The sequence below is a fragment of the Mixophyes fleayi genome, chromosome 2, assembly GCF_038048845.1.
Source record: "Mixophyes fleayi isolate aMixFle1 chromosome 2, aMixFle1.hap1, whole genome shotgun sequence".
Taxonomy (NCBI): domain Eukaryota; kingdom Metazoa; phylum Chordata; class Amphibia; order Anura; family Limnodynastidae; genus Mixophyes; species Mixophyes fleayi.
Genome location: NC_134403.1, coordinates 7,512,641 through 7,584,729, shown reverse-complemented (window position 1 = coordinate 7,584,729; position 72,089 = coordinate 7,512,641). Strand labels below are relative to the sequence as shown.

Below are 72,089 nucleotides of genomic sequence, written 5' to 3'. Positions count from 1 at the left end.
AGAGATCAGGGCTGGCAGTGTAACCAGCGATGTGACTCCAGCGATATAGGGATCAGTGCCGGCAGAGTAACCAGCGTCGTGACTCCAGCGATATAGAGATCAGGGCTGGCAGTGTAACCAGCGATGTGACTCCACCGATCATGAGATCAGGGCTGGCAGAGTAACCAGCGATGTGACTCCACTGATATAGGGATCAGTGCTGGCAGAGTAACCAGCGATGTGACTCCACCGATATAGAGATCAGTGCTGGCAGTGTAACCAGCGATGTGACTCCAGCGATATAGAGATCAGTGCTGGCAGAGTAACCAGCGATGTGACTCCAGCGATATAGAGATCAGTGCTGGCAGTGTAACCAGCGATGTGACTCCAGCGATATAGAGATCAGTGCTGGCAGTGTAACCAGTGATGTGACTCCAGCGATATAGAGATCAGTGCTGGCAGTGTAACCAGCGATGTGACTCCAGCGATATAGAGATCAGTGCTGGCAGTGTAACCAGCGATGTGACTCCACCGATATAGAGATCAGTGCTGGCAGTGTAACCAGCGATGTGACTCCAGCGATATAGAGATCAGTGCTGGCAGAGTAACCAGCGATGTGACTCCAGCGATATAGAGATCAGTGCTGGCAGTGTAACCAGCGATGTGACTCCAGCGATATAGAGATCAGTGCTGGCAGTGTAACCAGTGATGTGACTCCAGCGATATAGAGATCAGTGCTGGCAGTGTAACCAGCGATGTGACTCCAGCGATATAGAGATCAGTGCTGGCAGTGTAACCAGCGATGTGACTCCAGCGATATAGGGATCAGTGCTGGCAGAGTAACCAGCGATGTGACTCCACTGATATAGTGATCAGTGCTGGCAGAGTAACCAGCGATGTGACTCCACCGATATAGAGATCAGTGCTGGCAGAGTAACCAGCGATGTGACTCCACCGATATAGAGATCAGTGCTGGCAGAGTAACCAGCGATGTGACTCCACCGATATAGTGATCAGTGCTGGCAGAGTAACCAGCGATGTGACTCCACCGATATAGAGATCAGTGCTGGCAGAGTAACCAGCGATGTGACTCCAGCGATATAGTGATCAGTGCTGGCAGAGTAACCAGCGATGTGACTCCACCGATATAGAGATCAGTGCTGGCCGTGTAACCAGCGATGTGACTCCACCGATATAGAGATCAGTGCTGGCAGTGTAACCAGCGATGTGACTCCACCGATATAGAGATCAGTGCTGGCAGTGTAACCAGCGATGTGACTCCACCGATATAGTGATCAGTGCTGGCAGAGTAACCAGCGATGTGACTCCACCGATATAGAGATCAGTGCTGGCAGAGTAACCAGTGATGTGACTCCAGCGATATAGTGATCAGTGCTGGCAGAGTAACCAGTGATGTGACTCCACCGATATAGTGATCAGTGCTGGCAGAGTAACCAGCGATGTGACTCCACCGATATAGAGATCAGTGCTGGCAGAGTAACCAGCGATGTGACTCCACCGATATAGAGATCAGTGCTGGCAGAGTAACCAGCGATGTGACTCCACCGATATAGAGATCAGTGCTGGCAGAGTAACCAGCGATGTGACTCCACCGATATAGAGATCAGTGCTGGCAGTGTAACCAGCGATGTGACTCCAGCGATATAGAGATCAGTGCTGGCAGTGTAACCAGCGATGTGACTCCAGCGATATAGAGATCAGTGCTGGCAGAGTAACCAGCGATGTGACTCCACCGATATAGAGATCAGTGCTGGCAGAGTAACCAGCGATGTGACTCCAGCGATATAGAGATCAGTAATGGCAGTGTAACCAGCGATGTGACTCCAGCGATATAGAGATCAGTGCTGGCAGTGTAACCAGCGATGTGACTCCACCGATCATGAGATCAGGGCTGGCAGAGTAACCAGCGATGTGACTCCACCGATATAGAGATCAGGGCTGGCAGTGTAACCAGCGATGTGACTCCAGCGATATAGGGATCAGTGCCGGCAGAGTAACCAGCGTCGTGACTCCAGCGATATAGAGATCAGGGCTGGCAGTGTAACCAGCGATGTGACTCCACCGATCATGAGATCAGGGCTGGCAGAGTAACCAGCGATGTGACTCCACTGATATAGGGATCAGTGCTGGCAGAGTAACCAGCGATGTGACTCCACCGATATAGAGATCAGTGCTGGCAGTGTAACCAGCGATGTGACTCCAGCGATATAGAGATCAGTGCTGGCAGAGTAACCAGCGATGTGACTCCAGCGATATAGAGATCAGTGCTGGCAGTGTAACCAGCGATGTGACTCCAGCGATATAGAGATCAGTGCTGGCAGTGTAACCAGTGATGTGACTCCAGCGATATAGAGATCAGTGCTGGCAGTGTAACCAGCGATGTGACTCCAGCGATATAGAGATCAGTGCTGGCAGTGTAACCAGCGATGTGACTCCAGCGATATAGGGATCAGTGCTGGCAGAGTAACCAGCGATGTGACTCCACTGATATAGTGATCAGTGCTGGCAGAGTAACCAGCGATGTGACTCCACCGATATAGAGATCAGTGCTGGCAGAGTAACCAGCGATGTGACTCCACCGATATAGTGATCAGTGCTGGCAGTGTAACCAGCGATGTGACTCCACCGATATAGAGATCAGTGCTGGCAGTGTAACCAGCGATGTGACTCCACCGATATAGTGATCAGTGCTGGCAGAGTAACCAGCGATGTGACTCCACCGATATAGAGATCAGTGCTGGCAGAGTAACCAGTGATGTGACTCCAGCGATATAGTGATCAGTGCTGGCAGAGTAACCAGTGATGTGACTCCACCGATATAGTGATCAGTGCTGGCAGAGTAACCAGCGATGTGACTCCACCGATATAGAGATCAGTGCTGGCAGAGTAACCAGCGATGTGACTCCACCGATATAGAGATCAGTGCTGGCAGAGTAACCAGCGATGTGACTCCACCGATATAGAGATCAGTGCTGGCAGAGTAACCAGCGATGTGACTCCACCGATATAGAGATCAGTGCTGGCAGAGTAACCAGCGATGTGACTCCACCGATATAGAGATCAGTGCTGGCAGTGTAACCAGCGATGTGACTCCAGCGATATAGAGATCAGTGCTGGCAGTGTAACCAGCGATGTGACTCCAGTGATATAGAGATCAGTGCTGGCAGAGTAACCAGCGATGTGACTCCAGCGATATAGAGATCAGTGCTGGCAGAGTAACCAGCGATGTGACTCCAGCGATATAGGGATCAGTGCTGGCAGAGTAACCAGCGATGTGACTCCAGCGATATAGAGATCAGTAATGGCAGTGTAACCAGCGATGTGACTCCAGCGATATAGAGATCAGTGCTGGCAGAGTAACCAGCGATGTGACTCCACTGTTATAGGGATCAGTGCTGGCAGAGTAACCAGCGATGTGACTCCAGCGATATAGGGATCAGTGCTGGCAGAGTAACCAGCGATGTGACTCCAGCGATATAGAGATCAGTAATGGCAGTGTAACCAGCGATGTGACTCCAGCGATATAGAGATCAGTGCTGGCAGTGTAACCAGTGATGTGACTCCAGCGATATAGAGATCAGTGCTGGCAGAGTAACCAGCGATGTGACTCCAGCGATATAGAGATCAGTGCTGGCAGTGTAACCAGCGATGTGACTCCAGCGATATAGAGAACAGTGCTGGCAGTGTAACCAGCGATGTGACTCCAGCGATATAGAGATCAGTGCTGGCAGAGTAACCAGCGATGTGACTCCACCGATATAGAGATCAGTGCTGGCAGTGTAACCAGCGATGTGACTCCAGCGATATAGAGATCAGTGCTGGCAGAATAACCAGCGATGTGACTCCAGCGATATAGGGATCAGTGCTGGCAGAGTAACCAGCGATGTGACTCCAGCGATATAGGGATCAGTGCTGGCAGTGTAACCAGCGATGTGACTCCAGCGATATAGAGATCAGTGCTGGCAGAGTAACCAGCGATGTGACTCCACCGATATAGAGATCAGTGCTGGCAGAGTAACCAGCGATGTGACTCCAGCGATATAGAGATCAGTGCTGGCAGAGTAACCAGCGATGTGACTCCACCGATATAGAGATCAGTGCTGGCAGTGTAACCAGCGATGTGACTCCAGCGATATAGAGATCAGTGCTGGCAGTGTAACCAGCGATGTGACTCCACCGATATAGAGATCAGTAATGGCAGTGTAACCAGCGATGTGACTCCAGCGATATAGAGATCAGTGCTGGCAGTGTAACCAGCGATGTGACTCCAGCGATATAGAGATCAGTGCTGGCAGTGTAACCAGCGATGTGACTCCAGCGATATAGAGATCAGTGCTGGCAGAGTAACCAGCGATGTGACTCCAGCGATATAGAGATCAGTGCTGGCAGAGTAACCAGCGATGTGACTCCACTGTTATAGGGATCAGTGCTGGCAGTGTAACCAGCGATGTGACTCCAGCGATATAGAGATCAGTGCTGGCAGAGTAACCAGCGATGTGACTCCACTGTTATAGGGATCAGTGCTGGCAGTGTAACCAGCGATGTGACTCCAGCGATATAGAGATCAGTGCTGGCAGAGTAACCAGCGATGTGACTCCACTGTTATAGGGATCAGTGCTGGCAGAGTAACCAGCGATGTGACTCCAGCTATATAGGGATCAGTGCTGGCAGAGTAACCAGCGATGTGACTCCACCGATATAGAGATCAGTGCTGGCAGTGTAACCAGCGATGTGACTCCAGCGATATAGAGATCAGTAATGGCAGAGTAACCAGTGATGTGACTCCACCGATATAGAGATCAGTGCTGGCAGTGTAACCAGCGATGTGACTCCAGCGATATAGAGATCAGTAATGGCAGAGTAACCAGCGATGTGACTCCAGCGATATAGAGATCAGTAATGGCAGAGTAACCAGCGATGTGACTCCAGCGATATAGAGATCAGTAATGGCAGAGTAACCAGCGATGTGACTCCACCGATATAGAGATCAGTGCTGGCAGAGTAACCAGCGATGTGACTCCAGCGATATAGAGATCAGTGCTGGCAGAGTAACCAGCGATGTGACTCCACCGATATAGAGATCAGTGCTGGCAGTGTAACCAGCGATGTGACTCCAGCGATATAGAGATCAGTAATGGCAGTGTAACCAGCGATGTGACTCCAGCGATATAGAGATCAGTGCTGGCAGAGTAACCAGCGATGTGACTCCAGCGATATAGAGATCAGTGCTGGCAGAGTAACCAGCGATGTGACTCCACCGATATAGAGATCAGTGCTGGCAGTGTAACCAGCGATGTGACTCCAGCGATATAGAGATCAGTGCTGGCAGTGTAACCAGCGATGTGACTCCACCGATATAGAGATCAGTGCTGGCAGAGTAACCAGCGATGTGACTCCAGCGATATAGAGATCAGTGCTGGCAGTGTAACCAGCGATGTGACTCCAGCGATATAGAGATCAGTAATGGCAGAGTAACCAGCGATGTGACTCCACTGATATAGAGATCAGCGCTGGCAGTGTAACCAGCGATGTGACTCCACCGATATAGAGATCAGGGCTGGCAGAGTAACCAGCGATGTGACTCCACTGATATAGAGATCAGCGCTGGCAGTGTAACCAGCGATGTGACTCCACCGATATAGAGATCAGTGCTGGCAGTGTAACCTGCGATGTGACTCCACCGATATAGTGATCAGTGCTGGCAGAGTAACCAGCGATGTGACTCCAGCGATATAGTGATCAGTGCTGGCAGTGTAACCAGCGATGTGACTCCACCGATCATGAGATCAGTGCTGGCAGAGTAACCAGCGATGTGACTCCACCGATATAGAGATCAGTGCTGGCAGAGTAACCAGCGATGTGACTCCACCGATATAGAGATCAGTGCTGGCAGTGTAACCAGCGATGTGACTCCACCGATCATGAGATCAGGGCTGGCAGAGTAACCAGCGATGTGACTCCACCGATATAGAGATCAGGGCTGGCAGAGTAACCAGCGATGTGACTCCACTGATATAGAGATCAGTGCTGGCAGAGTAACCAGCGATGTGACTCCACCGATATAGAGATCAGTGCTGGCAGTGTAACCAGCGATGTGACTCCAGCGATCATGAGATCAGGGCTGGCAGAGTAACCAGCGATGTGACTCCACCGATATAGAGATCAGTGCTGGCAGAGTAACCAGCGATGTGACTCCACTGTTATAGGGATCAGTGCTGGCAGAGTAACCAGCGATGTGACTCCAGCGATATAGAGATCAGTGCTGGCAGAGTAACCAGCGATGTGACTCCACTGTTATAGGGATCAGTGCTGGCAGTGTAACCAGCGATGTGACTCCACTGATATAGAGATCAGTGCTGGCAGAGTAACCAGCGATGTGACTCCACTGATATAGAGATCAGTGCTGGCAGAGTAACCAGCGATGTGACTCCACCGATATAGAGATCAGTGCTGGCAGTGTAACCAGCGATGTGACTCCACCGATCATGAGATCAGGGCTGGCAGAGTAACCAGCGATGTGACTCCACCGATATAGAGATCAGTGCTGGCAGAGTAACCAGCGATGTGACTCCACTGTTATAGGGATCAGTGCTGGCAGAGTAACCAGCGATGTGACTCCAGCGATATAGAGATCAGTGCTGGCAGAGTAACCAGCGATGTGACTCCACTGTTATAGGGATCAGTGCTGGCAGTGTAACCAGCGATGTGACTCCAGCGATATAGAGATCAGTGCTGGCAGAGTAACCAGCGATGTGACTCCACCGATATAGAGACCAGTGCTGGCAGAGTAACCAGCGATGTGACTCCACCGATATAGAGATCAGTGCTGGCAGAGTAACCAGCGATGTGACTCCACCGATATAGGGATCAGTGCTGGCAGAGTAACCAGCGATGTGACTCCACCGATATAGAGATCAGTGCTGGCAGAGTAACCAGCGATGTGACTCCACTGTTATAGGGATCAGTGCTGGCAGTGTAACCAGCGATGTGACTCCAGCGATATAGAGATCAGTGCTGGCAGAGTAACCAGCGATGTGACTCCACCGATATAGAGACCAGTGCTGGCAGAGTAACCAGCGATGTGACTCCACCGATATAGAGATCAGTGCTGGCAGAGTAACCAGCGATGTGACTCCACCGATATAGGGATCAGTGCTGGCAGAGTAACCAGCGATGTGACTCCACCGATATAGGGATCAGTAATGGCAGTGTAACCAGCGATGTGACTCCAGCGATATAGAGATCAGTGCTGGCAGTGTAACCAGCGATGTGACTCCACTGTTATAGAGATCAGTGCTGGCAGTGTAACCAGCGATGTGACTCCACCGATATAGAGATCAGTGCTGGCAGTGTAACCAGCGATGTGACTCCACTGATATAGGGATCAGTGCTGGCAGAGTAACCAGCGATGTGACTCCAGCGATATAGGGATCAGTGCTGGCAGAGTAACCAGCGATGTGACTCCAGCGATATAGAGATCAGTGCTGGCAGAGTAACCAGCGATGTGACTCCACCGATATAGAGATCAGTGCTGGCAGTGTAACCAGCGATGTGACTCCAGCGATATAGGGATCAGTGCTGGCAGAGTAACCAGCGATGTGACTCCAGCGATATAGAGATCAGTGCTGGCAGAGTAACCAGCGATGTGACTCCAGCGATATAGAGATCAGTGCTGGCAGAGTAACCAGCGATGTGACTCCAGCGATATAGAGATCAGTGCTGGCAGAGTAACCAGTGATGTGACTCTACCGATATAGAGATCAGTGCTGGCAGTGTAACCAGCGATGTGACTCCAGCGATATAGAGATCAGTGCTGGCAGTGTAACCAGCGATGTGACTCCAGCGATATAGAGATCAGTGCTGGCAGAGTAACCAGCGATGTGACTCCAGCGATATAGGGATCAGTGCCGGCAGTGTAACCAGCGATGTGACTCCACCGATATAGTGATCAGTGCTGGCAGAGTAACCAGCGATGTGACTCCAGCGATATAGGGATCAGTGCTGGCAGTGTAACCAGCGATGTGACTCCAGCGATATAGAGATCAGTGCTGGCAGTGTAACCAGCGATGTGACTCCAGCGATATAGAGATCAGTGCTGGCAGTGTAACCATCGATGTGACTCCAGCGATATAGAGATCAGTGCTGGCAGTGTAACCAGCGATGTGACTCCAGCGATATAGAGATCAGTGCTGGCAGTGTAACCAGCGATGTGACTCCACCGATATAGGGATCAGTGCTGGCAGTGTAACCAGCGATGTGACTCCAGCGATATAGAGATCAGTGCTGGCAGAGTAACCAGCGATGTGACTCCACCGATATAGAGATCAGGGCTGGCAGAGTAACCAGCGATGTGACTCCACTGATATAGAGATCAGTGCTGGCAGTGTAACCAGCGATGTGACTCCAGCGATATAGAGATCAGGGCTGGCAGAGTAACCAGCGATGTGACTCCACTGTTATAGGGATCAGTGCTGGCAGAGTAACCAGCGATGTGACTCCAGCGATATAGAGATCAGTGCTGGCAGTGTAACCAGCGATGTGACTCCACTGTTATAGGGATCAGTGCTGGCAGTGTAACCAGCGATGTGACTCCAGCGATATAGAGATCAGGGCTGGCAGAGTAACCAGCGATGTGACTCCACTGATATAGAGATCAGTGCTGGCAGTGTAACCAGCGATGTGACTCCAGCGATATAGAGATCAGGGCTGGCAGAGTAACCAGCGATGTGACTCCACTGTTATAGGGATCAGTGCTGGCAGTGTAACCAGCGATGTGACTCCAGCGATATAGAGATCAGGGCTGGCAGAGTAACCAGCGATGTGACTCCACTGTTATAGGGATCAGTGCTGGCAGTGTAACCAGCGATGTGACTCCAGCGATATAGAGATCAGGGCTGGCAGAGTAACCAGCGATGTGACTCCACTGTTATAGGGATCAGTGCTGGCAGTGTAACCAGCGATGTGACTCCACTGTTATAGGGATCAGTGCTGGCAGTGTAACCAGCGATGTGACTCCACTGTGTCGAAGTCAGCAAATTGGATAAAGTCATTTCAATTAAAGTCTAGCAAACTTGGTTGTCTTTGTCTGAAAAGATGCGTACGGTACGCTACGACGTACAAGGGCACGCTACGGCGTGAAAGGGCGTACGCATCCACTACACGTGGCAGCAACAGTAATTGGTCTTTTACCATACATTCGCACAAACACACATACTTATAAAATAGTACACATTAATGGTAGTTGCAACACATAGTCAGTTATGTCGAAATATAGTAGTATTTATATGTTATATCAGAGTTACATGTATATTAGTGAAATACACGGAATGGGTTGAAGGAATAACATCATGAGTGGTATCATAATGAACCTTGTTACATATCCTACTGTTTGGTTCACTCTGCGAGGGAATCGCAGAGTGCATACGCAAGTTATGAATGATAGGGAATTATGAACTACTTAAGACTAAGGAATCCTGGCGGGAAGAGCAGAGCATACCCCCTGCAGAGATGACCCCCTCCTTTGGATTCCTTAGGATGAGCCAGCCAATGATTGACGACCCCTTGGACATTCCTGAGACCCGGACCAATAGATGCAAGCTATACCATCTTCATTGTATTACTGTATTTGATTGTGTATATAAGCAGCAGCTTGTGATCCAGAGAGCAGACATCTTGTCCCCAGACTTCAGGATTGAATGACTGCACTGGATCCAGAGCGCCTGCGATAAGTAACGGCTGTATTTACTATTACTTCGCTTGAGCATATTATTCTACTTATTGCGAATAAATCTTTGTGCTTTGGAAACACAAATCGAGGTTCGACACTCGTTATTGGTTAGCGACAATACGCACATAACAACTGATATAGGGATCAGTGCTGGCAGAGTAACCTGCGATGTGACAGTCACTTTGCAGGAGAAGAAGGAAGTGTATATATTTGGGATCTGCAGGATCTCTACACCCCCCACCTCCATGGTTATTTATGTAGTTCGAAAATGTTAATTTTGTCACTGAAAATATGGAATCATTAGTACTGTATAACAAGTCTCAGCTTTATTCTTCGCCCTTCCTGAAATATGATGGAATTGTTTTGTTAGTTTAGAATCTTGTAACACTCAGATTCTTCTATTTCCCCCCCAACACCCGCACACCGCTGTAATCACTAAATTATTCCTCTCATTTTCTGTTCCATTCATCCCTCTAACTATTTCCTTTTATTGAACATACTCCCCAGTAAACCTCTATCTAAAAACACATTCTTCTGCCTTATTTACCAACGTTAAATAAAATACACTTACAGTACAACTTCCTACATCCCTGCAGCTAAAATATTCATAATAATGTATCAAAGCTTCCAGGGCTCTATCTGTGTGTAGGTTATATGTTCTCCCCATGTTCGTGGCATTTCCTGTGGGTGCTCCGGTTTTCTCACACATTGACTTGTGTGTATGTACCCATGGTAGGGAAATTAGATTGTAAGCTCTACTGGGGCAGGGGCTGAATCAATAATTCAATGAATGAATAAACATTCTGGGATTGTACAACACCATGGTAGTGATATAACGAAAAATTTTAGGGGCATATTCAATTGTCTGCGGAAACGCTGAAAATCTTGCGCTCGGAGCACTATTACCGTTATGCGTAAAAACCGTTATTACGGTAGTTTTCTCGCTGGACTTTAGCTCGCGGCTCAGGGAGCTGTGAGCTGAAATCCAGCTAACTATTACCGTAATAACGGTAGTAGTTTTAACGAGGCGGGATATTCAACAAATGAATATGCCCCTTAGAGTCTGGGGCAAGAAGGAGAACTGTCACCCCACTAACCGTCAACTGTAATTAAATGAGCCTAACATACTCATCTCTCTGCACCCACCCTTAGCATTGTGCTGTAGGCTGCCCCTGTCACATGACCCGAGTTACAGACCTGCACCATGGTATATATTGACCGAATATACGTTATTAATATCCTATATGTACAAGATAATAATAATTATAATAGAGATGCTCCCTGACCCCAGTGTTTTGGTTTTGGATCTGAATTACCTTTGGGTTTTGGTTTTGGTTTTGGTCTTGCCAAAACCGCCCTTGCGTGTTTTGGGTTTGGGTTTGGTTTTGTTTTGCTTTTTTGTACAAAATGCCACTTGTTGGGCGAAAATCACATAATTTAGCTATTATTTTGTACCTACATTATTATTAACCACAATAACACTAATTTCCAGTCATTTCCAGTCAAGTTTTAGCACCTCACAGGTCACAATATGATTTTTATATACATTTGCCCCAAAGACTGTGCCATAGCTCACCCCCAAATAGTTGTTAGTGTTCAGTGCTTCAACAGAAGTAATCAGCCTTGAATTTATTTTTCAAAGTCTCCACTTACATTGTATTGTGCCATAGCATTATTGATAGGCCTGGCAGTGTTCTTTAAAGTGTAGTGACATTGTACTGTGCCATCGATATGGATTCACATCAGTCGAGAGCAGACCAGGAGCACCAAGCAGCTGCTGGCACCAGTCCCGATGATAGGAATGCCTGTACATCATCTGCTAAAGCTTATTTTAAAGACTGAGGTGCTGTTAGGAACCCCTCCAGCCGGCACAACACAACCCGGAGTCTACTCTGCCAGTCAGGTGTTCACTGGAGCCCCTGATGGTGGGGACAGACTGGGCCGCAGACTGACAGAGGGTCGTGAAGTGTGTACCGGCTGGGGAGAACCCAGGCAAGAAGAGTCAGGTCCACGCAGAGTCAAAGGCCGGCAGCAGGTAACAGTAATGATGAACAAGCTGAGGTCAGAGGTCACAGGCAAAGTAGCAGAACGGGTAAACAAGCCAAGGATCAGGGTCACAGGAAACACAAGCGAAGTCCAATACGAAGCCAAGGGTCATACACGGGAAGTCAAACGTAGAAACAGGATACAGGGACTGGAACAAGCAGGTCAGCAGACTGGAGCACAGAAGCTATAACCGGCAATGAGGCAGCAGACCTCATTGCCTTAAGTACAGGCACAGACCAATCAGCAGTTGAACACACTCCTGCAGGCTAATTTACTAGTATCCAGCAGGGCCAATCAGGGCTTGCCCCTGACCTACACAGTTGCAGGCTAATGCCTGTTAATAAGCCTAATCAGCCCACAGGCTGCCTGCTATGCGCATGCGCCCGGCTACCAGCACCGCCGGGACGCAGCGCTAGTGTACTAGCGTCTGGCCGTTGCCCTGGTAACGGCCGGACAGGAAGAGGAAATGACGTCCCGGTCGTCAAGGTAAAGGCCGGGACGCTGGGGCGCATGAGAAGCGAGCCGCGGCGGCTGTGAGTACCGCCGCGGCTCGTGACAGGTGCATAGTGTTTTTAAAGTGAGGGAAACCGAAATGTAAAAAAAACACAATTTTCCTTGTTAAATTAAAAAACACCTGCAAGGCAAAGTTAAATGGGGTAGGGACTGATGTGAGCTAACATAACTTATAACTATATCTTATAACTATCTACATAACTAACATAACTTATAATGGTTTCTGCTTACTTCTCATCTGCTCCGTTCAGGCGCTATATAATTAGCTAAATCAAATATTATGGAAACCCCTGCGCACAAAGCCAAATGCAGCCTCTTTATCCTTTAAGCACAAACCCCCTTTTTGTGCTCCAAGATTGAGCAAAATATATAATTGAAAAGGAATAAGATGGCGCTATTGATATCATCTAATAAAAAACAAGAAGTTGGTAAAAGTCCCGAATGAACAGTTCAATGAAAGTCAATAAAAGTCAATAAAAGTCAATCTTGATGATGGTTTTCACCTTAGATCTAATCTTCTTGATTCCCACATCTATCTGTTGATCATAAAAAGAAAAAAACATCCAAACAATATGTCTTAGAATGATTTATATCAGACATCAAAGTGGTTAAACTCGTTATGGTCTCTCTATTCACCGGTGAAATCTAACATGTACCATGCAGCACCCCGTGATAAGTATTTGATGTCTTTTTAAATGTGCACTTACACAAAAAACGGATGGCTGGATCCAGTGGATAATTTCTCCCCCTTTACTGAAGTCAATATTTACTCCGATATAGAAAAAAAGGGGAGTTCCTCATGTGTAAAATCGTTGGTACATTTATTTCAACCATGGGCACACGTCCCGATAAAACATAAAAACAGATGACATAAAACACACGACCATCAGGTGAAGGTGGACTTTTACCCCCACTCAGAAAATAACGGGCACGTAAGGAGATGTTAATGTCCGAATCCGGACCGCTGGCTTAATCACTCACGGATCCCGCTGTTGCTGGGTGAAAGGGAGTTCCCCTGCACGTACTTCTGACGTCACCTACTCCTTTCCAACGCGTTTCGAATATCAAATCTTTATCAAGGCATAGTAGGCGAACATTTTCCCGATCTTAAATAGTGTCCTCTTAATTGACTTCCTATATAATAGCCGTTTTTCACATAACATAACCCAATCAAATGGTGATATGAGAATACCCATAATCTACTAAACGGCTCTTATATACATCAAAAATAAAACAAATGAAATGAATTAAAATAATTCCACATATGAGCCTAACAAGCATAACTCCATGTCATGAAGCTTCAGACTCCTTTATATGCCACTTCTCAAGTATAATATTGATCACTCGAAAAACCCACAAAAATCGATATAAACATCAAACATTGAAACATTAAAAAAAAACCACTCATAACCTGAATCACATCCTTAGATGTTTTAATTTGCTTAACCCTTTCCTTCTTCATTCCTCTAAAAACCATTTGACTTCAAAGTCCTTATTCAGACCTTTCGGGGTTAAGGTCCCCATGGAATAAATCATTTTCATTTCACACTTGGCCAATTCTATTTTTGAATCTTTCTTTCTCCAATCACCCATAATTTTTTTGATTCCACAAAAGAATTTTATGGCATTTGCATTACATCCATGTACTTCTTTAAAGTGGGCGGACAGGGAGTGTTGCTCATATCCCTTCCTGATGTTTCTTACATGCTCTCCCTATCTCTCTTTTAACTTTCTCCCCGTTCTCCCTATATATTGGATCCCGCAGGTGCATTCCTAAACTCAGTTCTTAGTATTACAAGTTATCATTTCTTCAATTCTGTGTAAATATCCGTTTGAATGGGATTAGACTTCCATAATTTTGGCAGAGTGACATTTGGTATTCCTGCAAACCAAACAGGTTCCACATCTAAAAAAAACCTTTCACATTCTTTACAGTCTCAGCCGGTTTGGTAGTAACACTTCTGACCAACATATTCTTCAAACAAGGGACTCTCCTAAAGATAAAGCAGGGTTTTTCCTTTATATGTTCTTTCAAATCCACATCACCCCGTAATATAGACCAATGTCTGTTGATAATTTTCTCTACCTCTCTATAATTGGTATTATACTGTGTTATAAAAGGTACCATTGTATTAAATCCCTTATCCTCCATTTTTTCATCTGGTCTTTTGCCCAATTCTCTATCTCTACGGATAAGGAGATTTTCTCGCTCCATGCACTGTACTTGCTCAATAGTAGTGTCCAACGTATCTCCTTTATACCCCTTTTCCAAAAACTGACACTTTAAAGCTTGTGCCTGTGTTTTGAAAACTCCCAACTCAGTGCAATTGCGTCTGAGTCTTTAGAATTGCCCCATTGGGATATTATTAAGCCATTTGTGGTAATGGCCACTATTGATGGGAATGAATGAATTGGAATCCGTTGGTTTATTATAATTTTTAGTCAGCAATTGTCCTTCCTGGATATAGATATTTAGATCCAGGAAGTTCACCTTTTTTTTACTTATTTCAAAGGTCAATTTGATATTGAGGGAGTTCTCATTCAACTTTTGGCAGAAGTCTACAAGGGAGGCCTCTCCACCCTTCCAGACAAATAAAATATCGTCAATGAAACGATGCCAGGAAACCAGATTCGCCACCAGGTGTGGGTCATTCCAAATGTGGGTTTCCTCCCCCCACCCCATAAACATATTCGCAAAGCTGGGGGCGAATCTGGTTCCCATGGCCGTCCCTCTCAATTGCAAGTAGAAACTCCCATCATACCAGAAAAAGTTATTTCTAAGAATGAATTCAATCCCTTCTTTCACAAAATCCTGTTCATTCCTACTCATCTGAGAACGATTAAGAAAATAATTTACTGCCTCCAATCCTTTTGTATGTTCAATGATCGTATATAACGAACTTACATCCGCAGTTACTAAAATATACGATTCTTGCCACGTGATGTTATTCAACTTATTCAAGATGTCTAACATGTCTTTCAAATAAGACCGGATAGACTTCATAAAAAATTGAAGATGATAATCAAGAACCTGGGACAAATTTGATGTAATGGAATTGGTGCCTGCTACTATTGGTCTACCCGGTGGGCATATAGGATATTTATGGATCTTGGGGAACGTGTACAGGACCGGGATAGATGGATTTTTGATCCAAATGAAATCCAGAGTTCCCTCGGACAACACCTTGTTCTCATGCTATTTATCCAAAAATGCCCTTAATCTAATCGTAATATTATCAGTTGGATTTCCTTTTAATGACTTATAGGTCTTACTGTCATTAAGCTGTTTTTGAATTTCTTCATCATACTTAATCTTCTCCTGTATAACTACACTGCCCCCCTTGTCCACTGGCTTTACTACTAGGTCCCTATTAGAAATAAGATTCTTTAATGCTTCTCTTTCTTTCTTTTTCATATTTGGAACCCTAGGATACTTTTTTTAATTTTAAATTCTGTAGATCCATATTGACCAATCTTTCAAAAGTTTCTATCATCGGTCCCTTACAAAAAGTGGGATTGAAGGTAGATTTCTTTTTAAATTTATTCACCCCCTCTTCCCATACCTCCTTGTCTCTGTCACTCACCGGACTGTGAGTGCCATTTCCCGTGTGTTCAGGAACCGTGGCCGTCCGCCATCCTGAGGGTCTGCGCATGTGCAGCCCTTATCAGGCCTTCTATACCTGTTGCTTTTAATTGATTGGATGATCAGGCAACCCTCCCTATTTAAACCACCTGTGATCATTACCTGGTTGTCTGATCTTGGAGTCTCATTCCCCATGAGCCTCTGAAGGTGTTCCTGTGTTCCTCGTGTATTCAGCTTCTGATGATTCCTGTTTGCTGCTATTGTGGTTTCCAGACCACTTCAACTCTCCTGTGTTCATCGTGCCTGCACTCAGCTGATTCCTATCCGCTGCCTCCGTTACTTCTACAGAGTTCCTGCTCACTTCACTCTCCTGTGTTCATCGTGCCTGCACTCAGCTGATTCCTATCCGCTGCCTCCGTTACTACTTCAGAGTTCCTGATTGTCTCAACTCTCCTGTGTTTATCGTGTCAGCTCTCCGCTGCCGCCGTTACCACTACTACTGGATACCAGACCGCCTCAACTCTCCCGTGTTCATCATGTTTCCAGTTTCACTTACTACTGCTTCCTGAGTATTGCTTCTTTGATTCTGGATTACCTGCCGTGCGCTGCACCAACCTGATTACCGCTTCCACCCTCCAGGGGTCTCTCCTCCTGCCGGCCTTCAGCCTTCAGGTATCCCTGCACGTCGCTCTGACAGCCTGCTCTCCTGAACCGCGGTATGCATACTTTCCATTGACTTTGCTTTTGTATTGCATATCCATCTGGACTGAATTGTGTTCTTCTCCGGAGCCTCCTATCCACTGAAGCTATTGTTACCATTGACTTTGTTTTCTATTGCCTGGATTGCTATTGAGACTTTGTATACTTCAAGCAGCGCTGGTCAGTTATTGTTGTATTGTGGATATCATCGTGGGATCAAGTTCTGTGTGCCCCGTGTATCCTCTGCTTTACATTCATCTCCTCGTGCCCCTCCTCACATATATATAGCAGTGGTACAACTTGCTGACGCAGACCACTGACTCCTGTTCCCTGTGACACCAGTTTCAAGTATCCTCTCACATAGCAGTGGTACAACTTGCTACACGCAGACCACTGACTTCCCCGTTACCTACCTTCACCTGGATTCCATTCCTTCACTATAGACAGTGGTACAACTTGCTATACGCAGACCGCTGACTGTCACTACCTCCTCGCTACTCCTGGACATTCCTCCTCACTATAGCAGTGGTACAACTTGCTATACGCAGACCACTGACTCTCCTCACGTTTCCTTGTCCATCTGGATCCTCGTGTTCATACATCTAAGTCATTACCAGTTGCTGCTAGTCATAGACTTTCCTTGAGCATTCTCTCACCATCTGCTGATTCTCCTGTTCCGTTGTCACCCCGCTACCAGAGGACCATAGTACCAACTATATTACTCTGGTAAGAACATCATCTGGTGATATCCTGGGCAAAGACTCCTAGTGCCCGTGACAGTCTCCTTTCTTGGCAAAAAATTTCTTTAAAGATGATTTTCGTATAAATTTTTGAAGATCAACAAAAATGTTAAATTTATCTGGCCTATTATTGGGGGTGAACTTCAGTCCTATTTTTAAAATACTTTCTTCCTCTTTTGTTAGGGAATACGTGCTTAAATTGTATATCTTCACATTGTTATCAATCTTTGGAGTTTCAGACTTTTTGCTCTTATTACTTTTACTCTTTTCTATTTTAGAAGGTTCATTCTTATTTTTACACTTAGTACCCCCTCTTTTTCCCCTTTTCCCCTTGTAACATTTTTTCTTATGTATTAGACTGATTTTCCTAAAAAAAATTCCTGTTCATTCAGAATCTGATATCTATTCCGATGTGAAAAGACAGGCTTTCTTGGGGAGAGGAATCTCTGATTTCTTAAATATTTTTCATTTTGTGTCTGACTAATGGGACTGGGATTTCTTCCTAATCCATATTGACCCCTTCTTCCCCTATACATATATATATATATATATATATATATATATATATATATATATATATATACAATGGATATAATTAGCTGCTGCTGATGAGGATGATGACGGGGACGTGCAGGTGATGCTGTCTGTGGCTGGAAAAATTTCTGGACATTACTGCCATTCTCCAACAGCAGGTAGGAGATTGCAGCACCATGTACCCAGGTACATCACATTTTTTTGAAGTAGGCTACTCTGTGTATCAGCAGCTTCACTAAGAGGCACACAGCTGACAATCTGTTACAAAAAGTAAGAGATGTCATTGCAACATAGCTAATCCTGCTTGGACTCCCCAGGGGATATGTGATTTCTGATAACGACACCAATATTGTTAGAGCATTGCAGCGGGGGGGGGGGGGGGGGGGGGATATTCCATCACATTTCTTGTTTTGCTCACACAATCAGCTTGGTGTTACAGAACTTTTAAAAAATGACAATGACATGCAGGAGATGCTGTTTGTGTCCCGAAAAAGTTAGGGTAATTTTCGGGATTCTGCAACAGCATGTAGGAGAATGCAGCAACTGCTAGAATACTAGCATTTGAGGGGAATGTACTTTAGTCCAGCGAAGTAGTCACCTGTGAAGAGAGTGCAGACATGGTTAGCTTGAGTCAAGTGATTGCCTTAATTATACTTTTTGAGAAGCAGCTAGAGAACTTTTACAGATGAACTAAAACTAAGTAAATCTGCTAACTATATTGTAATTGTAGATTAAGTACTTAATTCGCTTCGCCAGGATCCAAGAGCTATCAACATCTTGTAATGACGTCTACTTCTTCAGTTTCTCTGGCAACTGCTTCTCGGAGAAAATGTAGCTTTCCCAAGACACCCAGTGGTGATACAGATTAGTCAGCACAACATTTGGATATTTGTTCTGCTCTAAAAGAATTGCCCAAAAATCGTGACAGCTCTGCCATAAAATGAACTACAAATTCCATGAGGAAGGTCATTATCAGCAATTACATCAAAGTACACAGACTTCTATAATGGTGGATTCCAGCGGGGATGAATTACTTTTGTTTGAGGAAGATGTACACAATGATGAGGGTGATTATGATGACAGTGTAGATTGCAGCAGGAGCTGAAATCTAGCTAAGAGAAGGGAGCTACCTGATGCTGGTATGCCTGGTAATATTTTGGGTAGAATGGCTTGTTGGCAATTTTACATTTTTCTATAGTAAACTTTCACCTTTTTAGAGAGGTTTTTTTCTTTAAAAAGGTACAAGATTTTTATTTACATTTTTGTTTCCCTGACTTAAAACCACTGTGCACTTGAACATAGACTTTAGTACATGTGGTAGAAGGATTAGTATCATCATGACTGAGACTGGAGAGTGACAAGAACAATGCCACCCCTCCTGTTTCTGAGTGAGCTATGGTACAATAAAATGTAACTGCAGATTTAGACCAAGCCAGGCAGGCCTATAATTTCTATTTCAGCAATTACAATTAGCAATGGAACAACGGAGCTCTTCTCTTTGGGTGTTATCTATATAATGCAGTAGAATTTGCCTGCAAATTCTACAGACAAGCCTGCTTGTCTTCCTCTTCATCAATGACTCTTAGCAATTGAGCACTAGTCTTTGGGTGTATATTAGTCCCTACACTTTGTAGTGCAAATTCAGAAAAAAGCCTGCAAGGACTTGTAGATTAATAAATATGACCAAAGCACCTCTTCTCTTTGGGTGTATATCAGACCCTAGACTTTGTAGTGCAAATTCAGAAAAATACACTGGTGTATTAGGATTACCACCCTCCTACTTCTATTCAATCACTTTGCCTGCCTCTGACCTAACCCTTCTCTGTCCCTCTCTCAAATGGCGCTAGGTTGCTGTGGAGGCGGGTATTTATTGAATCAAAAACTCGCGAGATCCGACAACGTCACAATGACGTTTTGCCTTGTTTTGGAATCCGAATCAGCGCGAGAGTACTGAGCGGACTCTGCTCGGTACTCGGAACCCCAAAGTTCGGGTGGGTTCGGTTTTAAGGAAATCGAGCCCGCCCATCTCTAAATTATAATAAAGGTGGCAAATGTCTTTACAGGTACAAGTAAGGATTATGGAGCAGCGTCACTGCAGACAGCTTGGACAGGTGGTATCATCACCAACAAGAGCTGTGATCCCCAAAATAATAGGAGATATTGGGTACCCCAGAGTCTAGCACTTTGTAAAATGGTTCAATTTCCTTCACATATTTTTCTCCGCTCAACGTGAACTAAGTGCTGTCAGTTTAGATTTGCTTTGGGCAGTTTTCACGCTGGTTACAAATGATTTCAAAACTGAAAGCTTGAGAAGAGGAAGCTTCTCCGAAACACCTCTACAAAACGCAGCTGCAAACTTGCTGACTCTTTGTCAGTATCTTTCAGCATCTCATAAAGACAGGGATCAAGGAGGCTGCTGACTGCGCAGGAGAGACTCTGTAAGTCATGTCTGGGATTGTGGCTTATCTGCATTGTGTGTTAGTCTCATGCTGGCTGCAAGTTTTGGAATGTTTCTGTATTAGAATATTCAAGAATTGGGGGGCACAGGGCTTACAAATATATATAGGATTGAACAGTGGTTAGCGCAACAACACGGTTGAATATGTACTTTTTGTCCCCATGTCCCCCCAGAGTGCCAGCCCTAGCACACATTAGTACTGTGTATTCAGTTTGTGTGTTTCATTCCCCCATGTCTCTCCTCACCCCATGCTGCTTGTGAATATCAGCCTTAATATTGGTAATATCTAGATTGTGTTATGTTATCTATTGCACTGTAGGTTAGGTGTTCATGTCAGCCCTAGGGCTTTCTATTGTTTGCTTATGCCAAATAAGAAAGTCTTTGTGCTTATTTATGATTCAGATTTCCAAAAATCAAAAGTTTCCAGAACTTGTGCCTGATGGCTGAAGCTGGAGTCAGCCATTGAAGCCTATGGGGAGAGTATTGAGGTAGAGGGATCTGCGGATCCATCTTACTGCTCTCCCCTCCGGTCACTATCAATAGGTGGTCACTTCCCGATAGTGACCATAGAGGACATAGGAGAGGGGTCTTCGCAGGAACAGCAGTTTTTTGTGACTACTGTTCCTAGTACAGATTTTTAATAAATAGTTACGATATTTTAGTCCTTATCTTTGCGATAAAGATTGAAATGGATCGTGTTGAAAATGTCTTTAATAATAAATATGCCCCCATGTGTATTCTAGATCGGTAGAAACAATTCATCAATAATTATATTACCAGATAGACCAGACTATTGTTTAACGGAAGCTGTCTTTGTGTACCTAAATCACAGGAGATCTAGCTAGGGGTAGTGTCCTCTCCTCTGTTCCACATCTAGACCCACAAGTGTTATGTTTAAAGCGCAATGGAGAGAATAGCCAGCATTACATTATTCTGTCACCATTTATATAGGTTGTGTGTATTATGTCCTGTTATTTACATTACTATTTAACCACACGTTACAGACTAACAGTGAAAGACTGTAAGATTGTAATTTTAGCGACATCTGTAGGCAAACTAGATAAGGTTTAGTAGTGTATTCACACATTAGACTGGGTGGCTCTCTGTGCCTGATTTAATCACCTAAATTAGGAAATGTGTATTGTATTCCTATGCCTAAAACAGAAGAAAGCCAAACATACCCCTAATGCTTGAGGTTATTATGTGCGTATAAGGCTGGGTACACACTACTGTGTTTTCAGCTGATTATCGGGTCAATCAGTCGTTTATTGTCTGATTGGCCCGATAATCAGCTGAAAACACAGTAATGAATGATCATTAAAGCACAATATATTGTTGATTGAGATTTTCAAACTGAACTGAAAATGTCGTTCAGCGATGGAACAATGTCGTTCCAGTTCTGCACTGTGTATGTTCTCTGCAGAATTGGAACGACAATTTAGGATGTTTAACATCACCAGTCACTGCCAAACATGTGCAGGGGACACAGGGCTATAATTGCACATTCGGCAGCAGTGATAATGAGGACAATATCAGCAGCAATATCTTCCTCCTGGTGATCACTACTTCCTTGTGCAGGGGTTTTAGGATAACAATGTTCCTCTCAATGGTGAGCAGAAAGATGGTTACATATTAGTTTTAAAGAATTTATATATACGTTGTGGTACTGACAATTTGTATGGGTGTGTGTTAAGTAAATAGATAACAAAGCGCTGTTAGACAAGGAATGTATTAAAAATCTGACACTGAGAATATAATTGTACGGCAGTCTCTGATTTGACATAGTCTATTTAATCACACTGAGGCTTTGCCCACTAGGTTATAAGTAATGCTTTAATGCCAATTACCCGTCTGACCACACATATCTATTGATACCATACGGCGGTCTGTTTGAACTTACATGACGACTTGCTGCTAATGAGTAGATGCACAGACTGGGCCTGAATCATTAAGGAGAGCAAAGCATAAAAAAGGACTAACTTTGTACCTGGGTAAAACCATGTTGCAATTGAGGGGGAGGTAAATTTAAAATGTGGGGACAGATTAGATCCTAGATCATCTTTACATTTCAGTGTAAAAGTAAAGCTATCAAGTATTTGTGTGCTAGATGGAAAAACAGCCAGTATTGTATAGTATGTGCAAAATAATAAACTAATTTGCACTCCTTGTATTGTAACATGGTTTGTCCCGGAGAACACACCATTTTTTTGCCTTACATTCCTTAATGACTCAGGCCCTGAGTCATTAAGGAGAGCAAAGCAAAAAAGGAGTGAATTTCTTCCTGGACAAAACCATGCTACAATGCAAGGGGAGCAAATTAGTTTATTATTTTGCACGTAAGGAAAATACTGGCTGTTTTTTCATCTAGCACACAAATATTTGATACGTTTATTTTACACTGAAATTTAAAGTTACTCTAGGACATGCCCTGCCCCAACTATAAATCTGTCCCCACATTTTAAATTTACCTCCCCCTCCAATGCAACATGGTTTTGCCAAGGTGCAAAGTTACTCCATTTTTTGCTTTACTATCCTTAATGAATCAGGCCCTATGACTTTTCTTTCCTTTCTGGAAAATGATGTGCGTGTTTTAACGGTTTTGATTGTTCTGTACTTTTAAATCATCGTTATTAAAACATTTTCTGTGCAACTAAACACAAGTTGCATTATAATAGCCACCGTTTTAGCACGTGTATTTAAACATGTATGAGTTTACAAGGACATACCATCCACAGTCAGTTGGTATGTTATAGTTGCCGTAGTATGATATAGGAATACACAAGCCTCTTTGAGGTTGTGCAGTTACCTTACAATCTGACAAATTGCATACTTAGCTATTTTGGGACCTTATCTATTGTGACATACAGTTTAATCATACTCAATAGGGATATCCGTCATCTGCTGGACAATCACTGTTTGCATATTATATGCTGTGTGGGCAGCTGTCACTTTCAGCTGATGGTTATGGCAGATGAAGAGCATAGATCTGAAGGTAATCAGGTATAGTATTTACACATGAATCTGCATGCTGATCGGGTTATTTTTTTGACCTGTTGGTAAATCGCTAATCGTTAGAATTTTGCTATAGCGTGCTTCTAGTCTAAGAAAGAGCAGTTTAGTGTTCAAAGGGTATTAACAAAGATCTAGCTGGTGGATTTCCCAAGATGGCCATAATAGGACTGGTATAGAATTGTATGTAGTACACTTGTGTCCATTGTATATAACTGTAACTATTACTCCTGTATATATGTTGGTTTTGTGCCTGTTGTTGATCCGTTAATAAAAGTGTCACGATCTGCCTCCTGCAGCTTCTGTCTACCAAGAGCTGTGTTTTACTTTTGCCTTGTCATGTATCCTGCCTGCAGTACCACTGTTCCACCAAAGGGGCCACTGTGGTACTTGCCAGAGCTAAGCTCATCACTGCGGGATGCTTAGCACCCGTTCCTGGCCCATAAGACTGCCTTACCCCGGTGCTCCTTACTAGTTCATCTGTTGCCTTGACCTCTGCTTTTTCTACTGTGAATTATCCTTGTTTAACTTCCTGTTTTTAACCTCTACTTGTGCCTCCATTTTGGAATCTCTTCCTGTGACCCCTGACTCGGCTTTGTTATGACAGCATCACAGTCCACATCCTGTCTCCAGTATCTCCTGTGCATCGGTATGCAGACTATTGGACCTCATGTGTCATCTCCACTGTCTAGTGGTAACGCCTCGCAGACCATTGCATTCTGTCTCCAGTATCCCCTGTGCATCAGTCCACAGACTATTGCACCCCGTGTTTCATCTCCACTGTCTAGTGGAAACGCCTTGCAGACCATCGCATTCTGTCTCCATTATCTCATGTGTATCGGTCTGCAGGCTATTGCACCTTGTGTATCATCTTCACTGTCTAGTGGTAACGCTTCACAGACCATTGTAAACCTGTTTTTATTATCTCCTTTGTATTAGTCATCAGACTATTGCATCCTGTGTGTCATCTCCACTGTCTAGTGGTAACACCTTGCAGACCATCGCATCCTGTCTCCAGTATCTCCTTTGTATGTCATCAGACTATTGCATCCTGTGTGTCATCTCCACTGTCTAGTGGTAACACCTCGCAGACCATCGCATCCTGTCTCCAGTATCTCCTTTGTATGTCATCAGACTATTGCACCCTGTGTGTCATCTCCTTGCTATACACGGCCGTACTCTGCTGACTTTTTCATGCCTTACTATTTATTGCATCACTTACCTGTGTAACCTGTGTTAAGTAAAAACCACTTCATTCCACTTACATTTTTTCAGTGGTTTTTATGTTTGGAATCCTGACACATTGGTTAAGTTGGATATTTTCGTTGGTGTAAGTATTAATCCACATACAGGGAAACTCGATAGGCTGTTCAGCCTTGGTGGACACCGTTTCCTCACATCTGGTGGCAGTAGTGGGATCACCCAGTCCTGGGCAGGCGAGCCGGGTAGAGCTGTAGAGGAACGTACACAAGCTGCGGCCCAGGCCTCTGCAGATATCCAAAGCAGGCACAGGCCACATCACTGGTGGTGAGTGGTACAAAATCACAAGTACATGGTTGTTGCAGTTGGGTGTAATCCAGGGTGAGAAACGTTCTGGCAGGTCGAGGGTGTGAACGCTTACTGGCAGTACTGAGTGTGGGACCGTGTGCCCAGGTATAAGACACGGGGCCCAGCGTGATAATGCTGATCCATCTAGGTGTAGGCTTGGCGAGGGTTGGTACATCAATACACCAATAATTATATTATCAGATAGACCAGACTAATGTTTGACTGGAGCTATCTCTGTTTACCTAAACCACAGGAGATCTAGCTAGGGGTAGTGTCCTCTCCTCTGTTCCGAGTCTAGTCTGGCAAGTGTTATGTTTAATGCACAATGGAGGGAATAGCCACCATTACATTATAGATTGTAAATATTCTCCCCTGCTATTTACATTGAAGGAGCAAGAAGGAGCAGTATGGAGTTTAATGGGATATAGAACGATCAGGCTGGTGTAGGAGATAATGGATCCTGTCACCTGACGGAGGACGGAGATCGGGAGGACTGCGAGGACTCTTGTTCCTCTTCCTTCGGATAAGTTACCCCAGGTCTTGTGAATCTAACAGTGAGGTGACAGTGAAGCAGGACCGCTGCCTTGCTGGGAGTCACTGGTGCTTCGCAATCTTGGGGCTTGTGCTGAGGAGTGTAGAAGGAGCTGGTAACAAAGTGTAAGCCTATAGTCGGATTTCCCAATGTGGCTATAATAGGACCGGTATCGTACTGTATGTACTGTCGTGTCCATACCTGTAATTATTACTCCTGTACATATGTTGGTTTTGTGGTGGTTGTTCCGTTTATAAAAGCTACCATTGGTTAAGTTGGATATCTGCCTGGGTGTAAGTATTTACCCACGTACAGGGGAACTCGGTAGACTCTTCAGCCTCGGTAGACACTGTTCCCTCATAGATAGCATTATATATAGTGTTGCACAGTGGTTAGCATTACTGTGGGTCAAAACCAACCAGGGCACTATCGTGTGGGGTTGTGTCTTCTCCCCATGATTCCATGGGCTTACTGTCAGTCGTAGAAAACAACATATCGGTAGGTTAATGTTAGTGTGTATGTGTTAGACGATTTAGACTGTAAGCTCCACTGTTACAGGGACTGATGTGAATGCTTAAACATTCTCTGTACAGCGCTGCATAATATGTTGGTGCTATATAAATCAAGGTAAATATATATTTTTTGTACTTATAAAATAAAAAAGGCAGATGATAAATTGTTACTACTGGACATCTATTAGATATATTCTATCACTTTATAACAGTCTTGGATCATAGTATTTTCATAGAACTATATTTGTAATATTTTTTTCCCATTAAAATCACATAGATTAGATTACATTCAATGTACAATAAAATAGATAAAAAAAAGGTTGGTAGATTAAGGTTCATTTTACACTGTAGTTTTCAAATATAATATACAAGAAAGTATGCCTTTATAATGCTAACTTGTAGTAGTATATATAGAGATGATCAGGCTCGATTCCCCGAGAACCGAACACACCCGAACTTAGCAGATCCGAGTACCAAGTTGAGCTGGCTCTGTACTTTCGTGCACCCTTGGAATTGAAAACGAGGCAAAACGTCATTGATATGTCGTCGGATCTCGTGAGTTTTGGATTCTATAGGTACCACCCTCCACGACGATCCAGCGCCATTTCACAGAGGGACACAGAAGGGGTAGCACAGTTCTTGGCAGTCTCTAGTGCAGTTGGGCAGCGTCATAGGTAGAATAGAAAGAAGAGGGGTTGCAGTGTTCTTCAAAGTCTCCAGTGACTATCAGGAGAGCTCCATTGTTCCATTGCTAATTGTCTTTGCTGAAATAGAAATAATAGGTCTGGCAGGCTTGGTCATCTAAATCTTCAGTCGCATTGTACTGTGTTATATAGGTAACACACAAAGAGGAGAGCTCCATTGCGCCATTGCTAATTGTCATTGCTGAAATAGAAATAATATAGTCTTGGTCTAAATCTGCAGTCACATTGTACTGATATCAAAATGGATACACAGCTGTACACAGAAGACCGAAGCTTTACTGAGACAAACCCAAATAAGAGTGCATAAATTAAGGCAAGACATTCAACAAAACTTCAAACCGTGATAGGGGAATGGGTTGGAGGGGGTAAGGGAGGGGAGACACAAGCCCAAGGTTTTATTGAATAAACAGAAACATAGGGTGAGAAGGAGACTGTCAATGGTGTTATAGCCTCTTAGCAGGCTGTGGATTACCCTTCGATAGTCCTGGATGGTCATCTTCACCTTTTCCAAGATGAGGCGATTCCTGGCAAGCCAAATAGCGTTCTTAAAGCAGTTCATAAGGCGCCAGACCTCCTGGACTGTCCTAATGTTGTGGGTCCCAGGAAATAATTCATAAAATACTGAAAGGGATGAAAGGCAAGTTCTGGGCACACTGTCCTTAAGGTCATGTTCCAAGGCATTCAACAGTGCCTGTGCAGTGGGGCAGTCCCAAAAAATACCCTGTGCTGTTTCCCTTCTGGTGATGCATAAGGGGCAGTGAACATATCTGTACAGGTTCCGGGAGTGCATGAATGTCCTGAGAGACAGACATCCCTGGATAGCCATCCATGCAATGTCTTTGTGTCTAGTAGTCAGCCTCTTAGAGGCCACATTCTCCCACATGTGTTTTGTTGTTGCAGCAGGGAGCCCTGGAACAGACTCCATAATGTATTTAGCTCTGATGAGCTTGTGGACAGTTTTTGGCTTGCACAAGTCTGGTTTAAGTCCCTCCAGATGGTGCTCCCTCACAAATTGTCCAACATCCAAGTAAAACCAAGGTGTAGTGCAGTTGTAAGGGAAGGAGCTGTCCCACTTGTTCCAACCAAGTTTCCTTCAAAGAGGCAAGAGGAAAAGATACGAGACATGGACTTCTCAGCAGGGCAAATGTTCTTATCAATAAGAGTTCTGTGCATGCATTTGCAGACAAAGAAGGCTTGCAGCATGGTGGAGATATCTGGGATCCCTTTCCCACCTTTGAGGGGCCCCTTGTACATGACCGCCCGCTTCACTCTGTCTATGTATTTGCTGTAGAATTGCCACAGTTATCCAAGGAACGGGTGGAGTGATCAAATGACTGATTTCATGATTCATTCTCAACTAGCCATCGTACCGGCCACGTGCCCAGGGTGACGGCAATCTCCTCGTCATCATCTTCCAAAGCTTAGTCTGCAGGAGCCAGTGACACACCCATTTGTTTTCTCAGGTCTCTTAACTGTTCTTTAAACTTTAAAATGTATCGTCCTGCCTCAGGGCCCCCTCTGTATTATTCTTCTGAAGCACAGTGTATCTCTCGTGTACAAGCTCTCTTAAATCCGGGATCTCATCCGGTGGGTCACGTTTTAACTTAAGTACGGCCTCCTCAACTGTGTCTATATATTGGTTTAAATCTCTGGTCAATGCAGCGTATTGCAACATGACAGACTCCATGCTGCCCACATGTTCCATGTCACAGTCTGTCTGAAGCAGATCTATTGCTACTCCAGTTTTAATATCCATTCCTGTGTCTACATAAGTTTGTCAGTTCTTCAGTAATGAGAGGGAGGTATCCACGGAGGAGAAGGAGATTAAATATGCAGCACGATTAGTAATGGATTAATAATGTAGAGTTCATTGATAGCACTGTTGGGCTTAAGGCAGCTAAGCTATTGTTAGCTTGTTTTATGGGGGCCCAAACAAGCCAAGCACTTCAGCCACAAAAGTGGCACTGCTTGTCGCTGGACTGCTTGATTTGTTAAACTGTACATGTCCTTTTCAATATCTTACATAAGGGTGTTTGGGAGGGCCCAAGGACAATTACATCTTGCACCACTTTTCTTTTCTGCCACTGCTGTGCGCCAATGTTTCCTAGATGTGCTGTGAACTGCCGTGTGTTTGTGTCATTGCTCTGTCGCTTACCATCCAGCCAGGTTGCTGCAATCTTTGTCTGAAAGTGTATAAAATAATAATGTGATCTGTGAGATGATCACAATTGACACCAAATGACTTGAAATTAGTGTTAATGAGGTTAATAATAATGTAGGGAAAAAAAGAGCAAAATGTTATGATTTTAGCAAAAAAATAAAAAAAGGGATCACAAAACCAAAACTCACAAGGGCGGTTTTACCAAACCAAAGCCAAAACACGAAGCTAATTCAGATCCAAAACCAAAACCAAAACCAGAACACAGGGGTCAGTGAACATATCTAATTATTATTTTTATTCCCTTTTTTGCCCATTATTTTTGTTACATTTCCTTCTCGTACTGTTCATAGTTTCTGAGTGATTCCTTCTGAGCTGTTATTCCATAAAAATGTATAAAATGAAAATATTTTTATTGTGCATTTTTATAATAAAGAAATTGGGTTACCCACCTTCTGAACACTTTAACTTATGGTCTTGTATCCTCCTTTGTGCAACTTTTGCTAAGTACATCACCTTCTCTTTCTAGCAGCATTCTGTGTGTTTCAGCCACGTCTGTATATCACTGAGCGTATGGTTGTACACAGATGGCAGCATTGTGTTGTATCTCAGGATAACAGGGAAGAACCGCTCTTAATGTCATGTATTAAGTGAAAGTTATAGATAAACATGAGTACTACAATAAAATAATGTCATTTAAAGTAATCAGAAGCTGGAACTATAGCAATTAATATGAGAGATAAATAATACTGCGTTGAACTCTTGTTTATCATTTATACATACTTATAATTATACACACTATAAATCTGCAAGTTATTTCTTCCTGATTTCATCATGGAGATTGTGCACAAACTATGATATAAGAAATACTGTGCTATATCCATAATCCAGTGGCATCTGGACACATTTAGTAATTATCCCTTATATAACAATCAGTGGTATCTGGACACATGTAGTAATTATCCCTCATATAACAATCAGTGGTATCTGGACACATGCAGTAATTATCCCTCATATAACAATCAGTGGTATCTGGACACATGTAGTAATTATCCTTCATATAACAATCAGTGGTATCTGGACACATGTAGTAATTATCCCTCATATAACAATCAGTGCTATCTGGACATATGTAGTAATTATCCCTCATATAACAATCTGTGGTATCTGGACACATGCAGTAATTATCCCTCATATAACAATCAGTGGTATCTGGACATATGTAGTAATTATCCCTCATATAACAATCAGTGGTATTATCCCCACCATCAACATGGGTGATTTCAACATCCCCATTGATAACCCACCTTCCAAAGCTGCTTCCAAACTACTCTCTCTAACCTCCTCACTTTACCTCTCCCAGTGGATTGAATCATCTACTCATAAGGATGGCCACTGCCTTGATCTTGTTTTCTCTAGACTATGCTCAGTTTCTAATTTTCTTAACACACCCTTCCCCCTCTCGGATCATCACCTTATCAGCTACACGCTCACCCCCACTGCTCTAACCTCTCTACTGTCTAACTCTACCAAGCCTCCTCATACCCGCAGAAATCTGAATTCTATTAATCTTCAACAATTTTCCACCTCTCTCCAACACCTTCTCTCCCCTATCTCTACATTCTCATCCCCTGAGATGGCAGTACCCCATTTTCACCAAACCTTAGCAACGGCCCTTGATCAAGTGGCTCCAGCGACAATACATACTACACGTCGACTTCAATGTCAACCGTGGCACACTAAAGCAACACGACATCTTCAAAAACTGTCCCGTAAAGTAGAACGTCACTGGCGTAAATCTCGGACCTCTAATGAGTTCTTCACATATACTTCTGTCTACCACTCCTATCGAAATGCTCTGGACACTGCAAAACAAACATACTTCCAATATCTTATCTATGCTCAGGCTTCTAACCCCAAACGCCTTTTCAAAACATTTAAATATCTTCTCAATCCTCCCACCCCGAACCCTCCATCTACTATCAGTGCTCAGGATCTTGCTTCCTACTTCAAGTACAAGATTGACAAGATCAGACTAGAAATGGTATCCTCTTCCTCGACAAGCAATCAGCTCAATTCCTTCCCACTACCCTTTGACACCCTCTCTTCATTTGACCCCACAAATGAAGAGGAAATTTCTATGCTCTTCTTATCTTCCTACTCTACCTCCTGTCGTCTTGATCCTATTCCCTCGCAAATTGGTAGATCCCTGTCATCTGTGCTCATTTCACCTCTAACTCAAATCTGTAATCTCTCGCTCTCTACTGGCATCTTTCCATCACTATACAAGCATGCAGTGATTACTCCTATTCTAAAAAAACAAGATTCCGACCCAAACTCTCTATCAAATTACCATCCCATCTCTCAGCTGCCGTGCCCCTCCAAGCTTCTAGAGAGACTTGCCTACACTCGCCTCACACGCTTTCTTGCCGCTAATAACCTGTTGGATCCTCTTCAGTCTGGCTTTCGTTCTCAACACTCCACAGAGACTGCGTTGACCAAGGTTGTAAGTGATCTTATTACTGCTAAAACTGAATGCCATTACTCTCTCCTAATTCTCCTGGATCTCTCGGCTGCATTTGACAACGTTGACCACTCTCTTCTCCTACAAACACTGCAATCCCTAGGTCTTCAAGACACTGTTCTATCCTGGTTCTCATCCTACCTTTCTAATCGCTCTTTCACTGTTAATTTCTCTGGAGCCAACTCTGCTCCGCTTCCCCTATCAGTTGGAGTACCACAAGGCTCAGTGCTAGGTCCTCTGCTGTTCTCTATCTATACCGTTTCTCTTGGAAATCTAATAAGTTCCTTTGGCTTTCAGTATCATCTCTATGCGCATGATACCCAAATCTATCTATCCTCTCCTGATCTCTTGACATCTGTGTTGTCCCGTGTAACTGACTGTCTTTCTGCCATTTCATCTTGGATGTCTTCTCGCCAACTCAAACTTAATTTTTCTAAAACAGAGTTAATAATATTCCCTCCCACCAACAAGAGCATACCTGACATTTCTATCTCTGTTGATAACATGACCATAAATCCCACCCCACAAGCTCGCTGCCTAGGTGTAATCCTTGACCCACACCTATCCTTTGTTCCCCACATTGACTCTATATCTAAATCCTGCTACATACATCTAAAGAACATTTCCAGAATTCGCACATATCTCACGCAAGACACTGCAAAAACCTTAATTCATGCACTCCCGCATTGACTATTGCAATTCCCTCCTTACTGGTCTTCCCAAAAACAGACTCAAACCTCTACAATCTATTTTGCACGCTGCGGAAAGACTGATTTTCCTTGCAAATCGTTCTTCCTCTGTTGAATCACTCTGTATGTCTCTACACTGGCTGCCTGTTTTGTACCGAATCCAATATAAAATACTTTTACTAACGTACAAGGCCATCAACAAAGCTGCACCAACATACATATCCTCTCTTGTCTCAAAATATCTCCCAACTCGGCAACTCCGTTCTATACAAGATCTGCATTTCTCATCCACCCTCATTACATCCTCCCATTCCCGGTTACAGGACTTTTTTCGGGCTGCACCCACTCTATAGAAATTCTCTCCCTCGCACAGTAAGACTCTCCTCTGGTCTACAAACTTTCAAGCGTTCTCTGAAAACCTACCTCTTCAGACAAGCTTATAATATTCCTCAGCCACCCTCTTAACCTCGCTACCTTTAGCCAGTTACACAATTTCACACAAGACAACTACCCCCTGACCAACATTGACGGGTTCATTTAGCTTATGAGTCACTTTTACCTTTGCAGTCTGGCTGGGCCAAAATGCAAAATGTAGACTTAACCTCATGTGTCAATCTCCCATTGTCCCATAGATTGTAAGCTTGCAAGCAGGGCCTTCTCACCTCTTTGTCTGTTTTACCCAGTTTGTTTATTAGTTTATTATGTTTGTCCCCAATTGTAAAGCGCTATGGAATAAGTTGGCGCTATATAAATAAATGATGATGATGATGACTATTATTATTTATTTATAAGGCGCCACAAGGTTTCCGCAGCGCGAACACAGTACAAACAATGGACAGTACAGGGAATAACAGTACAGAACAATAAACACGTAGTACCAAAACTTCAGAGGCTCCAGGCAAAGCAGATGTAATGGAGTAGGAGCAGAAGAGAAGGTAGAGAGACAGGAGGGAGAAGGGCCCTGCTCATAAGAGCTTACATCCTAAAGGGAGGGGAAACAGAAGGCCGGCACAAAGGGAGTCAGGGGGGGGGGAGCAAGCGCGCACCCCAACAAAGGAGGAACAAGGGGATGGGAGCGAGCATGGAGAGAGGGTTAGGTGGAAGGCTGGTAGGCTTTAAGGAAGAGATGGGTTTTGAGTGCCCGTTTGAAGGAGCACAAGTTAGGGGACAAACGGATGGAGCGTGGGAGGTCATTCCAGTGGAGGGGGGCAGCTCGGGAGAAGTCTTGAATTCTAGAGTGGAATGAGGTGATCAGAGTGGACGAGAGGCGACGGTCATTGGCCGAACGCAGGGACCGGGCGGGAGTGTGGATGGAGAGGAGATTGGAGATATAGGGGGCAGTAGAGTGGGAGAGGGCCTTGTAGGTGAGGGTAAGAAGTTTGTAAAGGATATGGTAGGGGAAGGGGAGCCAGTGAAGGCCAAGGCAGAGAGGTGAGGCAGAAGAGGAGCGGCGAGAAAGGAAGATGAGCCTCGCAGCTGCATTGAGTATAGAACGGAGGGGGGCGAGGCGAGAGCGGGGGAGGCCGGTGAGGAGAAGGTTGCAGTAGTCCAGCCTGGAGATGATAAGCACGTGGATAATGGTTTTGGTTGCTATCTGAACACATGTAGTAATTATCCCTCATATAACAATCAGTGGTATCTGGACACATGTAGTAATAATTCCTCATATAACAATCAGTGGTATCTGGACACATTTAGTAATTATCCCTCATATAACAATCAGTGGTATCTGGACACATGTAGTAATTATCCATTTAACATAGTCAAGAGTCGGGAGTGCAGAAGACAGCAATTCCTATAAATAACCTGGGTCAAACACTGATAACAGAACAGGCCAGGATACAAGGCACACTAGGTCAAGCAGGAACTATCACCAGCATTGGTATGCTGCCAGGAAGAAGTTTATAAAGGCAGCAGCACCAAATAGAACTGCAAGATGATTAGAATGTAGTAGATGATTGCACACCTGAGGCTGCCAGACTGAGAGCTGATTGAAGCTTATAACTATTTGGGTATCAACCTGCTGAATCAGTGATCTGCAGGAGTGATCGTGCACATAGTAGAAGCAATAATTGCACAGATAATAAATCAAACAAATAGGGGAGCTCCTATTTCTTATCTGTGAGTTTCTCAGTGTGAGGTGCTGGTTGTGAAGTTCTCAGTTTGAGGTTCTAGGTGCTGAAGTTGATGTAAAGGGGATCAGTCCAAGGTTGCTGTGTTGTAATGTAACTCTGTTTTAATGCCAGGTGTAAGTATTATTCCCTAATAATGAAAACTGTAGATATATTATATATCTCGTGAATGCATAATCCTTTTATTGTGTAGGAAACTATTTGAATCCACAATCAGAAGTTTATCTCATATATCTCCTCAAATTGTCTCATATATTTGGGAAGTATTATTAGTACATTATATAAGACAGCTTTTAAAGCATTTTAAATTTAGCAATTACTAGCTGAAGTACCTGGCGTTTCCCGTCTTTAAATCTTGAAGTTTTTTAAGTTTTCAATGAGTTTGAAGTAACTGTCAACATTTTTTAAAAATTAGCAGCTTAGCAGATCTTTGAACACACCCATTAGGTGGCCGCCCAGTGTCATTTTTTTTGTTTTTATATTAATTGTTATCCAAATCCATACATTGGAAGGCCCAGAATAGGCCAGAGTGCACCATCGGGGCTGAACGGGACCTCAATCTTTTAGTAGGTCTTCTGCGAACCAATGTTACCCATCTGTGAAGTTTTCGTCCAAATTTGTAAAAAGTTCAGAACAGTCTCCCCAGGCCAAAGATCTGCCCAGCGTACACCAATGGAAGGTAACCCCCTTAAAACCTACCCAGGATCTAACTGGACCAGCTCCCATTGGTTTCATCCCAATCGGTGCAGAGGTGTCCGAATGCAAACAAACCAAATCCATCCAGTGAAGGGTCCACAACACGCTCCCCGGGTCATAATTCTGGCCAGGGTACACCAATGGGAGGTCCGACTGTGGCCTACACCCATTAGTATGCATTCTGGGAATCAATGTTGAAAGTCTTTTGAAATTTTTGGCCGAATCCATGCAGTGGAACGCTTAGAACAGGCTCTGCAGTTCAAAGTTCTGGCTAGTGTACACTAATTGGGGGACCGACCGATTCCCTAAACCCCTTAAAGTCTGTCCGGGATCCAACTGGACCACATACTGTTGGTTTCATCTGGATCGTTCAGGGGTGTCGTAGAGATATTCAACTACAAACAAACAAACAAACAAACTTCTTCTTTTATATAGATATAGTTTAAAAAGTATTAGGACAGGTGGTTTTGGAGTAAAACGAGTGGGTACTTGTTCTGATCCAAATACCCAAGTGTCTCTAATATATCTTCACTTTATCTCCACCTCTATTATAAAGCAATGAAAGTAAATTGTTGTCTCTGTGTCCGGTGGTTTAGTTATCTGGGAAATCTCTAGTCAGAATATTAGCAACCAAAAATATTGCTGGTGTTGGAACGTTTCTCAAAGATCCTTTACATCATGTCCAGCTTACTGTATATACATAATGTTGTATTGCTAAGATGGCAGAAATGATCATTGTATTGCATTGAAACTCTTCCTATTCTACTGAAGTATAAAGATGTTTTCCATTAATCACATTTATATGGAAAGTAATTTAATTTATTATTGACAAAATATAAAATAGTTCTCCCAGGGTAATGAGGGAGCACATTTCCTGCATGTCAGAGAGAGCCTACAACTTGTCTGATCTATTAAGACGTATGGTGAAGTTATCCTCATGACTAATTCATTTATTTAATCAGGTCCATGAAGATTGATGCAGCTGCGATGACTCGTCTTGTGGGAACTTTCCTCATCTTCTGTGTCCTCATCATCCAGGTGACATCTCAGGTAGGTGTTTCAGAGATACTCACCCATCCACGGAGGAAGCTTCCGTCACACTAAATCATAGAGTAAATAAACATGAAGTAGATGCTGTTTATGGTGCACTCTACTCTCTCAGTTATACCCCAACACATACACAAAATGTTGGTTAGGGTCTTCCCACTGAGCCCCCACAAATCTCCAAGCGGTGGGGGTGCACCATGTTTGACAGCAAGCAGAATAAAAATATGTCAGTTCTTCCAGAACAAGTGACGCATAGCCTGGTTGAGCTGCACAATTCTAGGAACAACAAAGAAAAGGTTCCCACTGATCTCCTAGCTCCATCTTGCTCCTGCTTTAACCTAATCTGTATTACTGCTCGCAGGTAGAAGCACTGTGTAGTACCTATCAGCTGCATATCCCCCTGCACTCATTGTGGTGGTAGACCGCTGAATGGCAGAGAAAATAGAAGGAGGTACAGGAAGGAGATGATGCTTCTTCTCTTACCCAGCGCCACTACTCACCTATTGTCACGACTGTAGTGGGTGTTTGACTGGTAGAAGGTACCTGCTGTTGTTGGCGCAACTCAGAGGAAGGCGCGGAGTCTAACGTGCCCCTGGTATTCACCAGGAACCCCCGCAAGGAAGTATGGACTCCGCTGCAGGGACACGCAGGTCGCGGTCCTTCCTAGAGTCCACAGCGAGATACAAGGGAGTGTCAGACAGGCCGGTTCGGCAACGTTCAAGTAGAGGAGGTACAAAGGGAAATCCAGAAGAATGGTCAGGCAAGCCGGGTCGGTAATCTACAGGGAGCGCAGTACAAGGCAGAATCCAGATAGGGGTGGTCAAACGGTCCGGGTCAAAAGGGTCACAGGCAGCACGAGGAAGGTCAGGAACAATATAGCAACTGGTACACAGAAACGCTGGAGGCAGGAAGACCTGATACTCTGGCACTGGTAGGAGGGCCAGAGAAGGTTTAAATACTGGAGTGCTCCAATAGAATCAGCGCTGCAGCGCTGTCATCCTCAGCGCCGGGAATCACTATAGCGTCCCGTTGCCTAGCAACGGGTCGCGCTGTCTGCAGAGGTCAGGCGGCCGAGGATCCGGAAATGACGCGTCTGGTTGCCTAGCAACCAGACGCGCGATCATACAGTCAGGCGGCCGTGCGGACGGCGCCTGACAGTATACCCTCCTCTTCCTCCTCCTGTTTGAAGGAACTTCTTGAGAATTCTAGGAGCGTGAAGGTCCTGTTTGTCCACCCATGATCTCTCCTCTGAGCCAAATCCTTTCCAATGGACCAGAAATTGCTGTTTGCCACGAAGAATGCGAGAAGCCAAGATCCGACTGACTTCGAATTCAGTTCCAGAAGAGGTTTGTATTGGTGGGGGACGACCGGGAGGTCGATAGAATTTATTGAGTACCAGTGGTCGTAGTAATGAGACATGAAAAGTATTATGACATCTCAGAGAAGGAGGAAGTTTCAATTTGAAGCATACAGGATTAATGACTTGCATGATGGTGTACGGGCCAATAAATCGAGGAGCCATCTTCATAGAAGGGACCTTTAGTCTTAGGTCCCGGGTGGATAGCCATACCTGGTCTCCCACCTTTAAGAGAGGAGTGGCCCTCCGATGACGATCTGCAAAGATCTTGTGATGCTGAGTAGCCTTGAGTAAAGCCGTCTTAGTCTTAGCCCAAATGAGAGAAAATTCCCGATAAAGAGTATCTACAGCTGGAACCGGTGAAGAGGACACTGGAAAAGGATCCGGAAACACAGGGTGACTTCCGTATACAATAAAGAACGGAGAGAATCCGGTAGACTCATGAATGTGTTGATTATGGGAGAACTCCGCCCAAGGAAGGAATTGAGACCATTTATTCTGGTTGTCGGAGGTAAAACAGCGGAGGAATGTCTCGAGATCCTGATTGATTCGCTCCGTCTGTCCGTTGGTTTGCGGATGGTATCCCGAAGAGAATTTCAATTCTATGTTTACTCTCTTACAAAAGGTTCTCCAAAACTGGGATGTAAATTGGACTCCGCGGTCCGAAATGATCTCCTTCGGGCACCCATGTAGTCTGAATATCTCCTTGATAAAGATATCTGCCAGACGACTGGCCGTGGGCAGTCCAGTTAGAGGAATAAAATGTGCCATCTTCGAAAATCGATCAATAACCACCCAGATAGTGGTAAACCCTGCACTGAGGGGTAGGTCTGTGATAAAATCCATGGCCACACTTTCCCAAGGAGCATCGGGGATAGGAAGTGGACGAAGAAGGCCTGCCGGGACTCTTCTACAAGTTTTGTGTTGAGCACAGGTAGTGCAGGAAGCAATAAATCTCTCAACATCGGCACGTACATTAGGCCACCAGAAGCGTCGGCAAAGCAGCGATGTAGTCTTCTTTATTCCAGCATGGCCGGCAATGCGGGATGAATGAGCCCACTGCAAGGTCTTGAATCGGAGATGGGGTTCCACAAATGACCGGCCTGGAGGAGGAGAGGACGTTTTGGTCCTAGTAAGGGCTACGATATTAGAAGGATCAATAATATGCTGCGGAACCAATGGTCTTAAACGATCGGAATCGTCAAATGAGCGAGATAATGCATCAGCACGTCCATTCTTGGCTCCCGGGCAGAATGTGAGCTTCATGTCAAATCGAGCAAAGAAGGATGCCCAGCGGGCTTGCCGAGGATTAAGGCAACGGGCCTCTTGAATGAACACTAGATTCCGATGGTCGGTAAACACAGTAACAGGAAATATAGCCCCCTCCAACAGATGTCGCCACTCCTCCAGAGCCGCCTTGATGGCCAGTAATTCCTTGTCCCCTATTCCATAATTACATTCGCTTGGAAGAAATCGTCTGGAGAAAAACCCACACGGGTTGTGTGAGCCAGCCGGAGACTCTTGAAAAAGCACCGCCCCAATGCCTACTGAGGATGCATCTACCTCTAGGAAAAAAGGTCGTTCTTGATCTGGCTGGGACAGAACTGGGGCTGAAGAGAATGCTTTCTTTAACGTTATGAAGGCCGACATGGCCTCCGAAGACCAGACCCTAGGGTTGGCAGTCTTCCTGGTTAACGCTGTAATGGGGGCTATAATGGTGGAGAATCCCTGAATAAATTGGCGATAATAGTTTGCAAAGCCGATGAACCTTTGAATAGCTTTAAGGCCTTGTGGCTGAGGCCAGTCCAGAATAGCTGACACCTTGGAGGGATCCATACAAAGACCTTGACCCGACACGATGAAACCAAGAAAAGATACCTGACTAATCTCAAACACACATTTCTCCAGCTTGCAATAGAGGTGATGTTCCCGAAGTCTACGTAAGACCTCCTTTACTTGTTCCCGATGAGTCTTCAGATCTTTAGAAAATATTAATATATCGTCTAGATATACTACCACAGAAGTGTATAACAGGTCATGAAAGATATCGTTAACGAAGGTTTGGAAGATGGCTGGGGCGTTGCAGAGGCCGAAGGGCATCACCAGGTACTCGAAATGTCCATCTCTGGTGTTAAAGGCCGTTTTCCATTCGTCTCCTTCTTTGATGCGAATCAAATTATAGGCCCCACGGAGATCTAGTTTGGAAAAGATTTGAGATCCACTGAGTTTGTCAAAGAGGTCGGAGATGAGAGGTAGTGGATATCGATTTTTGACAGTGATGCGGTTGAGAGGACGATAATCAATACAAGGCCGAAGAGACCCATCCTTCTTCTTAACAAAAAAAAACCCTGCACCCGCTGGGGAAGTAGATTTGCGGATAAATCCCCGTTTCAGGTTTTCTGAAATATATTGAGACATGGCTGACGTCTCTGGACGAGATAAAGGGTAGGTCCGCCCTTTGGGGATGGGTTGGTCAGGAGATAAAACAATAGCGCAATCCCAGGGACGATGGGGAGGCAAGATCTCCGCTTCCACTTTACTGAATACATCCTGGAATTCCATATAAGCCTCAGGAAGGTGGGTTAGCTCGGAATGAGCCATTACTTGACATTTAGGAGGCAAGACTCTAGACAAACATTCAAAGCGACATCCTTCACCCCACGACATAACTTGAGCGTGGTCCCAATCCATCTGAGGAGAATGTCTTCTCAGCCATGGTAACCCCAAGATGAGGGGATTAATGGACCTCGGCAACACCAAAAGTTGGATAATTTCGCTGTGAAGTACTCCTACCCTCAACCGAACAGGAGAAGTCACGGATGAGATGGAGCCGTGAGTGACACGACTTCCGTCGACTGCCGTCAGAGATAACGGTTGGGGCAACGGGTTCAGAGGTATCTGGAGCTGCGAAGCTAGATCCGCCGAAATGAAGTTCCCGGAGGAGCCGGAGTCCACAAAGGCCGTGGTGGAAAAGGTACCCTTGGGGGTGCTCAGGATGACAGCCATCTGAAATTCCGGAGAATTTTCTTTAGAATAGGGAGCAACTGTGGATTCTCCTAAAACGGCCTCCCCGCCACCATTTAGGAGGAAGAGTTTCCCGGTCTCTTGGGACAAACTCTTAGCAGGTGTCCCGGATCTCCACAATACAGACACAGGCGTTGTTTGAAGCGTCTCTCCCTCTCTTCAAGGGATAATTTAGAGCGTCCTACTTGCATTGGTTCGTCCACTGGCAGGATGGGATTTTGGAACTGGGGTGCTAGCCGTGGTATGAACCGTTTGCCAGGAGAGCGTTCCTGCGTGCGCTCTTGGTAACGCAAATCCACCTTTATGCACATGGAGATGAGAGAATCTAACTCAGCCGGGAGTTCTCTGGAAATTAACTCATCCTTAATCCGATCCACCAGACCTTGCCAAAAGGTTGCCACCAGTGCTTCATTATTCCATTTTAACTCGGAAGCCAGGGTTCGGAATTGAACTGCGTATTGCCCTACGGACAGGTCACCTTGGCGGAGGTTTAACAAGCTGGTAGCTGCAGAAGCAACTCTTCCGGGATCATCGAAGACTTTCCTGAAAGCTTCAATGAAAGAGTTGGAGTTATGAAGAAGTGGACCCCCTTGTTCCCATAAAGGTGAGGCCCAGGCAAGGGCTTGACCACTGAGGAGGGAGATGAGAAAAGCTACTTTGGTGCGTTCTGAAGAAAAGGCCCCTGGGTTGCACTCAAATTGGATGGCACATTGGTTCAGAAAGCCCCTGCACTTCTTGGGATCACCGTCAAACTTTTCGGGTGTCGGGATGCGTACACCGGAGGCCGCTGTAGAGACCGTAACCACACTGGATGCTGTGGATGCCGCAGAGGTTATGGCTGGTGTAGCGGGTGCAGCATTCTGAAATGTATCGAAGCGGGTAGCAATCCCTTGGACACATTGTAGAAGATGCGCTTGGGCTGCTTCTTGTTGCTCCACACGTTGGGCCAAATGCAGGAGTAGGTCACGAGCAGACGGTTCACCAGACCCCTCCGTTGTCATGGCCAGAGTATACTGTCACGACTGTAGTGGGTGTTTGACTGGTAGAAGGTACCTGCTGTTGTTGGCGCAACTCAGAGGAAGGCGCGGAGTCTAACGTGCCCCTGGTATTCACCAGGAACCCCCGCAAGGAAGTATGGACTCCGCTGCAGGGACACGCAGGTCGCGGTCCTTCCTAGAGTCCACAGCGAGATACAAGGGAGTGTCAGACAGGCCGGTTCGGCAACGTTCAAGTAGAGGAGGTACAAAGGGAAATCCAGAAGAATGGTCAGGCAAGCCGGGTCGGTAATCTACAGGGAGCGCAGTACAAGGCAGAATCCAGATAGGGGTGGTCAAACGGTCCGGGTCAAAAGGGTCACAGGCAGCACGAGGAAGGTCAGGAACAATATAGCAACTGGTACACAGAAACGCTGGAGGCAGGAAGACCTGATACTCTGGCACTGGTAGGAGGGCCAGAGAAGGTTTAAATACTGGAGTGCTCCAATAGAATCAGCGCTGCAGCGCTGTCATCCTCAGCGCCGGGAATCACTATAGCGTCCCGTTGCCTAGCAACGGGTCGCGCTGTCTGCAGAGGTCAGGCGGCCGAGGATCCGGAAATGACGCGTCTGGTTGCCTAGCAACCAGACGCGCGATCATACAGTCAGGCGGCCGTGCGGACGGCGCCTGACACCTATACAGTCACCACTCTGCTGATACAATGCCTGCAGGAGAAAATGCAGGTGATAGGTGCTACACAGTGCTCCATCCTGCAGTCTTAGGCAGGGAATTTCAGTATTGAAGTGCAGTGGTTAAAAATTAGTCTAATGCAATGTGGCGTTAACGTTAGGCTGGAGCCAGTATAAGGATTGGCAGAGGGGCAGTAAACCTAATAACTACTGTTAATTTTTTTTTAAAAGAAATACATAAATAGAGCTGTTTAAATTGAGTGTCTCAATTTATGTACTCTCTGCAGCCTTTCCTAATTCTATCACACCCCCTATTCTAGCAACATACTACAGAGTGTTAGCATCTTGTAATATTCGTACTGAACACTTAATGCCAAATTCAGCTGATGAAAAAACCTAGAGTCACAGTAAGCTATTATAGTATTATAATGTGATGTATCTCCAGCTGCGGAGAATATTCATGTCACATGTTTCATCAGAAAACACAGAATAAATAATTGCTGCCAGACTTCCCCCGTGCTCAGCGATATCACAGACCACTTCTTCTTTTCCACTAAGGCAAATGGGGTTTCTGCGAGATCGCATAGAGCATTGATTGTATTAGAGATGTTCTGTTATTTGGGTGAGTCATACATTACATAATGGTGTCATTATGCCACTGCGTCTTGTATATTGAACAGCTAAGTATCAGGACAGTACAATAAAGTGATTAATTACCCAGAATACTGTGCAGCGCTGGAGAACGCTACATAGAGTCACTTGGCACTAATCTGTGCTACAGATTATAGTCATACAATGCACAGTATATAAATTACTGTACCTGCTATAGGACAATACATCTATGCTATTAACAATACCAAAGACAGAAGATCTAGAATGGTAACAGACGCAGATGATACCATGAAGCAAAAAGCTAATAAATTATATATAAAGGTGGATAGTGATCTCTATTGATCTTTAAGTGGAATTTAGAGATTTGGATAATTTATTTGAAAAATAACATTGATCTTGAACTGAAAGGTCCGTTGCAGGAAAATCAATTGTTACAAAAAGGTGCTGGATTCTTGTTTGTTTTTATTTAAACCAATAAAGAAGAAACTTCCTTTCTTCTTTATTGTTCTAAACAATAAAGAAGAAATGAAGAATAGAAGATCTTAACAAACAAATAGACAGGCTGGAACTAGACGGTACCCAGCGACATCTGTCTCCAATGGAAGAGGACATTTCTGCCAAAAGTCACAAAAAAAATATAAAATACTCTGGATACCATTAAGATATTGTCAGTTCCTAAGATCATAGACAACATTCCTAATACTACAACTGTAAAAAAGTTTAAAGTGAATCAGCACAAACAATCGAAAGCAGCCCTCTGTGACTGGACTCCGACCCACATGTGAGCCTACAAATAATCAATACTTAACACAAAACTAGCAACAGAAGTGGCACTTATGGTAAACTCAAATTAATAATATATTCCAAAGTAAAACAATTCAAACTGTGTATATATATTTTTTTTCTTTTTTCTTTTCCTATCTCTCTTTCTTTCCCACATATGAATCTTGTCGAGAATACACAAAAACTCTCAGTATTTGATACAAGTGATGTTCTTCAAGTGCCTATTTCTTATGCTGTTGAGCTCTTAATGAGATGATTATATTCATGCCAAAATCCAAAAGCAAGTGATTAAGGAGTATGTTCTTTCAAATTTCCTCCCAAAAATATATGTAAAAAAAGAAAACAAAACGTATCATAGTGCAATACTGCAAAAGTCAGCTTATTAAAGTGTTTTAAACCAATTTAATGCACAAATAAAATATAGGTGTAATCCGCATGCAACACCCAACAATATAGATAGATGGGCACCGCACCCCTCAGTAAACACACTAACAAGATATTTTTCCAAGAATGGCATATATCTTTTACTGGAATTTTCCCTGCTTATTTTTCTTTCCACAATATACTTATCTTCTCAAGCTTTCTTCATTGTTACTATAATTCGGTTTCTTATAGTGCATTATCTTTTATTAAAATTTAAAAAGACATTACATATGGAGATATTCTCCCAGAAAAAGTAGCATTCAAAGTGCTGCAGCAGGAAAAAGGGGGGACTCTTACCCCAGAGTAGACAGTATACATGTGAAGAAACGTCGCTGTTTAGTGGGTAGCTGGCACTTTTGCTCCAAGTTTTCCAGGGCAGATGACCACTCACAGGCATATACTGTCCCCAGCCCCCTTAAATGTCCTCAAAGTTCTTCCCATATACTGTTTCTTAAAAATAAATTTTAATATATAAATACAGTTTTTGTAATTGCAGGTCATAAACTCATTTAGCTCATATATTTGTCCTGGGTTGGAAGATTTAACTTCCATAAATTTTGTAGTGTCACTCCTTATATATTTGCACACTGTACCGGATCCACATCTAAGGAAACACTTAGATTTGTTGAGTTCTCATCTACATTTAGAAAGACAACTTTTAACCAGGTTGTTCCTTAAAGTGTATGTCTTTATATATCAAAATTGTTGATTTTTTGAAACCACATCCTGTAATAAATGGAATGCCTATTTTATAACAAAACTCCCTATTATTCTGTTTCATTTTTTTTTTAAACTAGGATATTTTCTGTATCCAGATTTTGTACTCGCACCGTAATTCTATTTAGTTCTTTCCTTATGCTCTTTGTCTAAGATTTGTCTCTTTAAACCATGTGCCTGTTTAAAAATAATGTCAGGTCCCGCACAGTTCCGTTTGCTTCTATGGAGCTGACTCAATGGAATACTTTCCAACCATTTTATAATGGTGGTTACTGTCAATTGAAATAAAATAATTTTAATTCAGGTTTACTGTAATTACTGGGTAATCATTTATTCTCCTTAATATAAATTCTTAAAACTAGGAAATGTACCTCTTCTTTACTTTTGTCAAAAGTCAGTTTGATGTTAAGAGTATTTTAATTAAGTTTTTTGTAGAAATTATCCAGAGATGTGTCATCCCCTGCCATACAAAGAAAATATCATCAATGTATTGATACCAGGAAACCAAATTTGCCCCTATGGTGTTGTCATTCCAAATGTGGGTGTTTCCCCACCACCTTATAAACACATTTGCATAACTAGGGGCAAATCTGGTTCCCATGGCAGTACCTTGATTCTGCAAATAGTAACTGTCTGAATACAAAAAAAAATAATCTTAAGGATAAACTTAATTCCTTCAGTAATAAAGTTATTTAGATCATTTTTCATTTCTGTTTGATCCAGAAAATATGTAATAAACTCTATACCCTTTTCATGATTAATGATCGTGTAAGTAAACTTACATCTGCTGTAATTAGTGAGTATGTGTCTTGCCATTTTACATCTTTTAATCTATTCAAAATAACCATAGTATTCCTTAAATATGATCTAATTAATTTCATAAAATGTTGAAGATGATAATCCAAATAATGGGACAAATGTGAAGTAATTGATTCCTGGGCAGCCAAAATAGGTCTACCTGAGGGGCGCAGAGGATTTTTATGAATTTTTGAAAGAGTGTATAATAGTGGAATTGATGGAATGTTTATTTTTATAATCAGTTGTATTTAACCGAAATGGTACCTATCTTTTCAAATTTTTCCAAAGAAAATATCTAGTTTCCTTTAAATCATGTTGGTAGGATTGTCCTTTAATTTCATTTAAGTATCTGAATCATTCAGTTGTTGCATAACCTCTTGATGGTACTTTTCTATGTCTTGTATGACCACACTGTCCCCTTATAGATGGATTTTATAACAATTTCCTTATTCATTTTCAATGTTTGGTAAGGCCAATCTTTCTGCCTTGGTCAAATATAATTTGCATTCATTTCTTGTTAACTTTATTCCCTGCAAATATTCTTTCACCGAGTTTTTGAATGTTTCTACTACAGACCCCTTACAAAAAGTTACAAAAAATGTAGATTTTTTGCTAGCTAAAATTCTGTTTATTTTCACTAATGATAATTGTATCATCTTTTCTATTTTTAAAGAATTTCTTCAAAGTAATTTTCCTAATGAACTTTTGAAGATCCACCAAAACATTAAAATTGTTGGTTTAATTAGAAGGGACAAATTTCAGTCTCTTGATATATTGAAGGTTAAGGGACAGTGCGAATAGGCAGGGAAGGGAACTCCATAAGCCAGGATAACACTTCCTGGAGGTGAGAGGTAGTTATCAGAGAGGAGGAGAGGTGCAGAGACAGATCTAAGAGGACTAGAGGGAAATCATGTAGTGACGGAGTCAGAGATGTAAGAAGGGTAAGAGCTTGTGAGAGCTTTGAAGGTGAGAATGAGAAGCTTGAATTGAGTGATGTCACTCAAAATATTTTTTCTAAATCTATGATTTTCGGCTTGTGAGGGTGGTTGGGATATAAGATAATCTACGGCTTTTATTTCTTGGCCTAGAAGCTTTTCTGGCTCTTTTTTTTGCAAGCTTATCTGTGAGGGAGAAATGAAAGCCAAGCCGCTGTCTGGTATTAAGTTATTACTTTAACTTGCTGTATGGTAAATAACAATTTGCCTGTGGCCACATCGTGCCTTTATTTGTGGTGTGTGTTCTCGGATATGGTTGATGGGGAAGACATTTGTCATGTGCCTGGTAAACTGCAGCTGCATCTGGTTGCGTAACCGGTTCCTCTTCATCACCACAGCCTGATACAACAGCACTTTGTGAAGATAGGGGACCTGATTCAAATCTGAACAGAACTCGCACTTAAATTGCATTGTGAAAAAAGAGCACGGAAGTTGTGTGCAATTCCGACCCCATTCAAATCTCAAAATAAATTCCTACTTGAATCTGGGTGTAAGTACATTCTGCCTAAGTGGTAATTACCGTACATAGAGACGCACATGCTAACGGCAACACATGCACATGCGTAAGTACAGCCAAAGGTCAGAACACATATGATGTTTTTTATCTTAAAATCAAATAACAAGTATTATCAGTATAACCATTTATTTAAATATTGCATTTCAAATAATATGTATATATTTTTTTACATTGATTACTTAAAGATGCTTACTATATGTACAATGCGTTTACATCGTCTATTTTAGTTGCATTTAGTTGTTCCTTGACAGTCATAACTATCAGTCGGCACTTACAAATGCTTTGTAGTGGGTGCAAATGATACTCCTAAATCAAGCGTACTTAGGAGATCCCAGGATTGAATCGGTAGCATAAAGTTGTAGGCAATTGTAAGTGTCATTTGTGTTCCTACATTAAGTCTTGAACACCGCTGTGCCAGGCTCCCTCACTTCTTATCCTCTGACATCCCCACCATCATCATGAGTGATTTCAACATCCCTATTTCTAATCCACGTTCCAATGCTGCTTCCAAACTACTCTCTCTAATCTCCTCACTTGACCTCTCCCAATGGATTGAATTGGCTACTCATCAGGATGGCCACTGCCTTGATCTTGTTTCCTCTAGACTATGCTCAGTTTCTGATTTCCTTAATACTCCTTTCCTCCTCTCGGATCATCACCTTATTAGTTACTCGCTCACTCCCAGTTCTTTAATCTTCCTGCTGTCAAGCTCTTCCAAACCTCCTCACAACAGCAGGAACATTAACTCTATTCATTTTCAACAGTTTTGCACCTTCTCTCCCCAATTTCTACATTCTCCTCCCCTGATAGGACAGTTCCTCATTTTCACCAAACCCTAGCAACAGCCCTGGATCAAGTGGTTCCAGAGACTCTTCATACTCTGTGTAGATTTTGTTGCCAACCGTGGCGCACTAAAGTAACATGAACTCTACAAAATCTTTCTCGTAAAGCTAAACACCACTGGCGTAAATCTTGTACCTGTAATGATTTCAGTGCATATACTCCTCTCTACCACTCCTTTCAAAATGCTTTGGACACTACTAAAAAAACATACCTCCAATCTCTCATCTATGCTCAGGCTTCTAACCCCAAAATGCCTTTTTAATACATTTAAATCTCTTCCCAATTCTCCCACCACAAATCTTGCTTCCTATTTCAAGGACAAAATAGATAAGATCAGACTTGAAATGGTATCATCTCCCTCAACTGGCAATCAGCTCAATTCCTTCCCACTACCCTCTGACACCCTGTCTTCATTTGATCCCACAAATGAAAAGGAAGTTTCTACTCTCTTCTTATCTTTCTACTCTACCTCCTGTCCACTTGATCCCATACCCTCACAAATTGGTAGGTCCAAGTCTCATGTGCTCATTCTCTAACTAAAATCTGTAATCTATATCTCTCCACTAGTATCTTCCCATTACTATTCAAGCATGCAGTGATTACTCCTATTCTAAAAAAACTAAATTCTGACCCAAACTCTCTTACAAATTACAGCTCCATCTCTCAGCTCCATACCCCTCCAAACTTCTCGAGAGAATTGCCTGCACTCGCCTCACACGTTTTCTTTCTTTAAGCAACCTATTGGATGCTCTTCAATCAGGCTTTCCCTCTGAATACTCCACAGAGACTGCGTTGACCAACGTTGTCAATGATCTGATCACAGCTAAAACTAAATGTGATTACTCTCCTCTAATTCTCCTGGATCTCTCTGCTGCATTTGACACTGTTGACCACTCTCTCCTCATACAGACGCTATAATCCCCAGGTCTTCAAGACACTGTCCTATCCTGGTTCTCATCCTACCTATCTAATTGCTCTTTCAGTGTTAATTTCTCTGGAACAACCTCCACTCCGCTTCCTTCATCAGTTGGAGTACCACAAGACTCAGTCCTTGTCATCTGCTATTCTCTATCTACACCACTTTTCATGGAAAACTAACAAGCTTCTTTGGATTTCGGTATGATCTCTATGGGGATTATACACAAATCTAATATACCCACCCAACAATAGAAGCATACTGCCTGACATTTCTATTTCTGTTGACAACATGACCATAAATCCCACCCCGCAAGCTCGCTGCCTAGATGTAATCCTTGACTCACAACTATCCTTTGTTCCCCACATCAACTCTATATTTACATCATGCTGCATACATCTAAAAAACATTTCCAGAATATGAACATATCTCACACAAGACACTACAAAAACTTTAATTCATGCACTCATCATCTCCCGCATCGACTATTGTAATACCCTCCTTACTGGTCTTCCCAAAATCAGACTCAAGCCCCTACAATCTATTGTGCACACATCGGATAGATTGATTTTCCTTGCAAACCGTTTTACGTCTGTCAGTCTTTACATTGGTTGTCTGTTTTTCAATGAATCCAATATAAAATTCTTCTACTAACATAAAAGGCCATCAACAAAATTGCACCAACATACATCTCCTCACTTGTTTCAAAATATCTCCCAACTCGACACCTCCGTTCTGCATAAGATCCGTGTCTCTCTTTTACTCTCCTCACTTCCTCCCATTCCCGGTTACAGGACTTTTTCCATGGAATTTCCTCCCTCGCACAATAAGACTTTCCTCTAGTCTTCAAACCTTCAAGCATTCTCTGAAAACCCACCTCTTCAGACAAGATTATGCTATTCCCCTACCACCCTCCTAATCTTCCTAGGTTACCCTATTACCACCCTCTACACAGATAACACAAGACAGCAACCCTCTGAACAACATAGATGTGTGAATGAGCATACAGCCCACTAAATACTTTGTATCCTTTGCATTCTAGCTGGACAAATATTCAATATGATGTACCCTTGTGTATCAAACCATTGTCACATAGATTGTAAGCTTGCGAGCAGGGCCCTCTTACCTCTCTGTCTGTATGTATTACCCAGTATTGTTTTATAACTGTTTGTTTACAATTGTAAAGCATTTCGGAATCTGCTGGTGCTATATAAATAAATGTAGATGATGATGATAATGATGATGAAGTTCAGGAAATTGCGTTCATTGGTGAAGGTTCGTATCTGGGCACATGCAGAGTTAATTCACACAGGAAATGCAAATGGACTTACATATGAACATGAATCAGGCCCAGGATGTCTAATGTCATTTCATTTTGTGAGACAATTTCACCAGAGGCTGCAAAAACGGATTGTTTTATCTGGCGCACAACTGACATATATCTGCCACTCATTAACTTTATGGAGTTTTCTGAGCACATTTCCTCTTTTCTATCATTAGGAGACTTTATTACTTGGTTGTAGATTAGAATATAATGTGATAAATGTTCACCCCTCCTCACCCCTCTCAGGGTGAGTATCACATCACACTGCTGTGATCAAGAAAGGTCTGTGGGGATGACAGAGGTTACAGGTTTCGCTATTGTTATCTGAACAGCGGTGACTCATAACCACCGCTTTGGTTTGAGAGAAGCTTGCCATGTTTCATTGTGGGGAAGTGACTTTTATTTTCTTTATGCATACTGTCTGTATCAAGTGACTGTAAAGAGGATATTGTGAAATTTTAAAGACAAAGAGCTCTAGTTAGCAAGTGTGGTCTAGTGGTGACTATTAGTGAGTGGTGATTGGTACTAGTGGCTGGCGGTAGTAGGTACTAGTGACTGGTGATTGTTACTAGTGACTGGTGATTGTTACTAGTGACTGGTGGTAGTAGGTACTAGTAACTGGTGATTGTTACTAGTGACTGGTGATAGTAGGTACTAGTGACTGGTGATTGTTACTAGTGGCTGGTAATTGTTACTAGTGACAGGTGGTTGTAGGTACTAGTGACTGGTGATTGTTACTAGTGACTGGTGATTGTTACTAGTGACTGGTGGTAGTTGGTACTAGTGACTGGTGATTGTTACTAGTGACTGGTGAGTGTTACTAGTGACTGGTGGTAGTAGGTACTAGTGACTGGTGATTGTTACTAGTGACTGGTGGTAGTTGGTACTAGTGACTGGTGATTGTTACTAGTGACTGGTGTTTGTTACTAGTGACTGGTGGTAGTAGGTACTAGTGACTGGTGAGTGTTACTAGTGACTGGTGGTAGTAGGTACTAGTGATTGGTGATTGTTACTAGTGACTGGTGATTGTTACTAGTGACTGGTGGTAGTAGGTACTAGTGACTGGTAATTGTTACAAATGGCTGGTGATTGTTACTAGTTACTGGTGATGGATACTAAGGATTGGTGCAGCTATAACTGTGTTTTGCACCAGTCAGTGTGTAAAAATAAATGGCTTGCTATCAGAAGGTATATTTGTATTGGAACACTTATATAGGTAATGGTAAAGCCAAGAATGGAAATGTAACATACCCTCAATTAGGCCTCGTTACTTTGCTCTGTAAATAGGACAGTGTTATGTAAATGTGGTGATGAGGTGCTTATACCACCTGCATTTGAAATGGTGCATCCACTTTTATCTTGATTCTTCACTGGGGGAAGTGTTGTGTATTTTGAACAACAGGGGGTTAATTTATCAAGCTGCGGGTTTAAAAAAATTGAGATCAGATTCTAGTTGTCATTTATTTAATACAATCTACAAAATGACAGTTAAAATCTGATTAGTTGCTAAAGGCAAAGTCTCCACTTTTTTTAGATCTTTGAGCAAAGAAATAAAAATATAAACAGTGATGCTTGTAGCACGTTTCCATGGTATAACACAATAACTTAGCAGTAGCGGGATTAGCATATAATGACACCGTAAAACATCAGCATTAACAGTAGTGCTCTTTGCATGTAATACTAACTTTAAAAATCGAACTTAGCAGTAATACATTGTTTCTATAGTGCTTTACTGAGCCACTTACTTAGCAACAATGGGCCTGATTCATTAAGGAAAGTTAAGCAAAAGTAAGCAAGTAAGGCAAAACCATGTTGCATTGCTGGGGGAAGTAAATTTAAAATGTGAGGACAGATTTATAGTTGGGGTAGGGCATGTCCTAGATCAACTTTAAATTTCAGTGTAAATAAATAAATAAATAATCTGTCAAGTATTTGTGTGCTACATGAAAAAACAGCTTATGTGCAATGTAATAAACTCAATTGCACCCCTTGTATTGTAACATGGTTTTGTCCAGAATACTTGAGTAAGAAATCTTACTAATTTTTTTGCTTAACTTTTCTTAATGAATCAGGTCCAATGTGTTCTGTATATAACACCACTCACACTCTAGGCTGATGAACCTACGCACATCCACAGCTATAAACATGAAAGCACAGCTCTAGTGGACCACAAGCATTGCTGCACGTGGTGGGATGCTCTGGGTGTAGGCACCATTGTGACTGGTACGGCATTGAATAACCCGGTGCTGAGATATATGAAAGGTAACACAAAGCTTTCGTGAGTTATACAGAATGGTGAATGCACTATCTAATATGTATGAAGCCAATTGAACTGTCCTTCTTTGCTTCCAGTAACAGGCACAGACTAAATTAACACTGTAGATGTCCTTGGACGATCCCTGTGTAACCGGAGTTACCTGTAGCTAGAGTCTTTAGACTGGAAGGACGGCTTTACTTTTATTCTGTCTCTCAGTTGTTTTAACAGACTGCTAATACCTCAGGATAATCACACTTATTTGTCTCTGATGTCCTATACACACAATGGCATCTGCAGTCTCCTGTTAGATCCCCTCTCCAATCCTCCTGTCCAAGCTCTTCCTCACCCTCCTCTTCTACAGCTCTCCCATCAGACTCTCCTCCTCCCCTCTCCTCCTGTCCCAGCTCCTCCTCACCCTCCTCTTCTACAGCTCTCGCCCATCATGTTCTCATCGTCCCCTCTCCAATCCTTCTGTCCCAAGTCTTCCTCACCCTCTTCTTCTACAGCTCTCTTATATCAGGCTCTCCTCCTCTCCTCTCCAATCCTCCTGTCCCAGCTCTTCCTCACCTTCTTCTTCTACAGCTCTCTCCCATCAGGCTCTCCTCCTCCCCTCTCCAATCCTCCTGTCGCAGCTCTTCCTCACCTTCTTCTTCTACAGCTCTCGCCCATCATGTTCTCGTCGTCCTCTCTCCAATCCTCCTGTCCCAGCTCTTCCTCACTCTCCTGTTCTACAGCCCTACCATCATTCTCTCATTGTCCCTTCTCCAATCCTTCTGTCCCCGCTCTTCCTCACCCTCTTCTTCCACAGCTCTCCCATCATGATGTCCTCCTTCCCTCTCTAATCCTCCTGTCCCTGCTCTTTCTTACCCTCCTTTTCTACAGCTCTCTCCCATCATACTCTCATCGCCCCCTCTCAAATCCTAATGTCCCAGCTCTTCCTCACTCTCCTGTTCTACAGCTCTCTCCCATTATTCTCTCATTTTCCCCTCTCCAATCCTCCTGTCCCTGCTTTTCCTCTCCCTCCTCTTCCACAGGACTCCCATCAGGCTCTCCTTCTCCCCTCTCTAATCCTCCTGTCCCTGCTCTTTCTCACCCTCCTTTTTTACAGCTCTCGCCCATCATGCTCTCATCCTTCCCTCTCCAATCCTCCTGTCCCTGTTGTTCCTCACCCTCCTCTTCTACAGCTATCCCATCAGGCTCTCCCTCTCCCCTCTCCAGTCCTCCCGTCCCAGCTCTTCCTCACTCTCCTGTTCTACAGCTCTCTCCCATCATTCTCATTGTCCCCTCTCCAATCCTTCTGTCCCCGCTCTTCCTCACCCTCCTCTTCCACAGCTCTCCCATCATGCTGTCCTCCTCCCCTCTCCAATCCTCCTGTCCCTGCTCTTTCCCACCCTCCTCTACTACAGCTCTATCCCATCATGCTCTCATCGTCCACTCTGCAATCCTCCTGTCCTGCTCTTTCTCACCCTCCTCTTCTACAGCTCTCATATTGACTTTTCGACAAGGAAGATCCCTACTTTTCAGAATTCTCCAACACAACTGAAGTCCCATAGATTGGGTCTTGTCCATATACGTATAATGTAACTATCACATGTTAGCAGCTTCCAGGAAAGAACCACTTGGCTGGGGAAGCTATCAGAGACACATCATGTCTGGCCAAGCCTATTAGTCCGGAGAAGACTGGTGGTGAGGTACAAGCAGAAGTCAAATGGTTCTAGAAGGCAGAATAGTAATGGATGAAACCAAAGTCAAAGGATTGGAGAAAGTATAATAGTGGTGGACGAAGCCAAGGTCAAAGTATTGGAGAGGGTAGAATCGTGACATACAGGCAAACAAAACATCTTCTTTAAAACAAGCAAACATCCAAAACAAAGCTTTGCTCCTGCAAAGGTTTGGTAGAACTGAGGGACTTTATAAAAGCTACAAACAAGTGAGATAAATGTTCTGATTGATTTAACCTTTTCCCTGAGTAGGGAAAGCTGTGCAGCCGTCCAGGTGAGGTGACTAGCTTAATTCTTTATACATATTGGACAAAGATATCCGCACCAGTAGGGTCTACTGATTTCTAATGAATTGCTGGTATATGTCCCTCATTTATTGCTATTTCAGGGGGTGCATTCCCAGAACAATAAACCATTTAAAATAAAAAGAGAAAAGAAAGTTCTGATATTGGAAGCACTTTTCCTTTTAATACCAGTAGATAGACCCAATTTCAATCTTGTCTCATTGCTATAGATATATTAAAAATTACATTTTATTTCAAATGTTTAAAAAAATAGTTTAAAACTATGGTAATACTCGATTGGTAATGCGAAATATAGGATGAAATAGGTGAAATGGATAAGAATTTAAAGCGATCACCCTGTTATGATCCTCTGTGCTCTCAATGTAGCAATATCTTCTCACTTGATTTGTATAAGTATTTCTTATATTGATAAATTAGTTATCTTATGGTATGTCATGGTAGATGTACTGATAATAAAGGGCCTGATTCATTAAGGATCTTAAATGAAGAGGATCCTTATTTCAGTCTCCTGGACAAAACCATGTTACAATGGAAGGGGTGCAAATGAGTTAAGTTAAATACTGACTGTTTTTTCATGTAGCACACAAATACTTGATAGATTATTTGTACACTGAAATTAGTAAATATTTAACTTATGTGCAAAACAGAACACTCATTTGCACCCCGTGCATTGTAACATGGTTTTGTCCAGGAGACTGAAATAAGGATTCTCTTCATTTAAGATCCTTAATGAATCAGGCCCAAAGTGATTAATTACTGTTGGGGTATAAATTTAATCACCCTTCTTTATAATGTATCTCATTGTTTCACATAACAAAAAGAGATTGTAAATTTATCAAGATCTATTCTTTAGATATAATGAGCTGCTGAATATATCTCTTTATGTTATGTGAATAGAGGAAATTCAGGAAGTCTAGAATGGACTGATGTCCAAATAAAACCATCCGATAAAGGTGGCAATAATGGGATATGGGCAGAAGATCAACATAAAAAGGAGGTTTTTAAACAATTCAGAGATGATAAATGTTACAAAGGTCTATTTTCAAATCCTACAAATGACCTTAAAGAATTGCATAACAAAATAATTGAAAAAAGCCCTCAATGAGGGGGTAATCTTATGATTGGAATACAACTTTTTTAAAGAGTAATGATCCAAAGATTCCAACTTTCTATATGTATGTGCGTAAAATTCATAAAAACGATATAATGCCAGTGGGCAGGCCGATTATATCAGGCATGGGAGGCTTATAAGAACAAGCGTATGTATTTTTGGAAACACATTTGAGAAAATATGTTATAAATCTACCCTCCTCTGTACAGGATACTTATGATGTATTAAGAAGATTATTTGATCTTCACTTAGACAGCGATGCCTACTCCACGATAAGGGGATTTGTAGCGACACAGCATTTTTTGAGAGCGGAAGACAACATTAAATTTAATACATTTCTAATAAAGCTTCTAGAATTCGTATTAGCGGAAAAATAAATTCCTTATTTGACGGGAAATGGGCGCGGCATGTGCACCAACGTATGCCAATCTGTACCTCAGGTGGTAAGAGGAGGAAAGGATGAAATATTTTTTAATGAAGAACACGAAAAATTGTCAATATGTGGATTTGTTATATTGACAACATACTGGTGATTTAGGATGCCAGAAAAGACCAACTCTTAGAATTGATTGATAAATTAAATTAGAACAAATTAAATTAACAGTTGAAATTGACAAACATAAGGTCAAGCTCTTCGTTTTACAGACTAAAGTTGGCCATGAGGGAAATGTAGAAATGGATCTATATCACAAACCCACAGTGACAAACAGTTTACTACATTATATTAGTTCACACTTCCCACCCATCCTGCAAGGAATACCAAATGGGGAGTTCTTACGTTTAAGGCTCAGCTGCTCGGATGAGCATAATTTTGAACTTCGAGCAGAAGAACTCTCAAATAGACTAGAACAGGAGGATACAGTAACCGCAATATAAAAAAAACTTGGCGTGATACTAAAAAGATCGACCGCAAACACCTTTTATATCCTAATAAGACAAAAGAAAAAGAGGAATAGAAAATCACAATAAGATGCATATGAAATTTTAGTGAAGAATGGAGCTCCATTAAACATACTCTTAAAAAACATTAGGGGGGGTATTCAATTGTCCCTCCGGCCGCCGGAAAATCGAGCGCGTTAAAACTATTACCGTTTATACGGTAATATTGCGCATAAAAACCGTTTATACGGTAGTTTACTCGCTGAATTTCATCTCGCAGCTCCGAGTAATTACCGTATTAACGGTAATAGTTTTAGAGCGCTCGTTTTTCCGGCGGCCGGAGGAACAATTGAATACGCCCCTAGGAGTTCTTACAAGTAGACTCGGACTTAGAAAAAAAATTAGAACCAAACGTCTTGATCAGCTGGAGACGTTCAACGAATGTCAGGGACAAATTAGTCCACAGTCATTTTAATCTTCACAAAAGAACTCAAAATTTTACCAAAGGTTCATATCAATGTGAAAATTGTGAGGCGTGTCGGTTTATGAAAAACACTTTATCAGTGAGAGACAGATATCAAAAAGATCACATTATATCTAATTACATCAATTGTCAAACTGAAGGTGTGGTCTATGGACTAAGATGTACCTGCAACAAATTCTATATAGGGATGACCACTAGGCCCCTAAAAAATCTTACCAAGCTTGTTCTTAATAGTACCATTTACTCTTTCCACCTTACCACTGGCTTGTGGTCGGTAAGGGGTGTGAAGTCTGCTACTGATTCCCATGAGCTTACACATGTTTTCTAAGATATCCCCAGTAAACTGGGTACCCCTATCACTTTCAATGAATCTAGGGATACCGAACCTACACACATCCAGTACCAATGATCTGCCCGCTACCTGCAGCTCTGGCCAGTGTGCTAGGCCAGGGGGAACCATCCACAGCAACCCTGATCTGAAGGCAAAAGGTCAGGGGTACAGCCCAGGTACCCAGCAAGGGGGTACACTAGCAGCGGGAGTTACCCAGAAGGATGCAGTTTTAGGAGCCACTAAGAATACTAGTAGTGGCAGAAGCAAAACCCCATCCTACTGTGGTTAGAGGGTACATTTGGGAGAAAGAAAGGGGGCGGTGGAAAGTCAAGCCCAGCCAGTCCCCAGCAACACAACAGACAGTGTGGCATAGGAGGTCCATCCTGTCATATACCCCTTTATATATAACAGTATTTAATCACTTTATTATCAGTACATCCACCACGACATACCATAAGATAACTTTAATTAATTTATCAATATAAGAAATACTTTTACAAATCAAGTGAGAAGATCCTGATCTCTTTGTTTCCCCCTGTTTTAATCTAATCACTTTAATTTCTTATTTATTTCACCAATTTTATCCTATATTTCGCATTACCAATCAAGTATTTCTATACTTATAAGCTATCTTTTTAATCATTTCAAAGTAAATTAAATTTTTAATATATCTATACTAATTAAAAGAAAAAGTGCCTCCAATATCAGAACTCTCTTTTCTTTTTTATTTTGGAATAAGTGACTCGCTAGATTGCTGATTGCAGGAATTGAGAGAAGGTGTTTGTAGCTGTCATTGTAAATAGTTATCTGACAACTGTCACATGGAGCTAGTGATGTGAATCCTCACAGTCACTGTTTTCTGACAGCTGTCATCTGGATTTAGTGTTGTAAATCTTCACAGTCACTGTTTTCTGACAGCTGTCATCTGGATCTAGTGTTGTGAATCCTCACTGTCACTGTTGTCTAACAGCTGTCATCTGGAGCTAGTGTTGTGAATTCTCACATGGACACTGTTGTGGAAAAGTACATTTTTACTCACTGTATACAAAATGTGATAAAAAAAAGCCCTTGAAACACAAAAAAGTTCCATTTTTTTTTTTTACTGCTCCTTGGATATGAGTCCAGTCCCTATTGTAAATATTGTCTTCACCCCTTCTAACTTTCATGTTTGGTTGTCAGGAGGATGGTCATGACGAAATCTTGGACCTTGCAGAGGACGTGTTTGATGACGGGTACTTGGGTTGCCGCAAGGCCATGAAGAAGCAGATAGAAGATGAAAATATTTTAAACACTGAAAAGGCAAAAATTAAATATTTCAAAAGAGCCTGGGAGGAATCCGAAAAAATATGGTCCTTAAAAAAGAAGAATTTGGAGAAAACTCTTCCCGAAGGGTTTATGGATTATCATGGGGTTGCATTAGTAGCCTACACAGGTTTTATTCGGAAAGAGTATAACAAAGCATTGAAATCTGCTGGGAAATCATACAGAAGTTATATGGATAACTTCCATTACAAAAGTCTTCACTATTATCTCACCATCGCTCTACAGCTTCTATCACAGGATTGCAGAAATACGACTCATGTGTCATACTTCAGAGACAGTGAAGTCTTCTACAAGGCACCCAGCAGAACCGGCTATGTCAAGTTCGGCAATGTCTTAGACACATTTTCTGATCATGATCTAGAAAATTACAACGAATCATTGTGTATAGTGTACAGCTGTTCTGGGGTCCACGTGGATAGATTCTCACAGTTCCCTGGAGAAAACGAGGTTCTGGTTCCTGGATATGAAGTGTTCACTGCCAGCGATGAGGGAGAGCACATGATCCTGACCACCACTCGAAAGCACTGCAGCAATTATAACTGTGCTTATGTTAGAGGTAGGTCCCAGTGTTTTAAGAGAAATACAAGAGGTAATTTATGTAATTAAATGAAACAGGAGCATTTGAAAAGTTGGCTCCACATTTGTGGCTACTTACACTGACAGCTGAGTCTGCTTACAAGGACCTGGGCTACTACAACCGCCCCAGGTCCTTGTTTACAAAGATCTGGGGCGGTTATTTTTGCCCGTTGTGATGGGAGGAGCTGGATGCAATTGGGTAGGATAGGTGGTCCCCATAGCTAGACACATTAATGTTCCATCATCTATGTACAAATTCAAAGACCAAGATAAGTTAGTGCACTAACACGCACATTTTAGTGAATATTTATTGACACGTACATTGTATTAGTACAAATGTGCACACTTAGTTTCTGACGTGTGTTCATCAGTCTACGCCCTTTTCCCAGCATCCAGCTTCCTTACTCTGATACTCTCTCCTCCTCCAGTATCCTCACTAATCCCTACACTCACTCGCTCCCAGTAGATGTTATACTAAGCCCTGCTCCCTGCTGGTACCTACCCTTGGGAGTCACCCTAAGACATTCTCCCGGAGGGCTATGAAAGCCTCATGCACTTGATGCACTCAGCCCTGACTCTCACTTGTAGCTGGCAAATGAATCAGTGCACGGGGGGGGGGGGGGGGTTTCGGGTGTTCAACGAAGAAGACATCTGACATTATAATTGCTGCGAGGGGGGGTCATTAATGAGATCAATGCATTACTGAAATTACACTGCACTAGTTTACTTAGTCTGGTGACTAACTCACTTCCCGTAACCTCACTGTGAAAAAATAATGTGATTGTCAGAGTAATATTGGCACACACCACTAGACCTCACACATTACACTCACCCCATATAATAAGATTCCTACACATCACTAACTCAGGCACTCTCTACACTTATATTTCTACACTCAGTTATATTACACAGACACGTTACATTACACCACCCCAACTCCTTTTTACACCCCAAAACATTATAACCCGCAAACCTTCATATAAAACATATAACTGTACCCCTCAAATACTACACAGCCCCCCCTTCCACATTCACCAAATCCATTCCCCGTCATTATCCTTAGTGCCCATATTATAAGCCCCTCCCTCTCCAACTGCACCATGAGGCCTAACTTCTACCCCCTCCCCCATGTACATATCTATAATCAACCACAAACATGAAACTGTCATATCACAATCGATGACCTTATTACTCAATTTCTAATATTTAATAATTGATGTCATTATTTTTATTCATTACTAGGTGAGAACTCCAAGCTGCCAGTAGAACAATGTATTTACTCAGGTAAGTGTCCTGTCAATGTACCAAATTCCATAATATCACTCATCAAGTCATTAAATGTTCCTACTGCCCTTGGGGCAGGGTCACCCCTTCGGAGGGGAGGTGGGGCACCGCCTAGGAAAATGCATTTTCGTTTCTGCAGTTTTGCACTTTCAGAAAGTCTTGGTATTTATTTGTCATATTTTAAAAGTTCTTTTCCCCTATAATCATGTTGATGAATAAAATATACATATATAAAAATGACAAATGTTATATAATAAATATATACAGAAATATATAAATATGTAATATTAATCATATTTCCTAATTTACCACAATAATGCACTATATGGACAAAAGTAGTCGGACACTTGACCATTATACCAACTGGGACTATAATAACATTGTATTTCAAATACATATAATTTAACATGGAGTTGGTCCCCTTTTTGCAGTGATAACAGCTTCCACTCTTCTTGGAAGGCTTTCACAAGATGTTGGAGTGTTTCTGTGGGAATTTGTGCCCATTCATTCTGTAGAACATTTATGAGGTCAGGCACTGATGTTGGAGGAGAAGGGCTGGATCGTAATCTGCGAGTCACGGGCACTAGGAGTTGCTACCCGAGTTTCACCAGATGGCACACTGCTGGAGAGGCGGGGTTATGGCACGCACCTCAAAGCAGGCAGGTGAATGATTGGAGCGACACAACCGCAGGAGAGTAGAGATAGTCTGAGGAAATCAACGACTTGGAGCTGTAAACTGGAAGCTGAAGATAATGTAGACACGAGGAGTGGACGTGGATAGGTGATGGTAGGTAGAGGAGGAGTCAGTGGTCTGCGTACAGCAAGTTGTACCACTGCAGTGATGGGAAGAATAGTACTGCACCAACTGATCTATTGTGTACCGACCCGGCTTGTCGGTTGGCCCTTCTCCTGCTGAGTCCCTGGCTTATCTGTATCAACTGATCTACTGTGTACCGACCCGGCTTGTCAATTAACCCTTCTCCTGCTGAATCCCTGGCTTATCTGCACCAACTGATCTATTGTGTACCGACCCGGCTTGTCAGTTAACCCTTCTCCTGCTGAATCCCTGGCTTATCTACATCAACTGATCTACTGTGTACCGACCCGGCTTGTCAATTAACCCTTCTCCTGCTGAATCCCTGGCTTATCTGCACCAACTGATCTACTGTATACCGACCCGGCTTGTTAGTTAACCCTTCTCCTGCTGAATCCCTGGCTTATCTGCATCAACTGATCTACTGTGTACCGACCCGGCTTTTCAGTTAACCCTTCTCCTGCTGAATCCCTGGCTTATCTACATCAACTGTTCTACTGTGTACCGACCCGGCTTGTCGGTTGGCCCTTCTCCTGCTGAGTCCCTGGCTTATCTGTATCAACTGATCTACTGTGTACCGACCCGGCTTGTCAATTAACCCTTCTCCTGCTGAATCCCTGGCTTATCTGCACCAACTGATCTACTGTGTACCGACCCGGCTTGTCAGTTAACCCTTCTCCTGCTGAATCCCTGGCTTATCTACATCAATTGATCTACTGTGTACCGACCCGGCTTGTCAATTAACCCTTCTCCTGCTGAATCCCTGGCTTATCTGCACCAACTGATCTATTGTGTACCGACCCGGCTTGTCAGTTAACCCTTCTCCTGCTGAATCCCTGGCTTATCTACATCAATTGATCTACTGTGTACCGACCCGGCTTGTCAATTAACCCTTCTCCTGCTGAATCCCTGGCTTATCTGCACCAACTGATCTACTGTGTACCGACCCAGCTTGTCAGTTGGCCCTTCTCCTGCTGAATCTCTGGCTTATCTGCATCAACTGATCTACTGTGTACCGACCCGGCTTGTCAATTAACCCTTCTCCTGCTGAATCCCTGGCTTACCTGCATCAACTGATCTACTGTGTATCGACCCGACTTGTCAGTTAACCCTTCTCCTGCTGAATCCCTGGCTTAACTGCATCAACTGCATATAAAACATTATTTTATATGCCATTATTTTGTTTTTCCTGATTGTACATTTACAAGTTTCTACTTTTTACCTGTTATTATTCTACTATTTATATGCCTTTATCTTGTTTTTCCTGATTTTATATTTACCAGCAACTAGTTTTACCTGTTATTATTCTTGCCTATTTCCATTGTCCTTATTACCTCTCCTTCTATTATTCTTTGCCTTCCATGCCCTAATTGGTTATTGTCCTCCATCTTGCTATTGTCTCCCTGCTTATTCTTACCTGTTATCAGCTGTCCTTACTATCTTACTGTTCTGCTATCATTCTTACCTGTCTTCATTGTCCTTATTATCTCACTGTACTGTTGTTCCATGCCCTCCACGCCCTAATTCGTTATTATCTTCCACCTTTTCATTGTCTTCCTGCCTTTGTTCTTACCTGTTTTTCAATGTCCCCACTATCTCACTGTTCTGTTACTCTCTCTCCCTACTATGCCTCCCCGCTCTCACTCCATACCCATACTCTCCCCCCGCCCTACCTCTCCCGTTCCTCCCCGCCATCCCCCGCGCGCTGCTCATCTTGCTAACCTCATCCCCATTTCCCCCCTCTCCTCTCCCCCTTTCTTCTGTGCCCTCTGGAATGCCAGATCCGTCCGCAACAAGCTGACTGCTATCCACGACCTCTTTCTATCCAACTCCTTTAACCTTCTTGCCGTTACTGAAACCTGGCTCTCCGATTCTGATACTACTTCCCCCGCTGCCCTCTCCTATGGTGGCCTCTCCTTCACCTACTCCGCCAGGCCTGGTGCCCGCCCTGGCGGTGGAGTTGGCCTCCTCCTCTCCTCCACCTGTACTTTTCGTGTCATTCCCCCTGAACCCTCCCTCTCCTTCTCCTCTTTTGAAGCTCACTCCATCCGCCTCTTCTACCCCATACATCTCCGCGTCACTGTCATCTACCGCCCCCCTGGCCCCACCTCCCTCTTCCTTGACAACTTTGCTAGCTGGCTTCCTCACTACCTCTCCTCCGATCTCCCCTCGATCATTCTCGGTGACTTTAATATCCCCATCGACAACCCCACCTACCCTGCTTCCAGCAAACTGCTCACCCTCTCTTCCTCCCTTGGTCTCACCCAATGGGCCTCCTCCTCTACCCACTGCCTTGGTCACTCCCTTGATCTTGTCTTCTCCTACCTATGTAATCTCTCCGACTTCTCCATCTCTCCCTTTCCTCTATCCGACCACCATCTTCTCTCCTTCTCTCTCTCCTCTTCTCCTGCTCCCCTCCCCCTGCCCAAACCTACTCTGTCCATACGCAACCTCGATGCTCTTGACCCTGCCTCTCTGTCCTCCTCTCTCGATACCCTCCTTTCTCCCCTTTCCTCCCAGGCCTGTCCCAACCAGGCGGTCTCCCTCTACAATCACACCCTCACCTCCGCTCTGGACGCGGTCGCCCCTGCCCACTCCGTCCACCCCCGCTGCTCCAAACCCCAACCCTGGCACTCCAAATTTACCCGCTTCCTCCAAAAATGCTCCCGTTCCGCCGAACGTCACTGGAGAAAATCCCGCTCCCTGGCTGACTTCCTCCACTTTAAATTCATCCTTTCATCCTACAGCTCTGCCCTCTCACTCGCTAAACAATCTTTCTTTAAATCCCTCATCTCTTCCCAGTCCTCTAACCCCCGCCGCCTCTTTGCCACCTTCAGCACTCTCTTGGCCCCCTCCCCTCCCCCCACCCCCTCCTCCCTGACTGCCTCTGATTTCGCCTCCTTCTTCTCCTCTAAAATCGAGGCCATCCGACTTGAAATCTCCTCCTCCACTCTCTCTTCCACCCCTCCCACTCTTCTGTCCTCCCCCCCAACCACCTTCCCCTCCACTCCTTCCGTCCCACCACCGGCGAGGAAGTCCACTCTCTCATTTTATCCTCCCTCCCACTACCTGCCCCCTGGATCCCATCCCCTCCCACCTTCTTCGCTCCCTTTCCCCCACCACCTGCTCCCACCTCGCTCACCTCTTTAATCTCTCCCTCTCCACTGGCATCTTCCCCTCCTCCTTCAAACATGCTCTCGTATCCCCCATTCTTAAGAAACCTAATCTCGACCCCACTTCTCTCTCAAACTATCGCCCCATATCTCTTCTCCCTTTTGCCTCCAAAATTCTCGAGAGGCTCGTCTGCAGCCGTCTCACCTCCTACCTTTCTGAATACTCCCTCCTTGATCCTCTCCAGTCTGGTTTCCGCCCCCTCCACTCCACTGAAACTGCCCTGGCTAAAGTCACCAATGACCTCCTCTCTGCAAAAGCCAGGGGCCACTTCTCCCTTCTCATCCTCCTTGACCTCTCTGCAGCCTTTGACACTGTTGACCACCCCCTCCTCCTTCACATCCTCCAGTCTTTCAGCCTCTCCGGCCCAGTCCTGTCCTGGTTCACCTCTTACCTTACTCACCGTTACTTCTCTGTCACCACCTCTGGGTCTCTCTCCCCCCCATCCACCCTTCCAGTCGGGGTCCCTTAAGGGCTCTGTTCTGGGACCCTTACTCTTCTCTCTATACACCTCCTCCCTGGGTGAACTCATCAGCTCCTTCGGCTTCAGCTACCACCTTTACGCTGACGACACTCAACTATACCTCTCCTCTCCTGATCTCTCTCCATCCCTCCTCTCTAGGGTGTCCGCCTGCCTCTCTGCCATCTCCTCCTGGATGTCCTCTCGATTCCTCAAACTTAACCTTGCCAAAACTGAGCTCATAGTTTTTCCTCCCTCTCATACCCCATCCCCTTCTGACCTCTCCATCACTGTCGACAACACCTCTATCTCCCCTGTCCCCCAACTTCGCTGCCTTGGTGTCATCCTCGACTCCTCTCTCTCCTTTGGCCCCCACATCCTCTCTCTTGCTAAATCCTGCCGCTTCCAGCTGCGCAACATCGCTCGCATCCGTCCCTTCCTCTCCCAAGATGCCACCAAATGCCTTATCCACTCTCTGATCATCTCCCGCCTGGACTACTGCAACCTCCTCCTCACTGGCCTCCCCCACTCTCATCTCGATCCCCTTCGATCCGTCCTTAACGCTGCAGCTAGACTTATTTTCCTCTCTCGCCGCTCCTCTTTTGTCTCCCCCCTCTATCTAGCCCTTCACTGGCTCCTATTCCCCTTCAGAATCCTCTTTAAGCTCCTCACACTCACCTACAAGGCCCTCGCCAACTCCACTGCGCCCTACATCTCCACCCTCCTCTCTATTCATGCTCCATCCCGCCCTCTCTGTTCTGCCTCTGACCGTCGCCTCTCTTCCCCCCTTATAACCTCCTCCCACGCGCGTATCCAAAACTTCGCCCGCGCTGCCCCCCTCCACTGGAACAAGCTCCCTCCCTCCATCAGAACTTCCCCTAATCTGTCCAGCTTCAAACGGGCCCTAAAAACCCACCTTTTTCTTAAAGCCTTTCTGTCTCCCACTTAACTTCCTACCTTATCTTCTGCCTCTGTCCCCCTACTCTCCCTCTCTCCCCTGCGTCTCTCTGTCTGTCCACCCCTCCCCTTAGATTGTACGCTCCTCTGAGCAGGGCCATCTCTCCTCCTGTTTCCACCACTTCTAACTCTGCTCTCCAGCTACTTAGCCCTCCTCCTCGAGGGTCCTCCACCCCACGTCCACTCTCGCTCCCTCCTCCCCCCTGGGGGTCTCCCTGTCTTCCGCGCCCTTCTTCTTGGGCCCCGTCGTTTGCGGATCCTCCCTCCCCCTTCCCCGCCCTCTCTAGCTGTGCATTGAGCGTACTGAGTTGCTGTGTTTACTGTACTGTGCTGTCTCCCATTGTATTGTGATTTTGTTTGTCTCTGTACGGCGCTGTGGATGCCTTGTGGCGCCTTATAAATAAATATTAATAATAATAATAATAATAAATACTGGTGCAGGTAGGTAGCAGGGTAGTCGGTGGTCTGCGTTCAGCAAGTTGTATCACCGCTATGGTGAGGAGTCTGGTCCAGGTGTAGGTAGGTAATAGGAGAGTCAGTGGTCTGCATATAGCAAGTTGTACCACCGCTGTGACAGGAGGACTTGTCCAGGTGCGGGTAGGTAGCAGGGAAGTCAGTGGTCTGCGTGCAGCAAGTTGTACCACTGCTGTGAGAAGGAATGAGGACTTGTGCAGGAGAGTGAAGTTGAAAGGCAAACTGTGGCTGTATGGGAACAGCGCGAGTAGAGCAATGTCTTGAGAGGCAGGGATGAAAGGCACAATGAATAGTCTGTATATAGTTGGTGCCTTGCAGGGAGGAGAAGCTGATCACAGCAGATTATGCACAATAACGCCAAGTAGTAGCGTGAGAAGATATCGAGTTTGAGTGACAGCTAGTCCTAACTGGAGCAATGCGGAAACACAGTCTATATGGGTACCTGTACCCTGCGCAACAAACAACAATGGATGCAACTGGTATGTGAGCAAAATAGGTAATAGTCAATAATTAGTAACGCATACCCAGTTGTGTAGATCCAGAATCAGCTGAGAGATGAAGCGTTGTAGCGGTATGGGAACCGCCGCTGAGTTGAGCAGGGAAGCAGCGTGGAAGCTGTAACACGATCAGCAGAGTGATAGCGTTGGAGCGGTATGGGAACCGCCGCTGAGTTGAGCAGGGAGCAGCGTGGAAGCTGTGACACGATCAGCGGGATGATAGTGTTGTAGCGGTATGGGAACCGCCGCTGAGTTGAACAAGGGAGCAGCGTGGAAGCTGTAGTAAGAACAATCTGCACACAGTTTGGAAACTGTACAAACGAGTAAAGCTGGTAGCAGTTTGGGATCTGCACACACCTATAGAAGTTCACTGGGAATGAGACTTCAATACCAGGCCCCTACCTAGGGTTGCAGGTGCCTCAAATAGGGTGAGGTGATTGATCTGTCAATCACCTCCATGGACAGGTGAAGCTACTAGCGAGACCTGCGCACGCGCAGATGGCAGGATAGCGAGCGGCCACGATTCCTCACAGGTGTAGGTAGAAAAGATGGAGGACCTCGCACCAGAGTAGAGGCACTCACGGTCCGGTGAGTGACACTGCGTTCCAGTTCATCCCAAAGGTGTTCAATGGGGTTGAGGTCAGGGTTCTGTATGGACCAGTCAAGTTCTTCCACACCGAACTCATCAAACCAGGTCTTTGTAGTCTTTGCTTTGTGCACTGGGGCACAGTCATGTTGGAATAGAAAAGGGCCTTCCCCAAACTGTTGCCACAAAGTTGGAAGCATAATATTGTACAAAAAACTTGGTCTGTTGAAGCATTAAGATTGCCCTTCACTGGGCATAAGGGGCCTAGTCCAAACCCTGAAAAACAGCCCCATACCATTATCCCTCCTCCACCAAACTTTACAGTTGGCATAATGCAGTCAGGCATTTAACGTTCTCCTGGCATCCACCAAACCCAGACTCGCCCATCTGACCGCCAAACAGAGAAGCGTGATTCATCACTCCACAGAACACGCTCCCACTGCTCCACAGTCCAGTGTTGATGTGCTTTACACCACTCCATCCGACACTTGACATTGGACTTGGTGATGTGAAGCTTGTATGCAGCTGCTCGGCCATGGAAACCCATTCCATTAAACTCCTGATGCACAGTTTTTGTGCTTACATTAATGCCAGCGGAATTTCGGAACTTTTCAGCTATGGAATCAGCGGAGCGTTGGCGACTTTTACGCACCATGTGCCTTAGCAGTCATTAGCCCCGCTCTGTGATTTTATGTGGTCATCCGCTTCATGGCTGAGTTACTGTTGTTCCTAAACACTTCCACTTTCTAATAATATCACTTACAGTTGACCGTGGAACATCCAGCAGGGATGAAATTTGGCGAGCTGTCTTATTACAAAGGTGACATCCTATCACAGTACCACACATCCTATCACAGAACCACACATACTATCACAGAACCACGCTTGGTGTCACTGAGCTCTTCAGAATGACCCATTTTGTATCACAAATGTTTGCAAATGGAGACTGCATGGCTAGGAGCTGGATGTTATACACCTCTGGAAACGGGTCTGATTGAAACACCTAAATTCAATAATTAACAGGTGTGGCCAAATACTTTTGTCCATATACTGTATATATCTCTTGGTCTCTGAATGTCTGCTCCAGGCTACTATTAATACATATTTTTATTATGTAACTATTTGCTGTTTCAATGTTGCGCGTTTCACTCTCAATGCTTCCGGCTTCTGTATATTTGGGGACACCTGTGTCTGTAATTTGCATTAATCGTGTCTGTATTTTTATCCCTGCAGCTTCCCCAGGAAGGATGTACAGACCAGTGATCACGGCTCTCCTCTCAGTGCTGATAGCAGCCGTAGTATCTGCTGATACATTGTAACCAGTTCCTTCATACAAGCACATGAACCAACATCGGGAGGGTAACACAGACAAATCATTGCAGCCACCGTTTAATCTAGTCTGAAAGGCAGCACATAAATACATATACAGATACTCAGCAGGAAAAGTGCTGCTCTTCAGCACTCTAAACGCTCTGGGTCTGATTCAAGTCTGAACACAACTTAGACGCAAGCTGCAGTTTAGAGAAGGATCAAAGCACTTGAGCATAGTCCATTACGTCCGTATTCAAGTCCAAGCGGATCTCAAGATATGTTTCAATTTACGTCTGGGTGTAAGTGCGCCCCTCCTACACAATGCTTGCCATATATAGAACAGACTGCAGGATATGCACAAGTATATGTGCACTATAAGGTCACATCAGAACACATATAAAATGTTTGATAATATAAAATAAACACTGTTAGCAGTATAATCATTTTTTTTTTTTTACATTAAATACCAAAAATGCTTGCAATACATACAATGCGAGTTTATACTCTATTGTACTGGCATACACATGATCTGGGCTAGCTAGTGACATTGTTTCTTATGAGGCACTATTTGTTTTGTGTTTATGGCACTTCTCCTAAACGCTGGATGCAAAAATAAAAAATATAAAATAAAAAAAACTTTAAAGCTTCAGCATTTAATCAGCTTGTGTGACACATTCTTAAGAAAGTCCATTGAAGTCTATGAAGAACTTCCATGGTCAGTGTCACATAGGTTAGTGTCACATAGCAGTGATTGAACATTATCCCACACAAATTTTTTTACACCATACAAGAGATGTTTACGCCCCACAAATGTCAGATATACAAGTTTGTAACAATCTCATGATAATATACACGTGTGTGTAAGATATAATATAAAATTCATACTTTTGTATTGTGACACAGACTAATTATCAGACATAGATTAGGGTGGTGTCACATGGGCATTTTACATGATAGCACTCAACCAGTGTCAGAAGCGATCAGGGCTAATTAGTATTATATATATATATATATATATATATATATATATATATATATATATATATATATATATATATATATATATGTATAGCACCCTCTCTTGTTGTATTGCTCCAGACAGCTGTATCTTTTGTCTACATAATTGTCTTGGATATTTACCTTGTTTGTTTTGTAATGAATTGGCACATAAATAATTGTACAGAGATTTTTCTGCTTTTTCTGTTTCCCAAAATACGACTTATAATGATTTATAATATTTCAAAGTTTCCAGCATGATTAGTAAAGCAATTTTTCTTGTATCTAGTGATGATTATTGCACAATGTTGTTTATGTGATATGACTGCGATTTACTGGTGTATAACATTAACACACTCTCCGGCAATCTACCACATCTCCATTGTACAGCTGCTAATTGTTGCTGGATCCGTTTAGTCATGGAAAATGCCAACCGTTGTACACAGATAATGGTCACACAGACATGGATTAGCGCAGGTTGTGTGTGTTATAGAGAGCTGTATGAACCAGCAAAACCGATTCATTCTCAGAAGACTTGTTAGGGGACCGGACGAGCAATGAGGACCGACGGGGATACAAGGATTGTTAATTGTGGGGTGAAAAAAAACAATTAGGAAGTAATTATATAATCCTTTCATGTAAACTACAATGTAATGATTTTACCAATGGAATAAAATATATATGGTTACTAACAGACATATAACTATTTAGATTTCGGTTATTGGCTTATGTAACATGTGATCAAAAATAAAGATGGATGTAACTTCCTGTTTCTTGCAATTTGTTTTTTTTTCTCAAATTTTCGCTTAGCTGGTAATTTCTAATCTGTAATAGGTGTTTATTTAATCACTGTTCTACCATAGTATCTTGTGACTACAGTCACACAGTATGTATATTACTAAACACAGATCTCTAACTTCTGCAATTATGGGATATAAAGATTGTTTAGGGGGGGGGATTATTGCTACACATTATAATGCTCTCTCATTGGACAGATTTATTTTATAAAGAATAAAAGAGATTTCTGATAATTAAACACCCGGATTTTATTCTATGTGTTTTTCCCACTACACAGTGATGATGAGGGGTAAGACGATTGGTGTTAGAGACGGGTTTTAGGTCTTACTACAGATTAATGACATTTTCTAAACTATTCTCTTCCTATTCGTCTCTTTCTGCATTTGGCCGCGTCGTTTGGTACGTTGCTCTGGCTGAATCTGACATTAAGAGTTCTGTGTGGAAATCATATTTGTTCTCCCTTATTTTTGCATCTATGCTTCTTGTATGTTCCGCATTTCGCTTTTGCTTGTTCTGCATTTTATTTATCATCAACTTAACCACATGATAACTACAATATCCAATAACAACCACATCACAGGGCGGAATGACCCAGCTCGGTTTATAGACCATAAATTCCACATAATGCTGAATAAACATAAATATCACAGAATGCTGAATAAACATAAATGGTGCAGAATTTCTATTCCATGGAAACAGAGATGGAACTTGGAGAACGTCAGACCTCTGCCAAACAGCCTCTTCCACACAATTTGTGTTGCAACTTAGTTTAGTTCTTGGCATGTGGCTGGTGACAACATTTGTCATTACTCATATTAAGGAGAAATACAGCTGGCAGATGTAGTCCTGTTTCCAGTCGAGCTGCTGGAGATGTCAGTGTATAATTGCTGGAATTAGATTTTTCTCTGCGCTTAATCCATGAAATGCGTTGGGTACATTAGTCTACAGAGTTAAAATTAGCTGTGTGACTAGGCTTGGTCAACCTGGTACCTTAACAAAGGCTTATATAGAGGTAGGGCAACTTATTTATCATGGGGATAATAATTAGGAAATAAAATTAGGTGCTGTCAGTTGATGGCATTGGTAATGATCATATTCCAGTGTCTGCTATTGGAAGAATGTCCACATTTTTTCCAGTGATTGGTAAAAGTTCCCATATTCACATTATTTAATATAATACTCAGCATCCAACGAAATATGTTGGTGGTAAGTGACAATTGTACATTTGCTACTTATATATTGAGGCTGAATAAGCAATGTAATTATCAAGCCATTTTGACCAAACACTGCAACATTTTATCAGCTGAAACATTGATTTAACACACTTTGTTCTGTGTTTAGTGACTGCTACTTATATTGTCTGTTACATTGTGCAACAATTAGGAAAATGGTGAGTTCTGACGTCATAGTTTCCGTGTTCATTAAGGAAACTCTTTTATTATAAGCAATAACTCACCCCTACTACACATTATTATAAATCCTGCAAGTCACCTCGGATTTCTGTGACTTACATGAAAACGCAGAGCTTATTACCCTGTACCTTTATATGGTCACTAAATTCGTCAGTGACCTCTAATACCCATATAATTTACAGTAGGGTGTGCATTATCATATATATAATCCCAGAGTTTATTTACACGGTAAGAGAATATAGGGGTAACCAGCCTCTCTGTATAGTACCTCATAACGTCAATATTTATTACTTTTATTTTAATTCTTAGAATCCATCCTTACAATAACACACAGGTTAAATAATAAAACACACTGCAGACTATCATATGTGTGTCCATATCAGCCGGATGATTTTAGCGCAGTAAGTGGCAGAGTGGCATGTCGGAGATCGCCAGCATCTGGGTCAGTAACCATGGAGATTAAGGGAGCGCGCAGCATTGAGTTACGATAATGGGATAAATCCACAATGTGGGATCTTT

At 43.5% G+C, this 72,089-nt stretch overlaps 1 protein-coding gene across 1 annotated transcript; it reads left to right on the top strand.

Moving 5' to 3' along the window:
* Positions 1-20,156: 20,156 nt before the first annotated feature.
* On the top strand, positions 20,157-70,140 carry LOC142140650 (T-cell ecto-ADP-ribosyltransferase 1-like). Its single transcript, XM_075198390.1, has 5 exons — positions 20,157-20,280; positions 35,767-35,854; positions 58,091-58,790; positions 60,053-60,094; positions 68,287-70,140. Exons 2-5 carry the CDS (start codon positions 35,771-35,773, stop codon positions 68,370-68,372), a joined length of 912 nt encoding a protein of 303 aa, XP_075054491.1. The 5' UTR covers positions 20,157-20,280; positions 35,767-35,770; the 3' UTR covers positions 68,373-70,140.
* Positions 70,141-72,089: the final 1,949 nt, after the last annotated feature.

Coding starts and splice junctions, on each gene's coding strand:
- LOC142140650 (XM_075198390.1), top strand. CDS start 35,771: ATGAAGATTGATGCAGCTGCGATGACTCGTCTTGTGGGAACTTTCCTC. Junction 35,855..58,090: donor TCATCCAGGTGACATCTCAG/GTAGGTGTTTCA, acceptor TTTGGTTGTCAG/GAGGATGGTCATGACGAAAT. Junction 58,791..60,052: donor TAACTGTGCTTATGTTAGAG/GTAGGTCCCAGT, acceptor ATTCATTACTAG/GTGAGAACTCCAAGCTGCCA.